A 69,586-nucleotide genomic window follows, 5' to 3' on the forward strand; every position below is an offset into this window, starting at 1 on the left:
TGTAATAATACATGCTATCCAGACTTTGTCTGCCTGAATGCTCTTCAAGTGAACACATAACCATAATCACTTTATCAGAGGGAGGAAAATAAAAGCCAGTGAATATGAAGAAGAGGATGAGGGGGAGATGGGGTGAGAGGGAAAAGGACGAGGAAGGAGCAAATTAAGAAGTTAGGGAGGGAAGAATGAGATGCAATAAGGGAGGAAGAGAGAGAAATAAATGGAAAAAGAGAGCTGCTGGAAGAACACGTCTGAACTTGAAAACACATTCAAGATATATAATAGAATTACTAGGTACATAGATACTACTAGTAATGTAAGAATTAAACAGTGGTGGGCCGTCAGGGCCTGCAAGGCCTTCTCTGCTGGTCTAAACAGAATCACAAAGCTATATCTATTTTATAATTTAATAATTGTTCTTAAATACACTACATGTATTATAATTTATAAAAATATTTTCCCCATTATCTTATTTTCTCATTGCACAGCTACTGTATTCCTCAGTTGCTCTGCTTCCAGTTTTAAGTAGAGTTTTTATCCAATCAGATTTCACCTCTGTGTCTCTATAGAAGAGGCCTGCAGAGTCTCAGGTGCATCCAGTGCAGATTAAAGTAAATGGGGACGATATTGTTGATTGTCATAGTGTTCAACTAAGGAGGCACAACCACTGTCCAGGTATAACGATCTATGGAAACCTGCGAGGCGAAAAAAGCACAAAGACTCCGGGGAAGAAGCAAAGTTAGTAATGTCGAACAAACACAACAGGACTTTCACCCAGGAGGCTACTGTTAGTGTCCCATTGAAAACCAAAAGGTGCACTGATCACTCCTGCTGCTAGACATTTGTAGGAAAACGCACAGTAACTAACTTTTAATAACATTTTGTACACACCCTTGTGTGTAAGATACGTTGCAGCAGCAGCATTAGCATAGTGGTGGTAAGTGGTGGTAGTTTGATTAGAAGCAGTATTCTTGAGAGTGAAACAGCAGGACCAGCAGGCAGCTGTTTTCTGCTAAAAAGGTTTTTAAAAATCCACTGTACACTACCTGCTCAGCACCATACGGACAAGAGATTAGCTGGAGAACATGGTAGAGCAGCTAGTGCAGCTCTGTGCATACTGGATGCGTGAATTGCCAGATATTTGCTAACATGTTTGCCATGCCGTCTTTAAAAGACCATAGTATGTCAGACATGAGGGATTTTTAGTTTGTTGTGGTGTTCTGCCCTGAAGTGACCAAAATACAACAGCAACTGCTGCTTATCCTGCTTAACCGTCTCTATCCATAACTAGTAATAGTTATGGTAGTGTTGGGAACGTAAAGGAGCGTGTTTGGGTTGTCAGCGTTTAAGAAACTGAATTCTTGACATCAATAGAATTATTAATGTATGTAACAATTATTAATCGTACTTATGTGTTTAACACTGAAATTCTCCACAAATCCCCCCTAAAACACTATTCATAGTGTGTTCAAAAAATGACAGGAAAAACAATCCCACTCTAATGGTCCTTTATGGGCCGAGGGTGAATTTCCTCAACTAAACAGTAGCTAACAGTTGAAGTTCACAAACACCATCTACACCTAACGATTGCCCTATGCTTGTAGAAGTTCACACATGCAAGGGATGCAGCAGCATCCAGAGAGGATCAGACGGTGGAGGTGGGGGAGGTGCTGCGTCGAGTTCTGGATCCATCCTGCGAAATGAGGGATAGAGAAGAATTCTGAGAAGCCTTGTCTGCATCTTTTCCACTTGAAAAAAATTATATTTCCTAATACAGTGAACAATCACCCAGAGTAAATCTTCCAAATTATCAGTATCTCACCGGATGTTTTCAGAAGTCCATCTGGACTCAATCAGGTCCTTCAGCATCCCAGTGAAGATGATCAGGAGCTGCTCTGTTTGGAATGAAAGTTCTACATGCAAATCCAAACATCCTACAACTCTGCTAGAATCATATTTAATGCTATATGTTCTACCAGGTTATTAAACTAGTCTTATCTACCGGCTCGTGAAGTCCTGCTATGGCGTCACGAGTGAAGTTTACAAAATGTAGCTGGTTATACTATATGTAATTGATCCTATTGACAATTTTATTAATTGACAACCTTCAGGAAAAAACAGATTCTAAATCTGCAGCTATGTGATTTCTGGCTTTAAGTTCATTAGACACCCCCCTTGGTAAATCTATGTCATGTATGTAGCTTGGCTATAAAATGAATCTCCCATGGTCCAGTCCACCTTACTGGTCAGTGCCACTGACACCGTTGGACCTCATCCACAGCCAGCTACTTGTGATATGATAGGAGACGGCTTTCTCCTGTCTGCAGATGCCTCTGTGTTCTCCATCTGTGAGAAAAACTTTTTTCACAATTAAAATTGCAAAACTAATTAAAGCTGCGAGCAGCGATGAGCGGGCCCTCGCAATATGCACGTTGGGGTGCCGGCGGGACTCCGGCCTGCGCGGCCGAGAACGTCCTCGACCGTCGGGCGGCGCGAGGACTCTGGCTGATGCTGCCATTCAGTTCTGTGACCGTCAGACACTGCATGCAGGTTCAGAGCATGGCCCCAATATACTTTTATTTAAGTCCATATGTGATACATGTTCCTACCAAATTTCATACATCTAGGTGAAACGTACTGCGAGGGCTGCTTCGTCGAAATTTTGTAGGGGGCGCTATTGAGCCGATTTGCCACTCTGAACCAATGAAATCATATTCTATAACTATATTTCGGGCTTGTAATCTGCTTGCCAAGTTTGCTTATGTTTCGAACATTTTTAGCCTCTCAAAATGACCTTCGTTGTTAACGGCAAAGACTGCATCGCCACGGAAATGGCGTTCGATGAAACATCAAAAGCTTCATGATCTGGCATTCTGAACTTCTTGTATTTGTGTGGAACAAATTTGATATTGATTTGATTGACCTACTAAGAGAAACAAGCCAAAGTATCAAGACTTTAACTTCCTGTTACCAGTAGGTGGCGCTATGACTATTATTCAAAATTGGCCTGCAGATGTCTTCAGGCCTGGAGTCTAATCAAACACGTGAAATCTGGTAAAGATCTGATGATGTGGAGTCGAGTTACATCAGTTTATTCGTTCATGGTGAAGGATCGAAATTCCGTCGCCACGGCAACAGCTTTTCACGAAACAACAAGCTTTGAGTAACTTTTCATCACAAAGGTCTTTAGACTGTACCGACCAAATTTGAAGTTGATCTGATTAATTCCCTAGGAGAAGTTCGTTAAAGTGCAGTGCCTGGAAATGACAAAAACGACACTAGAAATTCATAAGAAATGCAAAATGGCTGACTTCCGGTTGGGTTTAGAGCATGGCCCCAACAGACTTTTATTGAAGTCCATATGTGATACATGTTCCTACCACATTTCATACATCTAGGTCAAACGTACTGCGAGGGCTGCTTCGTCGAAATTTTGTTAGCGAGCCAATATTTCATACCGCAGCTGGACACCCCAATCAGACTGCAATTTTCGCAAATTCTGGCTTGCGTGCCAAATTTCACAAAATTCCCAATATCCCAAGCACCTCCTTTTTGCGACGAAACACTAAGAATAAGAATAAGAATTAATAATGGCGCTATTGAGCCGATTTGGCACTCTGAACCAATAAAATCATATTATACAACTACATTTTGGGCTTTAAATGTGTATGCCAAGGTTGCTTATGTTTCGAGCATTTTTAGCCTCTCAAAATGACCTTCGTTGTTAACGGCGAAGACTGCATCGCCACGGCAACGGCGTTTGACGAAACATCAAAAGCTTCATGATCTGGCATTATGAACTTCTTGTATTTGTGTGGAACAAATTTGATATTGATTTGATTTACCTACTAAGAGAAACAAGCCAAAGTATAAAGACTTTAACTTCCTGTTACCAGTAGGTGGCGCTATGACTATGATTCAAATTTGGCCATTCCCAATATCCCAAGCACCTCCTTTTTGCGACGAAACACATAAAATAATAATAAGAATAATAATAAACATTAGAAATTCAATAGGTCCTCCGCTCCGACTACGTCGGTGCTCGGGCCCTAATAAACATTAGAAATTCAATAGGTCCTCCGCTCCGACTACGTCTGTGCTCGGGCCCTAATAAGAATAAGAAGAATAATAAACATTAGAAATTCAATAGGTCCTCCGCTCCGACTACGTCGGTGCTCGGGCCCTAATAAACATTAGAAATTCAATAGGTCCTCCGCTCCGACTACGTCGGTGCTCGGGCCCTAATAATAAACATTAGAAATTCAATAGGTCCTCCGCTCCGACTACGTCGGTGCTCGGGCCCTAATAAGAAGAATAATAAACATTAGAAATTCAATAGGTCCTCCGCTCCGACTACGTCGGTGCTCGGGCCCTAATAATAAACATTAGAAATTCAATAGGTCCTCCGCTCCGACTACGTCGGTGCTCTCGCCCTAATAAACATTAGAAATTCAATAGGTCCTCCGCTCCGACTACGTCGGTGCTCGGGCCCTAATTAGAAATTCAATAGGTCCTCCGCTCCGACTACGTTGGTGCTCGGGCCCTAATAAGAATAATAAACATTAGAAATTCAATAGGTCCTCCGCTCCGACTACGTCGGTGCTCGGGCCCTAATTAGAAATTCAATAGGTCCTCCGCTCCGACTACGTCGGTGCTCGGGCCCTAATAATAAACATTAGAAATTCAATAGGTCCTCCGCTCCGACTACGCCGGTGCTCGGGCCCTAATAATAAACATTAGAAATTCAATAGGTCCTCCGCTCCGACTACGTCGGTGCTCGGGCCCTAATAAACATTAGAAATTCAATAGGTCCTCCGCTCCGACTACGTCGGTGCTCGGGCCCTAATTAGAAATTCAATAGGTCCTCCGCTCCGACTACGTCGGTGCTCGGGCCCTAATAATAAACATTAGAAATTCAATAGGTCCTCCGCTCCGACTACGTCGGTGCTCGGGCCCTAATAATAAACATTAGAAATTCAATAGGTCCTCCGCTCCAACAACGTCGGTGCTCGGGCCCTAATAATAATAATAAACATTAGAAATTCAATAGGTCCTCCGCTCCGACTACGTCGGTGCTCGGGCCCTAATTAGAAATTCAATAAGTCCTCCGCTCCGACTACGTCGGTGCTCGGGCCCTAATAAGAATAATAATAAACATTAGAAACTACGTCGGTGCTCGGGCCCTAATAAACATTAGAAATTCAATAGGTCCTCCGCTCCGACTACGTCGGTGCTCGGGCCCTAAAGAATAAGAAGAATAATAAACATTAGAAATTCAATAGGTCCTCCGCTCCGACTACGTCGGTGCTCGGGCCCTAAAAATGATGGAATTAAATTCTGAATTAAAATTTAATTAAAATCAAAAATTACAAATGTCGGATTTAAAATCAATATCAACTATGCAAGTTAAAATATTGAATCAAAATTAACAATTTTAGGATAAAAATTTAATTGAAACTGGGAGTTAAAATACTGGATTAAAACTAAATTTACCAACTGTAATTGAAATGTTGAATTGAAACTAAAAGGTAAAATGGCAATTAGAATACTGAATTAAACTGAAATTAACCATTAAAGTCAAACTGCAAGTTGTAAGATTAGAGTCTAAAACAATGATATTACAAGTTTATCACCAAAAACTCATTTTATCTACTAATCCACGGGTGACTGCGTATTTTGTAGTTCTACGACAATTGCACCTCTAGGTTTTCTGGGTAATGGACTTTTCTGTAATGATCAAGCAATTACTCCTCCAACCGATAGGTGGCAAAGTTGTCTCCTTCTTCTATGGTGTTTTTTTCTACAGGAAGTGTCGCCAAAATTCGCGCGAAAAACGAACAAAAGGCTAATGCTATTAGCGGCTAAGCTAACCGGCGAAAACGTGTCTTCAGCAGACAGACAAAGCACCGTAGTTGTAACTGTTAACCATGCCGCATTCACCCACGTTATTTATGCTAGACCGTGCTTGGCTTTGTAAATAAAAATATATTCATTCAATGTTAAATAATATGAGCTATACTTGTAAGCTTATATTGCGGAGTTGTGAGGTCACTGTAAGTAGGTCAAAAACTGCAAGCAGGGCATTCCGTCGCCTGTTCGCACGATAGAAACAGATACAGTGGCCCTGAAAGAAACACTTGCTTAAACCACCAGATTAGGGCAGAAACTGCCATCTTAGAGTAGGAGAAGAGTTCTCTTTATCTATTCACACAGAGACTTCGAAATAGCTTAGAACTGCACCCTTGTTCAGCACCTTAAGTGTTAACAATATGCAGACACACTGACGTTCCAGAGAAGGCGGTCCCGGAACTGAGCCAGTGTCGGTGAAGTTGCCCAGAGCTCCATCAGGTCATCTGAACGCTAAAAAACAGATCCACCTCCTACTTTGAATTCAACCAATAGGCTTCCATCAGAAGAACCTTTAACACACATGCGCACTCTGTCTAAGCGCCTTTTAGCTTTTCATTCACTCCTACAGAGTGAACTTTCTAGGTCCGTGCACGTTTAACTGCTGGACATAATACCTCTGTTACAAATAAACCTTATTGCTTGAATTGAGCTAAACGCCTCGACCTAAGTCTGTTCACCTGAGTTTTCTCCTCAACATGAGTTTTATTCTCAACAGCTTCTCCATATGCACCGGTTATTTTATGATCGTTTTTATCTTGTTATCTAGGCTAAGCACAAAGCAACCTTCGGCTCCGCTAGCATTCACCCCACACAACAAAGCGATTTCTCACAACGCTATATATCAACACTCATACCAAGATACACCGTGATTACAATGTATGATTACCCACTCATTACCGCTATTACCCACCCCAGATTATATTCCCTTGAACTCAGTTAATTATAGTGCTTCGTAGTAGTCACTCTGTCGCCGCAGAGCTCGACCCTCGAATAGCACAACTAGCTCTGTTAGCTTCTAAGCATTCCATTTATTCCCTCCCGTTAAGAGTCGGTTCACTAAACACATGACGCCAACGTGAGACTATGAAACAACCGTCGTTAATTCCACGTAATTCACCCGCAATACATGCTTAAATTTAATTCACACGACAATACTGGAGCTTTCTTAGCTCGGAGCCTTCTAGCTCTTTAAACCTTACTTGAGCTTTCTTAGCTCGGAGGCTTCTAGCTCTCTAAACCTTCTTAGCACGTAGCTCTGTAGCTTCTGCTGCTAGTATAGCTTGATCAGGGCTAACGTCTAAGACGTAACGCACATCAGCGGACCTTACCGGTAGGATTTCGCAACAAAGAACAGCGTGTAGCCAAAATACACGTGTTCCATAATCCATCTTGCAAGTGTGCTTCATACTGTAATCCAGCCACTTTAAATTTCAAGTCAATATACTTTACCGGCTTGCTGCGGCCTGCTCCTTTTTTTCCAGCTCTTGGAGGCGTTGACCAAGATACCGTCTCTAAATTGTCCTATTTCTAACTATACACGGATTTTCTTAAAAAGGTTCCGTCTTACCCGTTTGTCTTTGGCGCCAGAAGGTATCTTAGTCAGCGACCTCGTCGAGTCAGTTTCCAGCAATTGTCCCTTCGTGGTACGCCAATTTGTTAGGGTTTAAAAACCAAAAGGATGAGAGCCTGCAGGCCGCAGGGACTTTTCTGCTGCGAGCTTCCTAGTGCGCACGCGCATCAGCAAAATGGACTGGATCCGGTTCACAATCAATAACAATATTTAATGTACTACACAAAGTTCACTTACAAGCGGAATTAACTATCAATAGTAATGTTCTCGAGAACAGAGACCACACGCACGCATCTCACTCACAGGTCTGAATTCAGGTACTGCAAAACGAGAGCAGATGTGGTCTGAGGAATTCGCTCCAGAACAGTCTCTTATATGTCATAAAACGTGTGACTGATCCTCCATTGATCAGTGATTGGCTCCATTTGAATTCTGTCCCCTCCCTGGATCGATCCTTCAGCGAAACAGCTTTGCTCCTTGCAAAACATGTCTTGACTCCACCTCTGGTCAGCTTGTCCTCCCCACTGACCACATCCTCCATTTGCTGAATGTCCCATTCAGACTCCCTATCTGACCCTCAAACTATTCTTAGAGTGTTTTAATACCTTTAGTGACTATACTTTTATGATTTAATACCTTCAATTAGTTAATATACTGTAACACATAATATCTTCTATAAGCAAGAATATTGTAAACATATTGTGACGAACATATTATTATTGTGACACTTCTACTCATCACTAGGGGGGTTATTTCATCGTACTTATGTGTTTAATACTGAAATTCTCCACAAGAGGTTACGTGAAAACTTAGTCAACATTGATTTCTTCAGCTTATGCAAACCCATAATTACATTTATTGTTCAGAAACATTCTATTAGAATCCAGCTTTTTGAAGCTTGACCTTTAAGGGACTAAAAGTAAGGATATCTCAGCTGCTACATTAACCCAGTCTTTTTTTAGTCCGTCAAAATTTAAGTTCCCCAACTTTTTGGTTATACATGTGAGGAGGACCACATCTGTTAAAATAAGACCAAAATTATATTTGAACATTGCGATTGTAGATTGCATGTAAGAAGCGGACTTAGTCAAGAGAGTGGAGTGGGTGGAGCTAAGTACAACTGAATACGACAGTTTTAGACGACCGAAATTAACTCTCTTGAACTGAAAACACACTGAAAGGGTTAAAGTTCTAAGACGAAAAAACAGACAACTCCCAATCACGAGCTAGCCCCGCCCTAAAGCATACCCTGCTTTATTGCCTATTTTAATTAAAATGGGACCATAATTTACGAAAAGAAAATCATGCTGTATTGAAAAAGACTGGCCCATTTTAATGGGCCGTTATCTAATGGTCAGCCTGGAGCCCCCAGGCAAGCAGCAGATAGAAACACACGTGTGTTCATGCACTTCAATGTGCTTTGTGTGCTTGTGTGTGTGTGCATTTGTGTGTGTCAGTGACATCCCTGGTCAGAGGCCCTGAAATCTAACATGGTTTAACAATGTCACGGTGTCGGCCTTCTGCTGCATCACACATTCACACTGACACGTACACACACACACACACACACACACACACACACACACACACACACATACAAGGATGCAGGCCCAGACCAGTTTTCTGTGGAGAGGGTTGTAGAGTGGAGCAGCTATTTTTTTTTCGCACTGACTGGCCGAGTGGCCTTGAGACACACACTCACAAAGGTTGCGCAAATACACAACACGCACACACATGTATGCAGCCATCTCATCTGGGCAGTATAATTCCATTTCTCTGGTCCAGCAAGCAGTTGGCTAACTCCATGAATTATTACAATCCCGTAAGGCATCTGGGGTGCCGCAGCACTGGGAGGCCTGTCTGTGTGTGTGTGTGTGGCTTCCATCTACCATTTAAGTTACCATGGAAGATTAAATCGTCACACACACCCAACCCACCCCGCACACATACATACATACATACACACACACACACACACACACACACACACACACACACACACACACACACACACACACACACACACACACACACACACACACACACACACACACACACACACACACTCTCTTCCCCTCTCCCTTATCAGAGTGTGTGTATCTTCTATCTTCAAATAATGTTTTGTCTCTTTCTTTGTGCTATCATGCTGCTACAAATGGAAAAACGGCATCTCATTCCTCTCTCTGGGTTTTTTTAGCAGCTCGTTTTTTCAGTCTGGGTCATGTGTGTGGGTGGCACGGTAACAGTGGCAGACAGATGGCCATTTCTCTCTCTCTTTCTCTCTCTGACCATGTTGAACATTGCCTAGAAAGATCATCGGAGCAAAAAATGGATTTCATTTCAGGCTATATTACAGGATTTAAAGTACAGCAGGCCCTCTGTAATCTGAAAGCCCTTTGTATTATTCTGCACTGATTGAAGTGAGTTTTTGAAGTGCTGGCAGAGTATTTTCTTCTTTTTTTACTGAAGTGACATGGAGGTAGTGCAGAAGGAGTTTTTCTAAGTGTGAAGCTGCTTCGGGGAAAGAAAGTTTTCAAATGAAGTGAAGTGATTGTAAAGAGTTGTTTGACAGAGTGAGGACATGGAGAGATAAAGTGGTGTCTTCAGTCCATTGGGCTAACATTCAGTTACTGTACTGCATTTACAGTGTGTGTGTGTGTGTGTTTGTTTGTGTGTGTGTGTGTGTGTGTGTCATCCAATGGAGTCACCATGGAGCTCTTACTCCAAGAAATCAATTACCTTCAATCCTTCACTATTCCAATGTCCTATGAAAGACATCAGATAAATAAAAAATATCAGATAAATGCTGTGGGTTACAAGATACAGTATTAGTTAGCAAAGTGTTACAAACTTTGTTGAAGGGACTGTAGTATCATTTCAACTTTCAGGCCGACCTGTGATCCTTTAGTCTCATGCAAGGGAGGACACCTGTCCAAATTTAAAAGATGAGAATAATGCAGCTCGGGAGGCTGTAAGGCAGCGGTTCCCAAACTTTTTAGGCCGCGCACCCCCTTCTACATCCCGACCGGGTTCGCGCACCCCCCCCCCCCCCCCCCCCATTAAAAAAAAAAAAAAAAAAGACGCAACAGAGCCTTTTAAGCCTTCATAGCCGCATAAGAATCGGACCAATGAGAGAACAGTTTGCTCGCGCGTGGCATTTGTTTACAAGATTTAGTCCGCTGTTAAATGTTGCAGTGTGAACACAAACCGAACAAAGGAGCAAGTGCAACATTGTATCATATTAATCCCTGAATCGGAACAAAGCAAACGAACTGAAGGTGTGAAAACGCCCTGAAACACTGCAACAAAGTTTCAATAACTTTCAGTGACACAAGGCGTCACTTTTAAAGAGCAATACGGATGTGAGGACACACGCACAGGCTCAGAGGCAGATTATCACATTTAATTTACAATTAATGACCGACTAATGCAGCCAGGATGTCTTCGGACAAAGCATCGATGCGGCGCGACACAGTGTTGTTGGACACCGGGATCATGTCCAACTTTTTTGCTTCTTTCTCCCCAATCATACATTCCACCATCTCTCTGGCAGCTGGCAAGCTCACGTCTTCGGCGATTGTGTGCGGTAGCCCCTTTCTCGCTATTCTGTAACCAGATATGAAGCCCGTAGTGCGTCATTTATAGACCAACACATGAATGAGACTGCAGTTGTTTTGGCTGTTTTGTAACTCCTCCAATTTCGATATAAAGAATGTAAGGGGCTTTTGACTTGCACTGGCATGCTTGGTGTTCAGGTGGCGACGTAAATAAGAGCTTCAGACTGTTAGCCAGAACCTCACTGCACACCACGCACTGTGGCTTTGGGGAATCTGCGTTGCCAATCCAAGTGAAGCCCAGACACAGATACTTTTCATCATATTTCCTCTTTTTTTCCCAGTCTGATGCTCACTCTCGTTTCCTCTTTTTCACCTTGACTCCGCGATGGGCCGATGTGCTCCCGATTTGTCTGTGCTATCCCTTCCTCCTTCCTCCGTCTCATCTTCCTCTGACTCGATTTCTTCTCCCGGTCTCTCCCCAACGCACCTCTCCGTTCCCCTCGCCTCCGATTCCTCTCTCTCTCTCTCTGTCCCTCTCCTCTTTTATGACTGATAGCTTCAGATGTCCCACCTGACAGTTTTTAAATTAAAATTACATTTTTTTTAAATATTTAATATTATTACACCATCAGACCGCCATTACACTTTTCCTCTCGCGCACCCCCTAGAGGCAGCTCGCGCACCCCCAGGGGTGCGCGCACCCCACTTTGGGAATCCCTGCTGTAAGGGAATGTGACAAGAATTCATGCACTGAGTAACTTTTGAAATTAATATTAAGCAAACAATGAAGTATTGAAGTAAACTTCTAAATTAACATGCTTTGCATGTGGCTCATGAAGTGTTTTAATATGGTGGGTTTCTGGGGGGAAAATAGTTTAATAAAGCCACAATAATTGATCGTTGGCCAATTGAGGGCAGCAAAACATGCTCTAAACACATATTGACACATTATAACTTTGTCAAATATTAATATTCATAGGGTTGATATGGCTAACATGCAGTGGTGTATAGTAACGAAGTAGAAATACTTCGTTACTGTACTTAAGTAGTTTTTTTGGGTATCTGTACTTTACTTTACTACTTATATTTCTGTTTACTTTTACTTCACTACATTTTGCAAAGAAAACCGATACTTTTACTCCGATACATTTCCCCTGAAACCTTCGTTACTCGCTACAAAATCAAATCTATCTTTAGAAACAAAATGAATCATGAGAGCAGCGTCAGGGACTGTGGTGGAACACAGACTGCAAGCAAGCAGGTTTGGTGAATCAGTGGTCCTAGCTTGCAAGTTAAATCATTGGTTAATCACGTCAATGCACAATTGCAAACAAGTGCTCTCAAAGCCGCTGCGTTTTGATTCCCAGTGATGCCCAGGATGCTACATGCTATAAGCTAGCGGGCGACTACCTGAGTAGAATTCCACTCTACAATGATGGAAGCACCTGCTACTCCCGCAACAAACGACGGTGGTGACGAAGACCAACACCCGTGGATCGCTAGTGAGTTAGTGAGCTGAGGAAGTGTTGACAGTTGTGCAGCACTAGTTGGCTAACGTTAGCTGTAGCTAGCCACCACACCATAGGATTGATGGGAGCTGAGAGAGCGCAGCGTTAGCGTTAGCATTAGCGTTAGCATTAGGGAAATCCTTTGCAGCTGTGTGCAAGCTGTCTGTGACGCTGAACACACCTCTACCTGCCTCAGCGGCCTGTGAAAGGCTATTTCGTATCGCAGGACTAGTCTTCAGCCCAAGAAGAGCGAGACTGAATTCTCACCATTTTGAAAACTAACTTCTTTTGAAGATGAACAGGACATGTTTCAGTTTCAAGTAATGACTGTGTTGCTGCTTTAGTATTGATCATGTTTTGATATTTGAGTCATGTTGTGGATGATCAGATGGAGTTATGATGGTAGCAGTCGCCCAATTGCAGATTCAGCTTGAGCAAAACCTTTGCCTATTGTGTTCAAATCAGGCCCATAGGAGTTTACAAGGCAGGTGTCCTTTCTCTAAACACTGACCTGATGCATCAAGTGGATATTTTTTGCTGAACACAATATTATGCATTTGTCCTCTACATCCTCTAGTCGGAATGAGCATACTTATAAACGCACTGTTACAACTCCTTTATAGTGTCATATTGCTTTTCGGAGACTTATGATGATAAGTTCATAGTCGATGCAAAAGTATACTTATGTACAATATGTTATGTTGAACATTGTTGCTCCTGAATGGATCACAGCCAACCCAATTATTGTCAACACAGCTCCATGTCCTTGGTCATGGTGCCACAGCACTTAAAAGAATAAACTTCATAATTCTCAAAATTCTGACCTTTTGCTTTTTTATTAACAGCATTTACTTGTACTTTTACTTTCAATGAACAGGTTATGATGTTCATTTAATGTTCAGGTTGTGATGTACATTTAATATCAGAAAATTACTTTTGATACTTAAGTACTTTTGTACTTAAGTACAATAAATATCAGATACTTTAAGACTTTTACTCAAGTAGTATTCTAATAGGTGACTTTTTACTTTTACTTGAGTAGTTTTCCAGTAAGGTATCTTTACTTTTACTCAAGTATGGTTTTTGAGTACTTTATACACCACTGCTAACATGTTAGCAAGCAGTAGTGTATTTACACATCCAACAGACACAGAGCAATATTAGCACTCATTTCAAGTCGTGTTTGTGTCGACCTGAAGGATGTATGTCCAATATTCACTCTCTTTTAGCTCTGGTGTGGTCTCCACCAACCTCCTGTTTTGGAGAGAGAAGCCAAAATAAAACTTAAACCTTAAACTTGCATTCTTTATAATGGCCAGCAGCGGGCGACTCCTCTGGTTGCAAAAATAAATCTGATTGTATGGAAGTCTATTTAACTTATTCAACTTTTATCAGAGCTTTTTCAATGGAATCAGCAGCAAGGTTGATGAGAGCCAGGAGAGTGATCCAAAATAGTAAAGTTGTGGTCTATGACATCTAAACAATGATCTGAAAAATGCTAAAAAGCTGAAACTACAAAGATGGAAATATTGATTAGTGCATCTTTAAGAGGAGGTACTACTTAATCATTGTATTGGAATGGCCAATTTTAAGGATATCATTATAAAAAGGATTACAATCACAAGACAATTGTTATTCTACAAAGTCTAATCAGACCACTGTATATTACTGTATTACCCATTTTATTCAGACTTTTTTCTCAATATTCTCGTACTAATTCCTCATGTCATTTCTATGACCAATAGTCCGAAGATGGTATATTATTGTGTTATCTTGCATTGATCAATACAAGAATTTAAACAGAATCAGACAATGTATCTTTCAAAACAGCCATCGAGGTCATGAGTGAATCAAATAACATTTCTATTTTTAAAGGAATATTGTAGCCTTGTGTTTTGGCTTAACTATTTAACTGACGGTAGTCTGTTCATTGGCATTGTGTTCGATATCCTTCCGGTTTATTATTACTGATTACACATTGTATAATAGGCATTCTGGGGGTGCTACTGAGGGGAGGGAAAGTGTGTGTGTGTGTGTGTGTGTGTGTGTGTGTGTTGGGGGTACAGCCACTACTGCACACATTCTTCATAGACAGTAATCTTAAATTGGATCTGTTGGCTGGTTTCTCTAATTATCCTGTGATCCATGGGAGAACTGCCGGGAGGTGAGGAGGTCAGAGGGGGAGCGGGAGGAGGAAGGGGATATGATGCAGTTTGATTGATTTTATATATTTTAGAATTGATCAATATTATACTGATGGTCTATTGGAAGATGTAAACCTTTATTGAGGCTATTCTCAAATTAAAACTAACAGAATAGATAAAAGATTTTGGCCAAAATCTTTTATTTTTTCTGTGGGGTCGTTTCCATAATGTTGTCTGACACTTATGATAAGAATTTGAACCTAAACAAGCACTTTTAGTGGACGCACTCTACATCGACCAGGCACTTTTGCCTGGAGCAGATACATTGTAATGATTTATCATTGCCCCTCAAAAAATACCTAAGTTACCCTTTACATTGACACCGCCAACAAGGAATTTTATGAATATAAGTCAGCAAGTGGTGCCTAAGCCAAAGACAAGGGTACTGGAGCCACCCAGGATGGTACTGAAGTCAAAAAGGGTTATCAGAGCCACCAAGGAAGGTTCTGAAGCCGCCTAGAAGTCTTAAGTCCTTTTTCCACAGTTGCCATGGAAAACAGAAAGGTGTGGTATACTTGTATGTATTTCTAAGAGGAGTTGACACCATGACCTGGAACATTATGACCTGCCGTGACCGTCGCTGCTCTCTCCTGAGCTCTGTTGCTGAAAACGAATTGATTCAATATTTTCAGATTTGAGTACTTCCAGTGCAACATGGAAGAACATTCAGGATCACTGTGTTGAGAGCTATTATCTTAGTTTGTAGGGGGAACTATAGGTAAGTATTGAACTAAGTCACAAAACCTGCTAGTCTCACTGAGCCAGACGGGAATTGTAATGAGACTAAATGTGTGGACTTGATAAGTTAAACATTTTTTTCTTGTTATTAATTTGAATCACTGCCGTATTTCAAGCAAGGTTTGTCATTTTATTATTCCGACCAATCTTTTGGCCAAAATCTGTCACAGTTTTCCCAGTGTGTATCACACGCGACCATTTTATGTGAGTAAAAATGTATTGGAATTGGCAATGAACAGAAATGATTGGGAGTTTTGTGTTAATGTACAGTGTCAGTATTCACGTAATGTCAGTGATGAGTATCTTTAGGCCTTCTAGAGAGATTTTGAAAACATTTGCTAGTTAGCGACTCAAGTAACCAACGACACCAACGATTTATGGGACTAGCGTACAGGACACGGACATAGGTATCCTAGGTGATAGAGCGTTGTTGTTTGTCGCTCTTTATACTATGTCACCTGACTAAAGCGAAACGGGCTGGCTAGGGGTTGCTGATGTCATCTAGCAGAGTTCTTTTTCTCTAAAAGCTAAGTTTGTCATGGAGACGACATGCTCCCAAAAACTCCTTATAAATAATGTAGTCCTTGCTTACAGAAGGCAAACTTCTGTAATAGTTGGAGTCTAAATGTTGCTCATTATGCTGGCTAATGATGTCTTTGCTATGATCAAACACTACAGAACACATCAGACCTTTAAATGGTAATATCCTCTGAATGGAGCATTAACTGTTAAGTGAACTTAATAAGTCTACCTAAGGACTGTGTTAATGGCCAACTCTTTAACGACTGAGAGAGTGAGGTGGAGACAGACTGAGAGATACAGGGACTTTAAGAGGGAGATGAGAAAGGAGTCAGAGAATGGAAAGCGGCTGATGATAACGATTGTTAAATTTTCATACCATTATATGGTGGTGGACCATTTTGACCATACACAAGCTCTTATTACAGCCACCCGATTAACTAGTGTGGACACAATTAAGGCCTAAAATTTTAAAGACTATTAGATGAATAGGACTGTTTAAGTTAAAGCTGGGAGCATTTAGATGATAAGAGTTAATGATGTGTTGAAGTTTAGGACAATGCTGACATCATCTGTGGGAACACAAATGGACTTAAATATAGTAAATCAGTAAAACAATCTGTTGGGCTTAGAATGTAAAACAAGACAACCATATCTGTATTCACTAACTACCTTTGAAGGTTAGAGGGTGGCTAAATCCTTAAAACAAGCTCTCTAGCATAGAAGCTAAATGTCTCATAAAGTGCCTTCAGGTGGGAGTGGTGACAACTGCGTGAAAGACAAGGGTTTGAAAAAGAAATGTGACTTTAAGAGGGGGTCACAGATGGGTGGTTTAAATGGCACTACTGTCTGCCTGAAGGTTAAAAAAAAGCATGAAATACGGGTTTTAGAGCTGTCAGTTTTAAAGGAATAGTTTGACTGCTTTTAGCTGTCTTTCAGAGTGAGCTGAGATCAATATCAAATGCAAAGTCTATGTACGAAGCCAGAGTCAGGATGTGGTTAGCCAAGCTTAATCTGTCCGCAAGAAATTGGAAAAAGAAGACAACCTATTAAAATAAGATAAGATAGACTTGATTGTCCCGAAGGAAATTTGTCTTGGAAACATGCATAAAACAGTCTGCTGTTAAAACAATACAAATAACATATTGCATACATACATTACATACACAGACTGTCGCCAGTCCACATACCCGCACAAACAGTAGATGCAAAAGACCAGCCAACAAATACATTTCACACTGCCCGTTGTACAACGCACCAGTAGTGTATAGTTAAGATATAAAAAAAATAAAAATCGGTGTTCCAGGGTTAAGCTCTGGCTAGCTTGCCATTTAGGGCTTTGATGGACGAGGGGACAAAAGAGTTCTTAAAGCGGTTGAGCCTGCACTGGGGGACTCTGAAGCATCTGCCTGAGGGAAGAAGCTGGTATTCAGGGTGGAGGATATGAGTGGGGTCTGAAATTATCTTCTGGGCCTGTCTGATGATAGTTTCATCAAAGACAGCCTGGATTATGGGATGCTGTCTGACTCCCATGATCTTCATGGCTCTTTGTGTTAGCCGGGTGATATGGGCTTTCAGCTGCACACTGAGGTTGCCAAACCAGGCTGAGATTCCAAACCACAGGACGCTCTCAACTATGGCGTGGTAGAAGAGGAGCAAGACTTTGACTTTCTGGTTGACACCAAAGACCCTCAGCCTACGGAGGAAGTGTAGCCGCTGTTGGACCCTAGTGCAGACATTTTCTACCTGAACACTCCATGTCAGTTTATTGTCAATGTGTATGCCCAGGTATCTGTAGGATATATGCTATGTTCTGGTCATGAATAACCACTGGTGAGTGGTCTCCAATGTGTTTGGGGTCGAATACCATCTCCTCAGTTTTCCTGATGTTGAAGATGAGGACATGTTTGTCACACCACTGGACAAAGTTCTGAATCTCATGTTTCTACACATGAGATGTGTCAGACATGAGACCCAGGATGGCTATATCATCAGAAACCTTGATCATGTAATTGTTAGCAATGCTGCATGTACATTCATTGGTGTACAGGGTGAACAGGACTGGTGAACTGACAAGGTCCTGTTCACCCTGACCTGCTGGGTACGGTTGGTGAGGAATGAGTGGTACCACTTAACAGTGAAGGGGTTGACATTCATCAGCTGCAGTGTATTCAGGAGAACATGAGGCTGTAGGGTGTTAAAGGCTGAACTGAAATCTACAAACAACAGTCTCGTTAAATTGTATATGGGGAGTTAGGTGCTAGAACTTGGTCACAAACAAGAGTTAAACACATCTGCCATTGTGGCTGTTCAGATTAAAATTGTAGTCAATAATATTGTAGAAACCAGCAAGATTACGTTATTTTGAAAGCATCCAAACTTAAAAACCAGCCCAGTGTTGCCATCTCTCTTCCAATTAAAGTGGTTAACAGTAATAGCTCCTAACGTTGCTAAATATAGTTTGAAAGGGGCCAAGTCGGGCAACGTCTGACGGCCCGTCCTTTCAGGCCTTCCTCCAACACCATTCCCCACAAAACTCATGATCATTAATCATCAATTATTATGAACATTAATAACTTACGTAGCTATCGTTGTTAATAGCAGCTTTTGGAGGAACCTTGGGATGCGCAATGAGTGCACGCAGGTAGGCCGGCAGGTAGGTCGCCCGTCCAGTCATTACGTTCATAATGAATGAAATGACTGGACGGGCATATTTGCCTTTTTTATTTTTGTCAGAGCATTTGATTCATTGACTTGATACTGTGATAATTTCAACAAAAAGGTTTCTAAAATTCTGTATCCACCCTAGCTTTAAGCAAACAAGATGTGCATTAATTAGTGAGCTTTAGAGGCAATGGTAAGCAGATTTGCAAACTTTTGGCTGTTACAGTACATGTCACATAACTGCAACGTCAGTTAACACACAGACATGAGAGTGCTATAAAGATCTTCTCTTTTCACTTTTTGAAAGCAAGTGAATATACTGTAGTTCCCAAACTGTTTAACTATGTCTTTAAACACTTTGTGTTTCCAATCCAATTAGGCGTAAATAGTCAGCCAGTCAACAATAGTTCATTCATCCACACGTTCAGTCGACCTACTTTTCAACATACCTCACTTTCTCATGATCAATCTCCTCTTCATCCCTCATTTCCTTGCTCCCTCTTTCCATTACTCCCACCTTCATCCCTCCTTCCACCATTCTATCTCTTCCTCTTACTGCCCACCATACACCGATGTCCCTCTCGTTCCATCCCTCCACATTCCTGCGCTCCTTCTGCCCTTCATCCCTTTTCTCTTTCCCAACACACACAATGTCCCTTTTTCCTTCCATAACTCTTTTCTCCTTTCACATCCACGCCACCTCCTTTGTTTCCAGCCCCTTACGTCTCTCCATCCCTCACTCATTTCCCTTCTTTTTATCCTCTCATCTCCTTTCCCTGTCTTTATCTCTTTTCCTTCCTCTATCCTCCTCCCTCTCTTGCTCCACACACCCATATTTCCCTGTCCTTCATTTTGCCTTCCCTCTTTCACCCCACTACATCACATCACTCTTTTTCCAGGCCTCCATTCCCTCTCCATTTCCCTCCATTTCTATTTCCATGTCTTTTTCGATCTCATCCCATGCTCCTCACCTCTTTACACCGTTCTGTACCCCTTCTCTCCCAACACACACAATCACTCCCTCTCTCTCTCATGTCTCGTTCCTCCTTCAGTCATCTCTTCTTCCCTGCTTCTTCACCTGTCTCTCTCCCTCCATCCATAAACCTCTTTTCTCATCTTCATTCTCTTTTCCTTCTTCCCCCCAACTCTATTCATCTCCCCCTTTCCTTACACTTCTCCTTTTTCTACCTTCCTTCCTCCTCTCCTTGATGCCCCCGTCCCACCTTTACCCATCTTTTCCTCTCTGCTTTTGTTTCCTCTACCTCTCCCTCTTTTGCCTTCTTTCTCCCTCCTCTACTCCACAGCCACACATCCCTTACTTTGCTTTCTCCCCCTCTGTCCGCCCTCTCTCCCCCGTTTCCGTAATCTCGCCTTCTTTCCTTCCCCTGTCACTGTCCCTCTCTTTATCTCTTTTTACCCTTCTTAGCCCCCCACCCCTCTTTCACCCCTCCGTCCTAATAGTGCAGTGACAGCGGCAGTGTTTCTAATCAGAGGTGAGGAGAGCGAATGAGCAGCCGTCCGATCCTCTCTGCTCTCTCATCAATCGGCTCTAACTGAATGGGAGCAAATCTCAGCCGGGACAAAATTAATATGTAGCAGATCTGCAGCGCGCTCGCCTACGCTGGAATTGGAAATGGCTTCTGTGCTGCCTGACCCGTATCCGTCCACATGTGTGTGTGTGTGTGTCAGGGGGTTGTGGCGGCAGATTATTGGAGAGACAATTGGCTGTACGCCAGTAATCAGGAGAACACTGAGGTGTGTCTATCTTATGACTGCTTGCTGACAACCCCTTACAAATACACACACACACACACACACACATGGACACTTTCCCCCCCTATCCAATTCAATCAGACAGTCCATCCGCCCTGCAGAGCAATGTGGCACTGCCCCCGTGCATGACAGTATCAATTCAATTACCCAGGAAATGGATCCATATTCAACCCATATAAACTCATACATGGAGCCAGGAGGGGCTGCTGCTGCCGCCGAGACAAAGAAATGCGCATTTACCCTGTAATAACTTTCATTTGGACTGGCTTTGAAAACCATTCTCAGCCAGGCATTTGTCGCTGTCACATCGTGTTATCCACAAATCAGGTTTACAAAATATCAATTCAATTTCTGGCGTAGGGCGAAATGCTGAGAGGAGGGGGGGCACATCCAGAGAGAGAGAGGGGGAGAGCACAGGCTGCTGAGGGGCCCCTTGTGGCTCGGGTAGATTTCCAGTCAAAACTAATCAAAAGCAGAGCAGACCATACTAATAGCTTCAATTTCATCCTTTAGACTGCTGTCTTTTCCTGCGTCGTGTGCACACACACAAAAGCATGCATGTATGTTTACGCACACACAGTAGGTCAGATTAAAACATGAACACACAGGTAAAATATACATAACCTAGGCATAAACCCATTCATATTACACACACACACAGTATATCACACACGGTCTCTCGCTGGATCACCCTTCCAGGACTGTGTTGTATCTGTGCAGCTCATCTGTGTTCTTGCAGTTGGCAGGAGTGAATCATTGTTGAGTGTGAACGCTGAAAACTTCTCTGTGCTTTAATATGTTGGTAGAAACAGAAGGACGTGTCTAATGAAGCTGTGACTACAATGATTTAACATTAATGGGATGCAGAAGGAGGTCCCCTCACTCCCTCCTGCTGAAGTGTCCCTGAGCAAGACCCTGACTAGAGAACATGTATTTTGTAGATTATTTTAGCACTAAAGATATTGCATTTTTATTGGTATCTGTGGAATCTGCTGTGATGTCGCGTTATTTGCGCCCTCCAATCCTTTGTTGTCAATATTGATGCACGATAGGCATCCTCAAAGTGAGAATGTGCCCTAAATCAGCAATAGTTCAGCTTTTGAGATGCTGCAGCACAGCGCATGTCATGTGACGAGGACCAAATAATTAAAGTTGCAGATATCTTTTCTTGCTTCCCTAAAAATCTGTCGACTGTAAATATATGGAGAAGAAGTTCATCATTTTAGTGCAGGGCTACCCATAACTTTACAATCTGTCCCACAGATTATTTTACTTGCTTCACCTTTTCCGTCTAAGGACGTGACAACATCCGGTTGAAAGGTCAGCCAAACTGACACAGAAACATCAAGCATAAAGTTACTGTGAGGGATCTACGGTGCTGGAAATCACTTTAGTTGGTTTAGTTTAGTTATTCACACATTTTTAGATGCAATATGTTAACGACCCACAGACATTGTTGTCCTCTTAGGACATATGAGCAACTTTTTTGAAGTGAGGCACAAGGGTTAAGTAACATAACTTGGGCAGCTTGGAGATTACGAATTGTTATTAAAAAAGCAGTGTTACAAAGTGGGGCATTGGCATGTACCAGGCTCAGTGGGACTAATAGCCACAGTCATAACGACAAGTCTGGCTAGTCTCTGTCTCTCTTCTGTAACTCAACTGAATCTCTCATTCAACATTTCTTTCACCTGGTCTTTCTGAAAAAATGATTCTCTGCTGTCTAAAAGCGTGCTGCTGTCATTGCAGACATGTCTGACCCACCAGCTGACTCATGGAATCTTTTTTTCGAGTCGTGAAGTTTTTCCGGCGATTGTTTAGGGCGTATGGGAAATGGTGTTCATTAAAGGCCGCTGAAAATGTGAATATTGAATATATATTAATATATGAAGTGGGCCAGAGGTCGACTGTAGTGCTGTCTATAACTGTCTTCTCCTCTGTGTCGAGAAATCATGGTGCCTCCATTTATCAAAAATGAATTCACATAACAGCTGCTAAGAATGTAATGTCTTTTACAAAACAATACAATTTCATCTTATTGGAAACACACTTTCTGATTGTCTCACAGTAAATGGTAAATGGACAGCATTTATATCGTGCTCATCAGGATCGAACTCAATCAATCACACACACACACACTCACACACCAATGGTATCACGAGCAATTTAGGCTTCAGTTTCTTGCCAAAGGACACGTCTACATGTAGACATCAGGGATAGAAACCACAGACCTTCTGATTACTAGACGACCGCTCTATCTCCTGAGCGGCTGCCATAAAATAACATTTTCACTGCGAACTAGAAAAGTGCACTCAGTGGAGTGAAGATTTCCACGAGATCAAGATGTATGGTATCGGGCCCAACTTTAGTGTATCATAACCGGGTGTAGAATATATCTGCAGATGCCCCACTTCAAAAGGAGACCAAACTTCAATGGATGTCAGTTTATGAGCCATAGCAAAGACCAAAACGTGGCCTGCAACAAACCAGGCAATTGCTGGAAATGCCTTTTGCTATTGAGGCAGTTGTTGATCACTTGCAGGTTGCAGTATATTCACAACATGAGTCGTGTTCTTGAGCCCTCATAGATCCAGATTTAAAGCATACTATGCTCAACCGCTACATACAGTCTAATTTTGTAGCTGCTTTACAACATGTGGAATCAGGCATCAATGATGTTAATGTTTGATAACATTAACAGTATTGATACTATTTATTTTATATAATGTGGGGCTGACATATGGGCAAAACAACACATATATCCAATCCTACACATTCAAGAAGACACTGTGTGAGTAAAGATTGGAGGAGAGAAGAATTGGAGAAGAGAAGATAAAATGAGCAGAAAGCGCAGAAAAAGAGGGGAGAGAGGAGGTGTCATGGTTGGATGGACAAAGTCCTTCACAGTGATACAAATCCAACTCTGGGTAGACAAACTCTGTGTCACACTGATTATAGTTAGAGCATTCTGCTTTCACTTTGCCCTCCTGTCTCTCCTCCTCATGATCATCTCTCTCACCCTGCCTGTCTCAGACACATTTCTTTGATCAGAGACTTCACCTCATCGTCAGCTGTCCCAGACCCTAACACAGTTTTCACAGTCTTGATTTTCTCGTAGCAAAAAACTGGATGCGCTTGTAGTCGGGATACCTTGGAAACGTGTCTGAGAAAAGAAAAGAGCAGTATCCAATGAGAGCACACAGGAAACACACATGGACACTCGGAATCATGTCATTAGTCTAATAGGAGTCAATATGACACAAGCTTCATGGAGAATGAAAATGATATGATTATATGAAGATTTTTTGAATTTTGGCATTGAAAACAAAACTGAAAAAATCAAAAGATTGTTATTGGAACCCATCGGAATGAAATAAATTAAAATAATTATAATAATTCAGTGGAACTTGTTTCAGTGCCAATGTTTCCTTCTTCTATGCAAAATGTTATTTCCAATGCCAAAATCTAAAGTCACCATCTGTCCTGGCTTCATACTCTGGGTGCAGCAGGTGGAGGTGACAAGGTGTTTGTATATCTCATGTCTCAGTACAGTACTTCTATAAATGCAGGAAAATGATTATAAGTTCAGTTTTAGCCAGGAGTGATATTACAATTATTTGAATGTCAAGTTCAAATTAAAGTTTATCACAACATAAACCACTCCCCACCACCATCAGTTTTATATTGTTTTGTATTAGTTTGGTTATTTAAGTAAATTGTGTTGCTCTCTAGATATGTTTGTGCTGCCCTCACTTCATGTCTGATGTCGTTGGTATTTCAGTAGATTAAAGGTTGATTCACGTTTCTTTTCTCAACCACAATTTTTCATGTGTAAATTTATTCTGTGGTTTTCATACCTGCATTTTTGGTCGATACACCCATATGTCCCGTGGGCAACCTTGTCTCCTGAAAATGATGTTGCCATAAAACAAAACTGTATTTTCAATGAAGTTTTTGGGTATTTTCTCCATAATTATAGTTGAAGTTTAAAACACATGTTTAACATTGTGAATTGAACTACTTGGTTATGCTTAGGAAAAGATCCTGGTTTGGTTTAAAATAAGTGTTTGTTTCCTACCTAAGTTTGTGTATGCTTCAGACCAGTGGTCACCAACCTTTTTCAGCTCAAGATCCCCGACCTCTGCCTTGGTGACAGACCTACCTATTGAGGCGTTGAGAGAAAAAGACTGTCCAGACCAGGGGCGTCTCTAGGATTCAAAGAAAGGGGGGGCTTAGCCCCAAGGGGAGCGTGTCATGTTTGCGGCCGTAGCGCACGGCAATTTTTTTTGGGGCCTATTTAGGGCCACAAAAATCCATTGTTTCAGACAGTTCATAGAGTGGTTCAATCAGAAAGAGTGTGATTTTGCGCTGTAGTTTTGCTTGCATTCAGTATATGGTAACACAAGAGACAGGATTTAAGGGTCACAGTGAAATTTGCCAACACAAATATGAACTTTTCTCAAAATAAGGAGAGAAATAATTTTCCTGCTTGTAAAGGAAAGACGGATAAACTAGCTTTCATATCCGCATCACTCCCAAATCCTAATTCTTAAAGCGACGGCACAGAATGGATGCAGAATGGACCTGACAGGGTCAACTTTTGAGTTGTTTCCTTGTTTTATTATGAGCAGAAGGGAATAAGATTTTGATCAACATTTACATCTATTTTGTTGTCCGTGTAGTTTTTACATACCAGTGATATTTTATGCTCATTTGGACACTATCACTGAGATAACTAGTTCAGTGTCAAATATACCATTCAATGGAGAAAAAAAACATGAATAACAAAAATAAAAGAACACATTTCAAGTACATCTTAATTATCGAATGACAAATATTGTATGATGGGCTGTATTGATAAAATAGCTTATTGCAGCTTTAATAGCCACTAGCTTATGCAGCTTTAATAACCACTCACGCAATACTCACAGTACACGCTAGGGCGAGGGAGAAGTAAGTGGAAGATTACTGACTTAACTGCGTCACAAGGGATGGGCCGCCATTTTAGGGATAGGCCACCATTTTAGATAAAGGTAGAACAACAGATGAGTGAGATACAGGGAAGAGACAACGCCCTAGCGGTTTCAACGGCCGTATTAGACCAGCTCCACTTTTTCCCCGTCCACACTCTACAACATCTCACCACACACTGACAGATGACTACGCCTTCTGGGACGGGCCAGTGTGGGCGGATATGCTCAGGCTCCAACCAGGTGGCTTACTTGTACAAACAAGCTCCGCCTGCTTCTTTGATTTTGACCAATGGGCTTCCATAAGAAGGACCTACATAAATCATCACGCTGCTATGTTAAAGCGTTCTTATGGCGGATCTCGACTGAGAGAAAAGCCTTAGAGACCCGTGCACGTATAACTGCTGGGCTGAATAACTCTGTTGATAATAAACCTATTTGATATAACTAAACGCCTCTTGAGAGCTTTCGTTGTCCTCTTAAATCCGCTCTAAGTGTGGAAGATAGCTTTATTTCCACAACAAAGTTGGTAGCAGAGGGATGGTTTAAAACGATTTACAGAGCATCGGATTGGAGAAATGACGGACCTTTCGTTGTGATTTCAGAACCCAAAGGCGTGTTTCCCGTGAGGCTGGGAGCCCGGTAATTGCCGCCGGGGCCGTGCCTGCAGCTCGGGACAGTCTGATTGTACCGGTACATCTAAACAGGTAAGCAGAAGCCTATTTAATTGAATTCTGCATATTGTATTCATAGACATAATCCAAATTTTATCAGACTGACCGAACTGTGAGTATGACATAGTCATAGAGTACTTGTAAAGAATAATCACACTGCAACAGAGTTGTTATACAGCCATTTGGGGGGTTTGTACACATGAGTGAATGAGTCCAATAGAAAACGTGAGATAAAAGGCGGAAGATACCGCATTTGTGGTATTGTAGAGTGAAGTAGGCAGAAACGCGGACACGCGTGGAGCACGAAGCATTCGAATTCATGCCACAAATAGCGTAATCTTTACCGTAATTTATAAGACGTTTTGGACTACGAAGAAACTGCATAACATGACGGGGATATATGTTAAAGGTCATTGATAAAAGAGAGAAAATTGACCGTGAAATTACCGTATCAAGACATCAAGTCTCCGGACACCAGGCTTGTGGGTAGCGTGTAGTGGAAAACCATATTATCTCTGCTTAGAGTAATCTTGACGAAGTTTCTGCACGAGAGCACAACGCTTGAGTTAACCGATGTATCGTTGATAGCGGACGAAGTATAACAGAGTACTTAAGTGTTTTAAATTGTTTTGATGATATACTGCATTGGTGGTTCAGTGGTAGAATTCTCGCCTGCCACGCGGGGGCAAGCCGTGTATAGTTGGCATACGCTGACAGCCAATGAAATTGCAGCATTTCATATCGCTGGTTTCAGCTCCTGGACGCAGATTCGAGTCTAACTGGGGCTAAGCCACTCATCAATGACAAAGAGCTATTCATAAATCAAGAAATGTTTATCCAGCTTTACCTTTTACTGATTATCACTAGATTGTAGTGGCAGATAGATTATCAAGTACTTGACTTATTTTTGGCTATAAACCTATTATATTGTCGTTTTTACTGTTGACTATAATGATTCACGTATTAATGAGACATGTGAACATTAGTGAATGAAATATATTTATTAAACACAACAGGGACAGTGAATATTGAACACAGAGCCAATAATGCAAGGTCACAAATACACAACACAAATATGTTAAACAAATATAATAATGACAAAACACTCCCCTTTTCTCTTACTTTCCCTTTTCAACCTCCCATCTCTTTTTTTCTGTCTCATAAAAAGCAGGTCGTCTGCTTCTCATGCCCTGGTCTTTGTAAAAGGAAAAGACTTTACCAGGGCAGTAAATGTACTTCCCTGTTAGTCCAGGGAACCCCGTGTGAATGTGAGGACTGTTTGGATCCTGCTTCAGATCCATCTGACAGAATCGACACTTGCGACCTGTGGGCTGGGATTCAGTCCTCTTCCTCTTCTGCTGTCCTCTGTCCTCCACCCTTTTCCTTGTAGCATCCAGTTCCAGCTGAAAGAACTTTGGAGGAGGAAGATCAGAGATGCTGTGGATTCATTCTGGCTGGGGAGGGAGATGCCACAATGACACCATCTTCATAAGGTTGCGCACAGGAAAGCAGCCTGTCCAGAGACCCGTGGATTCCAGCTCTGTCTTCATCCAGATCCTCTGCTGCTGTGAACAGGTCCACTGGCTGACTTCATGGTCGTAGCCAGGGAGCTGTGGAGGAGGACGGGTGGGGACAGCTAACGGCCTGGGTGATGGCTCACCTAGTCAGACAAGAATAAACGGAGCAAATTAGTACGATTCTGGGTGCGTCTTGATTTAATCTTTTGACATGAAAAACCTTCTAATACTAACGTTGATCTCTCTGTGCTGGTGACAGTTGAGCGGGCTCTGCAGACGTCTCAGGAGAAATCAGGGGTGCCTCTGACACTATAGAGAATATTAAACATGTTGTCATTATTATTGACAGTAAGATGAAGCAAGGATGTAACATGACAGCTACACTGTAGTCTGTGAAACTCAGCAAGCTGGACACTGGAGTGCTGCCTACCTGTTGTCTGAATACAGTGCAGCAGTAACTGTATAGAATTAACAACAGTTTTGATGAACACAACATGAAGTATATTTTTAAGATGCAAATACAGGTCAAATAACACACACCAGGGACTGTGACAGTCGCCTCTGTTGCTGGACGACCCGCTCCTTCTGGCAGCAGACACGTGAGCTCCTGAGGAACAGGCACTGGTCTCCTTACAGTTACAGAGGCGGCTGCAAGGAGAGAAGGATCACAAAACACAATCAATGGTTTATAACAGATATGAGCACAGTGAATATGACAGATGTGTTTACATGTTGGATGTATTTACCATCTACTTGTGAACCCTTCAGATGAGTTGGTGCAGCCAGTGTAGCAGATGGTTCTACAATGGAAAACACCTTGTCAGTAATTTATATTTTGACAAAGAAACACAACTGTTAGTATCGTTACGTCACCTTTCTCAGCCGTATCCAATGACAGACTGTTTCTCACATTAATATATGAAGAATATACTTCATTCATACACGTGTGTTTGTCTTTCAATGGGTTAATATTCAGTGTGTGTCATTGTGATGTAACCTAGGCAGGTGAAGCAACATGGCACACTTCAAACACATGCATTCAGGTGTTAGTAACACAGCAGTTTCATACATACATATTGTTTCTTTTTATCCATATAAGAAAACAAAGAGTGATACGTACCCTCATCATGACTGGTATCAATTCATAGTCACGAGGACAACAAGCAGAACACCTAAACATGAGACAGAACGGTTCAATGCTTCACGTGGGATAAGAAGTCATGGTCCCATGCTTGTCTGTTGATGGCAGTTTTTGGTGAAACGTTTTTGGTGAAAAATCCTCTTTCTGTTCCCGGAGCCTGTTGTCTGGCTGTTTGATGATGCAGAAACAGCTGGTAAACATAAACAAAAAACATATCATATACACTGAATAGAACACACGATTAACCGTTCAGCAAACCGGCTGAACTGTAACTGATTTTAAATCTTCAGGTGGTAGAAATGAAAGACATCAAATGTTTACTCTCAGCTCTGCACATGTTGCTTTGAAGGAGATACTCAGCATCCCTCTCTCCAGCTCTTCATCTTCATCCATCACTGAGATGCAAACAGACGAGAATTAGAACTTCATTAAATTAATATCTTCTTGCACTTCTTGTACATAAACATTATTTTAACAGTGATGGAGAAAGTCTACACATCTTGTACTTCAGTAAAAAAATATGTATTAATACCACCACATGGTGTAAATACTCTTTAAGTGAAAGTCCTGCATTCAAATCTTACTTACTCAAAGTCTGACTTAAGTAAAAGTACAAAAAAGCATGTGTTCATCACTTTAATGACTTTATATACTGCTGGTAGTTTAATCTGTAATAACACATCATTTATTAGTTGAGTATATTTTGTCTGATATCCTTAATCTGCCAAGTAACTAACGTTAGTAACTAATGCTGTCAAACACACGTGGAGCAGTTAATGTACATAACTATGAACTACATGCATTAATGACGATACGTGACGTGATACAACGGAGACGTGCATGTTTATTTAACGTTAACGTGATTCACATGAACCACCGGGTCCGGTCACAGCTTGTTGTTCTTTTGTTACGTGTCCGTAAAGTAACAGAGTATATCTTACGTTCACCACAACCTTAACCGGCCGCTGCTCAGCCTCTATAATCACTGACATGCGTAGTAAACGCCAACTCATTTTATTTGAATGCACGTTCGTGTTAACTTGTGATACTTTTGGTCACAAAAACGCATCAAAGTCAGACATGAATTAACCGGTATGAACCGTTAACGGCTCCAGATTACGTTATGTTGTAAGGTAACGAACTCATACAGAAGTCCGACTTCGACACAATATAACACAAAAAAAACACAACTAACTTTATCTTTGAAGCTTTCAAGTGAATGTCAGACAGCCCAGACTAATTGTCATGACATTTTAATTCATTGTTATTCATCTTAATGACTTACCGTTCAACGTAGTGTCCACCCAGCGAATAGATCCGGAAAATGCGGGCTGTCGATGCTCTTTCCAGGCTCAGACTGACTGACAAACACCGGAGAAAATCTTTCTCTCGCAAAACGGCACTCCAGCGCTGCTGCTGCTGGTGGCCAAAGATATATTACATCCGTACTGGTTTAGGACTACCATTGAAAATGAATGGGAAACGGTTTAGGGAGTTTTAGCTAAAGAATCCCCGGGTGCCGCGCGGGGTTCGATTCCCGGCCAGAGCATTTACTGCATTTGTATTTTGCAATACGCAGCGGTCGTTGTGATACATTAAAAGTAGCACAGTTGGTTTTGTGTTGTAGGTTAGGGAAAGAATTGTTTATTATTTGACTGTATTTGTTTGCTGAAAAGCAGTTTGTCATTTGTGTGGTGGCTAAGAAGCCTGCTGCACTGCAGTCGGGTTGCTGAGTTTGAGAAAGTGGATTGACTGTTGAGTGATGCCATTTCCCTCGGGACCGTGCTCGTGAAAACGCTATAAGAACAGAGCTATATGTGATTTGTGCGTATTTCAGGGACGGCAGTGTATGGTTTCAATTTGGTATGGGTGAGAGTGATTGCGTGAAGCGTACATGTGAGAGAGACAGCTAAGGGTTAATATACGTGTCAGTTTTACTGGTGTAGTTACAAAGATTACAGATTTATTGGAAATTGTGTTCCATAGGGACTGTCAACAAATTTAGAAGCAAAGACAGAGCAGACATTCAGACAGTCAGAGAGACACTGAAAAAAGGGAGTGAAAATTTCAGATAAGAACCAGGTGCAGCTCTAGGGAGTGTAGTATCTAGGCCAAGGTCAGAGGGCTGAAGAACATTTGGGAGAAGCTTTGGCTCCCTCTGTTGGTACTTCACGAACTGCACGAAGAACATTTGACAGGAGTTTTGGCTCCCTCTGTGGGTACTTCGGGAACTGCAAGAAGAACATTCGACAGGAGCTTTGGCTCCATCTGGTGGACATTTGGGAATACTGCATCCAAACATTTTATATTTCAAATTAGTGGAGACAGTGAAGAGGAGGTAGACATGGCAGGGAAAGAGAGCACTTATCTGTGCAATTTGGAGAATGATGTGCAGGATCAGAGTAGGATGAATGGAAGAAGGAAGCATTGGCCGGTAGAGCAGCAAGCGTACAAGAGAATGATAAAGAGATGGAAGGATAAAGATATTTGGGATGGAGAACGGGTGAATCGTCCCCCAACGGAAGAGGAGCTGCAACAGATAAGCAAAGAAGTAGTGAGACACTATGAAGAGAAGAAGAAAGACTGGGAGGACAGAAATCCTAAATGTGTAAACATGGGAAAAAGAAAGGCGTCAAACCAAGTGGCTGAAGAGAAAGGGGTGTGGCCCTACATCAAGAGGTGCTTTGACTATGACAGGAAAAGGATGGACAGGAAGCCGATTCCCATTGAAAAACAGAAGGAATGGATGGAGCAGGCTGGCAAAGATGCATGGGACAAGATGAAGCTGGAAGCTGAAGCAGCAAGCTCACCGCTAGAGGCCGCCAAACACAGCAGAGGCATGTTTCCGGCCCTAGCACCCTCAGCCCCTCCCCCATATGACAACAATCCGTTCGCCCCAAACAACAAAGACAAGCATGAGCATGAACAAAGCAAACTGTACCCTGACCTGCCACCTCCACCTCCAGATTATGTGCCCACAAACCCTTTCGTGCAGGCTCCAGTGAGACCAGTAACAAAGGGGTACCTGAAAGGAGTCTTCGCAGTAGAAGGAGGAGAGCTGCAGATACCTGTCTCAGTAGAGGAAAAGGAGAGAAGAAGAAGGGCGAGGCAAGTCGAGAAGACTGTGGAAAACCTGACGGCTCACCTTGACGCCCTAGTACTGGCAAACACACCCGGACCCGCAACTACACCTAGACCAAGTGTCGAAGCAAACATCGGGCCAGACGACGACGATTTAGAATTGGCAGAAACACTCGAAACTCTGCACAGAATGAGCGACTCAATCAGAGACCGTCAACAACAAAGAGAAGAAGAAGACGTAGAAGGCGAAATTGAAATCCTGGAACAACATCTGGGGGAGCTCACAAAGCTGGGAAAAGAGCGTGCAGCAGCAGGGCCCTATGCGCCTTACGGGGAAGCTAGGGGACGTGCTATACCAGGAACGAACCTGTGGGCTCCCGATGCAAGGGAAGAGGAGGAGCTGACCGAACTAGCTGCACAGACAGCCCACGAACAAGCATGGCTACAGACACGAGAGGTAAAGAGGCTAACGCTGAATGGAGAGTTCATAGGATCAGCCACAGACCCATCAACAACGCGCAGTGGAAATCAATACCGGCCTGCATCACGTCAGCTGCCCCTCAGAGCAGCTCCAACAGCAGCGGCCCCTCGCCAGATGGCATTCACTCCTTTCTCCTTCATGGATATGACAACACTGCTCGCATCACTGCCTGCACTGACTTCAGGAGCGGAGCCATGGTTAGACGAGTTAGGCAAATACACATCTACATACGAATTGGCACTAGGTGACTACAGAGGCCTGCTGGCCAGAGCATCGGACTCGCACACACTGCAGAAGATTGAAGCCGCCGCCGGGACCACAAACATGGCAGATCCCACGCCCATAGGCAATGTCAGAGCACTGATACATCTGGCCCTAAGGAGAGAGTACCCCACTCCGACAGACCACAGCCAAATGTCAACCTTCATGGCCAGACCTGGAGAAGCTGCTGCAGACTTGCTGGCTCGAGCTGAGCGGGTGTGGAGAACAACGTTCAGAGAGTCTCCGGATACATCACAGACATCGATGGCACTCTGGAGAAGCATGGTGATCAAAGGTCTCCCTGACAAAGTAAAACAAGCGGTGGAAAACACGGTGGGCATTGCATCCTTCACCCAAGCTGCCTGGAGAGAACATGTACTGCACCACTATGATAAACACAGAGCAGCAGTGGAAGGATCAGATGTGGAGCTCAAGGCACTGCAAGTGGCACTAATGAAGAGACAGCTGGCAGACCTGGACTCGGCTCAAAAGACTGCTAAAGACAAAAAGAAGCAGATGGCTCAACAGGAAACACAAGCAGAACAAGTGTTCCCTGTAATGATGGTGCAGCAACCATGGCAACAAAACCAACGAGGACAAAGAGGAGGCGCCCAAGGGGGTGGCCAAGGAGGAACTTTCTACTGCTACAACTGTGGAAAACCAGGTCACTACTCACGTGACTGCCGCTCACGTGACCAGCCACAACAACAAGGCCCACCACGTGGAAGAGGAGGAGGACCCAGAGGAAGAGGAAGTTACCAGAGAGGGAGAGGCAATCAGGATCCAAGAAGCCAGAATCAAGCTGGACAGCCATACCAGCCGCCACTAGGAGGCACTGAGCCATGGACGCCAAATGATCCTCACTCTGGACAACATGTCAACCAGGCACCACAAATACAGTTGGGGTATCCCAATCAAGGCCCCTACTAGGACACCCCACAACCACCTGGCACCGGCATTATGAAATTTGGACTAGCAAGTGAGCCAACTCTCACTTGCACAATAAATGGACAGGAACACACATTTTTGGTGGACACAGGGGCAACATATTCCAGCCTCACGTCTCCACAGGTCCTGTCATCAAAATATGTGTCAGTGGTTGGGGTCTCAGGCACGCCAGAACGCCAGTGGTGCACTAAACCTCTAAATGTCCAAATAGGAAGTCAACAATGGTCACACAGTTTCCTATCAGCTCCAAACTGCCCAGTAAATCTACTGGGCCGAGATCTGATGTCAAAATTAGGCCTAACAATATGGCTAAACAACGACGGGGTCCAGGTCTCACTGGACCCTCCCCCTGCAAGCACACTATCAATGCCTGTGCGAATACTATCAATGCCACAAACATCCATTAATGTGGAATCATTGGATGAAGAAGTGTACTGGCTGAGATGTCTAGTCACAGGACCAAGCACACCAGCAATTCAATTCTGGTTCAACATACACAGAGAACAAATTCAAACACTGCATCCATATAAAACTCCTCTGCCATATGTACACTGCACTATGAATGTCACGGACGATCCAGACTGCCCATATGCTGAAGATTGGGACAACAATATGGCACACCTAACTCCAATAATCATATGTCATGATGTGTATTGTGGAAAAGAAGGAGTGGCTGCAGCAGTGATATTGGATGATTTTCAGACCAAGTGGTATGGTCTCAGCAAAGAATCGGCTCCACATGTCACCCTAGCGGTTGGATTTGGACAAGAGGCCAGAGGACTCGGCCCTATGATAAAAAGAGCACATACTGTGTCATGGGTACACACAGATACAGCAGGACTGCTGAAGGCAACAGAAGAAGATATGTGGCGATGGGTCATCACTACCAAAGAACACACACTGCCTGAGCATTTACCACTGCCACGACATCATGGTAAACCATGCACTGACCATCCAGCAACTCAAGCTCTATTGGAAGGCGTACCTAAGAAGCTATGGACGACAGGCCCTTATGATGTGGGAAAATTGGCAACGGTCAAACCTGTGAAGGTGGCGCTGCTGGATCCATTGGCACCTCCTATCTGGCACCCACAGTACAAACTAAAGCCAGAACAAATCGCAGGCATCGCCCCGACCATAGCAGGTCTGCTACAAGCTGGAGTGTTGGTGAAAACTCAATCACCATACAATACAGCAATATTGCCAGTACAGAAGGCCGGAACCAACACAGGATGGCGGATGGTACAAGATTTTCGACCAATCAATGCTGCCACTATACCTGCGTCATATCCGGTTCCAGACCCACACATTGCCTTGACAAATCTCAGCCCACAGCACTCGTATTTCACAGTGATTGACCTCGCTAACGCCTTCTTCAGCATCCCGCTGGACAAAGACTCACAGTCACTGTTTGCATTCACATTCAACGACCAGCAATACACCTATTCTCGCCTACCACAAGGCTATCGTTGTTCTCCAGGTTTGTTCAACCATCATCTCAGACTACACTTGTCTGACATAGAGGTGCCGGAAGGTTTCGTCCTCATACAATATGTGGATGACCTCCTGATTGCTGCCCCATCAGCAGCCACGTGCCTGGAGACAACTGAGACTCTGCTGCAACTATTAGCCTCAAAAGGCTACAAAGTCAAGAAAACCAAGGTCCAACATGTAGGAGACAAGTCACTTTCCTGGGTCGCACTCTCTCATCAAGCGGCCTAGCTGTAAGCACAGCCCACAGAGAAAGCATCCTCCATCATGACAGACCTAGCACCGTGGGACACATGCTGTCATTCCTGGGTCTAACAGGCTACTCTCGCAGTCACATTCCGGACTACGCGGACCTCACCACCTGTCTCAGAAGCCTGCTTAAGGAACCAGGAACTAGAAACACCTCAGCCCCACTAGTTTGGACACAAGAAGAAGCGTTCACCACTCTCAAGCAGACTCTGTCACATGCATCGGCACTTCAAGCTCCAGACTATTCACTCCCTTTCCACCTAGATGTTTCTGAACAAAAAGGAGGGATGGTAAATGCAGTTTTGTATCAGAAAAAAGGGGGAGAAAGAGAGGTACTCATGTATCACTCATCAAAGCTGGACCCAGTTGAAGTTGGCCAATCCACCTGTACAAGACACATGGCGGCAATTGCAAAGGCGATTGAGAAAACATCCCACATTGTCATGTGCCACCCTCTGAAAATCCACACACATCATGGGGTGGCTGCATTCCTCCTAAGCAAAGAATTCACGTTCGGAGCTGCAAGAAAATCGAAAATTCAAAAAGAATGCACAAGATCACACATTGTCTATGAAACAGGAGGAATCAATATGGCATCATCACTACAACAGGGAGATCAACCACACAGTTGCGAAGCAATGGCAATCATTGAAAACAAACTAAGGCCAGACCTAGGAAACACACCGATCCTAGAAGCAGAAATGTGGTTATACACGGACGGATGTTGCTACAAAGGAGAAGAAGGAAACATAGCATCCTATGCTGTGGTGAGACAATGCGAAGATCTAAAACACTCAGTAGTAGCATCAGGGATCCTACCTCAACCGGCATCAGTGCAACTGGCAGAAGTCGAAGCGCTCATACAAGCCCTGAAAATAGCAGAAGGAAAATCAGTAAACATCTTCACAGATTCGGCTTACGCACATGGCGCAGCACACGTTGATGGGCCCATGTGGCGAAGAAGAGGAAGTAAAAAATCTCATCCGAGTAGGTGACTGGGTCAGGGTCAAAGTTCATAAGAGAAAGTGGACTGACCCCAGGTGGACAGGGCCGTACGAAGTGAAGGAGGTTACTTCACACTCGGTCCAGGTCATAGGTAAATCAGGAGCACCTTGGCACCACCTGTCACATTGTGCCCCAGCACCTGAGCGTTCCAGACCCTTAGCAGAGGTCCGAGGTGATCTGACGCAAAATGCAGGGTAATTTGTTTGGAAGAAGGGACCTCCAGCCACTGGGGAGACATCCCCCAACCACCTGGAAAGAGATGGGCATAGGTAGAAGAACCAAATGGATCCTAATGGGTGTGTGGGAATGGTGATATTCTTGATTTGGGGATTGGAAATGAGGTACAAAACAGTGAACAAACCAACTAGCGGAAACAATGGTTGTCTGCCAGAGGCAGTGAAAAATCTGACAGGGTTTGAGCTTCATCCAAGCTGCAATCTGACAACAAGCAGCAAGGATGTGAACAAAACTCAAAACGACCTCGAGAGAGGGAAGAGTAGGCAAAAAAGAGATGCCTCAGAACCGGCATACCAGCCACCATCAAAAGTGTGTGGTGCATATCTGACCTTAAACTACACCAAGGGGAGCAAGACCATTTTTACTTTTGACCTGTGTGATGTCATCAATTGTAGGGGAAAGCCAACCGCGTGGAGAGGATATAATGTATATCTGTGCGCCCCGTACTACTCTGTCGAAAATTGTGAACAGAACGGGAATTCCGGAGTAGGGGCACGTTCGTGCAGTGTATGGAAATTTGTGACTAAATATACAGGGGACTGGAACCCTAACTACAGTTGGGATTACTTCCACAACAATTCGGGAAGTGGGAGACAGTTATGGGACAAAATAGAATTCCAGCGCGATTTCTCAGCGACCACTAATCCTCTGTCACTGTCCTTAAACAACGTGACGCACAGCAGTACAGGAAAAGACAGGATGGTTTCTCCTACTGGTAGACATAGCAGGGAGCGATCCCTTAGTAGCGATTCAAGTCAACATAATCCCCGCCACGCAGAACACGACTCAGGTTCCAAAAGAAGAGCACAAGCAGCCACCAAATGCAGATGTCCCAGTAGTACTGTCAGAAGATTTTTCAAAATGGACTCCCCAACAGGTGATCCAACTAGCTACAGGACATGGAAGCGACAATGTTTGGTTAAATTGGATTGTTGATAATGCTAGAAAAAACAAAATGGGTGGCTGTGTAGCTTGTGCTGCAGCAAGACCAGCTATGTTCACCGAACCAGCACCACTATATCCTGAAACTGACCCAACAGGATACGCGTGCATGACAAATATGACTAAAATGGCTACTCCACCAAATTGCACGACTCTGGCATCCATATTTCCACCAATTGATAACGCAACTGCAGTAGGATATTTCAGAGCTTACAAAGGACTAGGATCCAGATATGTCTGTTACCATTTCACCAACGCTAGAGCTCAAACCAACCTAGGCAGGGTGCCTGAAGACTGGTGCAATATGACACGACCAGGCTCAGAGATAGGTAGTTGGGCTAGGGGAGGACTATTCTACTACTGTGGGGGTCTGCGCTTATTCTCTAGCATACCAGCATCTTCAATGGGAGTGTGTGCTATGGTGAGGCTAGGAATGCCACTCACCTTAATGGGAGACAAAATACTACAGGAGCAAAACAAATTGCAAAGCCTGACCCAACGCAGACGCAGACATATCTTAGCAAAAAGAGCAGCTGGAACTGAGTTCAGTCTGGACAAAGGTCCAACCTACATAGATGCAATCGGAGTGCCCAGAGGAGTGCCTAATGAATACAAATTGGTAGACCAAATTGCAGCAGGTTTTGAGAGTATCGTAAGTATAATCCCATGGATAACAGTAAATAAAAATGTTGATCGTATTAATTATGTGCATTACAATGTTCTTCGCTTGGCTAATCATACTAGGGATGCAATAGAGGGCCTGGCTGAGCAGCTGGCCCCAACTTCTTTGATTTCTATGCAGAACAGAATGGCTTTGGACATGTTGCTAGCTGAAAAAGGGGGTGTTTGCTCAATGTTTGGAGATCTGTGTTGCACTGTCATCCCCAACAACACTGCGCCGGACGGTTCAGTCACAAAAGCACTGAATAGTCTGAAGGCACTGTCAAAAGAAATGCAGGAAGCATCAGGTATAGACAATCCATTTGGAGATTGGATGGAAAACATGTTTGGAAAATGGAAGAACCTGATCTTGTCAATAGCAGTGTCAGCGGGAGTGTTCATTGCAATACTGGTGTCATGTGGATGTTGTATAATACCCTGTATTCGTTCCTTGGTTGGCCGTCTCATCACCACAGCCCTCTCCAAGAAACCACCACCACCTCCTTATGGAGCTTACCCAGTATGGGAGGAGCAGACCAGCCTGTTAGGGTCAGGTGAGGCAGAGCCAGACACAGGCGTGTGAACAGGGCAGAAAGGTAAAGAAAGTGACGTCCTTCAGATGTCAAGAGAGGGATTTATTGATAAAATAGCTTATTTCAGCTTTAATAGCCACTAGCTTATGCAGCTTTAATAACCACTCACGCAATACTCACAGTACACGCTAGGGCGAGGGAGAAGTAAGTGGAAGATTACTGACTTAACTGCGTCACAAGGGATGGGCCGCCATTTTAGGGATAGGCCACCATTTTAGATAAAGGTAGAACAACAGATGAGTGAGATACAGGGAAGAGACAACGCCCTAGCGGTTTCAACGGCCGTATTAGACCAGCTCCACTTTTTCCCCGTCCACACTCTACAACATCTCACCACACACTGACAGATGACTACACCTTCTGGGATGGGCCAGTGTGGGCGGATATGCTCAGGCTCCAACCAGGTGGCTTACTTGTACAAACAAGCTCCGCCTGCTTCTTTGATTTTGACCAATGGGCTTCCATAAGAAGGACCTACATAAATCATCACGCTGCTATGTTAAAGCGTTCTTATGGCGGATCTCGACTGAGAGAAAAGCCTTAGAGACCCGTGCACGTATAACTGCTGGGCTGAATAACTCTGTTGATAATAAACCTATTGCTTTTTGATATAACTAAACGCCTCTTGAGAGCTTTCGTTGTCCTCTTAAATCCGCTCTAAGTGTGGAAGATAGCTTTATTTCCACAACAGCTGAAATGGAAGGCACCCAATCAGTGGCGGCTGGTGTAAAATGTTCGAGGTACGGGAGAGTAATATTTCCGGAGTTACAATTATTTTCCACTGAAGGAGTCATATTTAATCATTTTGGAGTGTAATTACTTCCAGTAGCCAGTAGAGTGTGAGTAAATATTCAGAATAAAATCTATTGGAGTAAAACAGCGTGACCACGCCCACAACGGTTCCTTAAGTTTCGTTTCTGCCGCCATGACACCTCTCGCTACACTGGAATGAGCTGACGTTTTATGGAACGGAAGGGCTGAAGTGAGGAACAGAAGACGGCATTTGAAATAACATGTCAGGTAAGGTCTTGGTTAACTTCATGTGTGTAAGGAACATTGTGTAGCAACATTGCAGCTAACCTAACGTTACGTCACTATTTGCATTGTCAGATATGAGCCGTAGCTTCTGATTGTTCGCGTTAGCAGATGCTAACGGTAGCTTCTAACGTTTTCACATAACTTAGTCACAGTCAAACGTTAGCTTCTAACGCATTAACATCAATTCGCAAAATATTTGGTGGTTTATGGACATATTAACGTCGACACACCTGATTAAAGTCTCAATAAAGTAGTATTAGCTATCATCAGTAGCCAGCGGACTTCACTGAGCAGGTGCATGTGTGTTTTATTCTGTGTAGAGGGGCCGTCTTTTGCTGCAGTTAGTTGGTGCAACAGGTACATTTTACTGTGAAAATGGCTATGTAGAATTTGCAGTTTGTTGGCGTCAACACGTGTATTTTACTCAGAAAGGAGCTGTTAACGACCGTTTTAAGCTGCATTTGTTGGCGCTAACCTGTGTATTTTACTCTGAAAAGAGCTGTTAAAGACAGTTTTAAACTGACTGTTTCTAGCTGAGTTTGTGGGCGCTAACACGTGTATTTGACTCTGAAAAGAGCTGTTAATGACTGTTGGACTGTTTCTAGCTGCGTTTGTTGCCGCCAACACGTGTATTTGACTCTGAAAAGAGCTGTGTTGATGGACTGTGTTTCGCTGCAGTTCATCAGCACCCTGGTCGATGCAACATGTGTGTTGTACTTTGAAAAAATGCACTTCACTCTGTTGACCGCTAAAACTAGCTGGGCACGGCTGACTCGCGAAGTGCGGGTAGAATTTCGCAGCATAAGCTGATTGATCTGTTGCACTGTGGCATGCTGGAGACTGCCAAGTCGGAGACAACCAGGTGAAGTAGACATTGTTCAAGATGAGACAACTGGTTACATTTCTGATGCTGTGTTCACGCCAAACGCAGTAGATTACATACAAAGTCTATGCACAGACACTATGAGACTGGAGTGACGCGAATTGGCGATTCAAGCGAATGAACAGGTCCCTTTAGTACAGCGTAATAAAGACGTGCTTAAAATGTCCCTCGTTTTTATAATTAAATAGTTTACCCTTGTGGAGACATACTATTAGTCCATGCATCATGTCTTTCTAATGTTGGCTTACTATGGTATTACTAATGTTGGCAGTCAGCTGTTTCTGATAATGAAACTAATTTAATTGTTTTTGTCATGAAGGATGCAGGCTGTAAGAGTGAAGTACAGAGATCGTCAGAAGTACATTTGTTATGAGGGGCAACTAACCTTCAAATCATTTTTGGATTGTGGTGAGTGAAAAATATTGCACACACTAACCTGTGGAACAATACACTTGGGATGTTACTCTATGTTTTGCATAACTGAAAGTCTTTTCCCTGGAATAGCAAAGGTCTGCATGGAACACTAAGTCAGTTTTGGGATTACAATGTTCAAGTGAAGATGGCCTTCTGATTTCTGTCTGTTATGTTTTTCTGCAAATACACAACCGATTCATCACTAAGCTTGTGCCTTGGTATTTTGTCTTCACAGTTGCCAAGAAATTTGACCTGCCAACCTTGGACTTAAAAGTCTATGATGAATCAAAGACCGAAATTGATGAGGAGGTGTTTGAGTTTCTACTAAAGAAACAAGACATTGGTGTACTGGAGATTTGTCTACCCCAAGACTCAAATCTTGAGGGTTAGTTACTTATTAGCTTATAACTTCATATTTATCTGTATGGCTTGGTCAATCTAACATGTTTTGAATATGCAAGACAATTTAATATATCTGAGTTGGGGTTTTTTAAAATCTTATTTAGATATTTTGAAATCATCTCTGCTCACCCTTTCCACCATTTGTGGAACTGTTGTGGGCATGATACAATGTGAAATATTTGCATTCCTCTAATAATGGATGTGTGCACTTATATTGTCTTATAGTCACATTGTTAATCACATTAGTTAATATGATTTCTAGATTCTTTGAGCTCCCCTTCATGCTCCTCCTTTGCAAGCTTCAGTGGAGACAATGAGAGGGACTCGGACGACACCACTATATTCCAGCATAGTCCTGCTACAAGACAAAGAGATGAGGGAAGTCATCTAGCTCAGGTAAGCTCTGCAGTTTCCCTTGCATCCTTTCTGAAGGTTTAAAAAAAATGCCAAGGTTGAATGGTAAATGGCTGAATAACTGAAGTTGTAAAATGATGGCCATTCTGTTTGATAATACTTGATGTCATTATTGTTTTAAACGTTTCATTGTGTTCATTTTTGTTCTTCCCACTTAGATGATTGAAGACATCCTGAAGAACAAACCTGGAGGAGAGAGGATCATGAATGAGTATGCCCGAACAAAAAGCCTAACGGATGCCAGAAGACGTGATATGGTCAAGATATTGGTCGCACATATGACAAGTGAACATGGGTATGTTGTCATGTTATTATTACATACCTGCACTCCTAATACACATGTGTGTCTTGAATTGACACAGTACAACACCCCTCTTTTAGCAGGTGGAATTTACACATCAATACTTTTGATTGGAGCACATATAGTAAAGTCTGTGTGTTTGTGTGTAGGACAAGTCCTTCAAGGCGCGTTAAAGAGGACTACGCAAGGGGCATCACTACCTTGTACCCATACCTGGCCGATCCTAGGAGCAAGTTTGGCTCAGTAAGTACATTAAACCGTCTAACCTATTTACTTTTCACTTGCTTGGAATGTAAATATTTCAACTGCTGTTTTACAGATGGGTAGTGTTTTTATTTCAAATAAAGATCTGTAAACATTACTGCATGGCAACAAGGGCTGTCACTTTTTGAACATTTGTTTGAATGTAATTAACATTCAAACTGTAATGACTCATTTGAATAAAAAATGTACAGTCTATATCCACAGCTGACTGTTTAACGTAGTTTACTTTGTCACCCAACAGAGGGCGCTCTAACGTATTGCATGTCATTTCATATTTGTTCGAGTGTTAGTTTTGGAAAAGGTGACAGCCCTAATGGCCACCATCTCTGCCTTCCCCCGTAAGTTGAACTCTGGCGGTGTTAAAGCTCAGTTTACTTTCGCACCGCAAGGGTTAGCCCATTAACAAGACACAACACTAACCGTGTAATACAATAACCTCTGTTTTTCAAAATAACTGTCATTAGAATGAAAGGCCTCATCACAATACTAGGAAATATGATAGTTTTTGGGGAAAGATTAAACTATTTCAACTTGTTCAATCAAACTGAATAACCCTTTTTACTTTAGGAGCATTATTACAATGCAGAAGATGGGAGTGGGTATCTGGCATGGAGACTGAAATTTGTTCAGAAGGAAGCATCGGAGGGAAAAAAGAAGACCTGCAGTCAGTCACAAACACTGTGTGAAGTCTAATTCATAATGCATGATGAGGGAATAATCATATAATATATATATATATATATATATATATATATATATATATATATATCCTATTTTTCTTCTGGAGACGTAAGTGCCTGCATGGCCATCCTTGCAGAGTTTTCCAAGCCTTATTTATTATATCTTAGGACACAATATCATATACTAACCCAGTAATTGATAAAAGTGCCACCACTATTACAGGTGGTCCAAAAGCAGAAAGAGACTCATTCAGAGTGGAAAACGGGCTAACCACAGAGAGCCTGTGCTGCGAGGCCATTGCGCTTATGAAGCATACAGCTGATGAAGCAACTGTGAAGGAGAAGATGAAGCAGATCTGTACCTATCGCCAAGACATGGTTCATGACCCAGTGAAGTCCTCTGAACTATTCACAGCGTTTCCAAGATTCCTGGACATGGCAGGACTGGTATGTGAACATTCTACTGCCACTGTCATGACAATATTATTTCTGTTCTACAATAGCCTGGGTAGGGTTGTAAGATCTGTCATGACCATGGTGCTACACCATAATGTTTACTGTTCTGTTTTGACCAATTCTATCTTGTCTGCAGATTGACCAAGACTTTGGTCTGATGTTTGGGGATGCTGCTACTACAAAGTTCCTGGAGAGGTGGCCTACTATCTACAAACAGAAAGTCCTCGAACAAAGCCGTGGCCTCACACAGACAGCCGATCTTCAAGACCTGGTTCAAAATGCTGAATGCACAACAGACGTGGAAAATGGTATGCTAAAAGTTAAGGATCATAGTTATGGAAGAGAGAATAGTTTTTGAATGAAAAATGGATTGACTGTTCGCTTGTAGTAAATGCTTGTTTATGAATTTTTACTTCCAGGATGGGACAGTGACATGTCATCCATTTTGGTTCTTGTCCACCTTCTACCACCATCACCACATGGCCGCAAGAGACCAGGAAAACTCTCAGCCAGACAAGCCAGTGACCGTCTTGTGAAATTCATTAAGGTGAGGTTACAGTTCAATTAAACTGGAAAAAACGTCACTGTTCTGTCCCCTTTTCTAAACCTTTCAATCCTCTTTTTAAGATTATGGTCAATTAAGACATTTCCTTAAACTGACTAATTTTATAGCTGACTAATTCATTATTTTTTCTGTCACAGACTGGGATGAGCATCCAGGGGCATCTGGACGGCATCGTGGAAAGCCTTCAACCATACCTGCTAGCTGTGGGGACCCAGAAGAGTCTGATTCACAAATACTTCATTGTGATTGACAAGCATGCAATACCTTGTAAGTCACCAGACACACTTGCCTGTTTTGATGAGCTTTTCAAAGCTCATTTTGTCTTCGGTACTTCGTACAACCAGGATCTGGTAAATATGTACAACTTCTTGCAAACCACGATCTTTGAAATCGATGTTGATACCACTAAGGTGAATCCAAGGGTTGCAGAGTTGAGGGCTCGGATGCTGCATTGAGTTGATACGAAGATGTTTTGTTTTATTTGCAAAATCCCCCAGGCAAACACCAATTCCCTGACAAAACACTTGAAGTTGATCCACGGACTTTGTTCAGGAAAGACCCTTCGTCTTAAATGTGGTCAGGCTGGTTGTTCACTAGTTTATGGCACTTTTTCTGGGTTTCGAAAGCATCTAAATAAAGCACATGAACCTTGTTCTGATCCTGGTGAAGGCCCATCTACATCTGAAGATTTAGCAGCAAGTAATTTTGATGACTTGCCAGCAAGAAGTTCACCTTCTGACTCAGTCCTTCTCAAAAGGAGTCTTGTAGACAGCTGCGCTGCAACAGTAGCCGAAATTAAAGTGGCAGGCGTAAGTGAAACAACTGTTAACTCTTTGGTAATTTGGATGGAAGAGATTGTTGACGATATCCATAATCAAGCAAAAGAATCTGTGAAGAAGTATATCTTTACAGGAGCCTATCAAAAGCGACATTGAGAGCAAAATTGATCAGTGTTTCGAAAAAATGGAAAATCCCTATGGTGTATGAAATTCTGAGACTAAAAGAAGGCAGTATTTTACAGAGAAGTGGGGAAGGGTAGACTTAGTTGAATATGTTCTTGGTACAAGATTTGATAACCTACGCAATCGCACCACTGGAACTTATGATCAGGTTGTTGTCAAAATCCACCATGTAGTTCTGAAAGATGAGAGGTTATTGTTTGTTACATTTGGCCTGCAAACAGTGTGTCTTGATGAGCATTTTAATGCATATAAAGTTGTGTGCACAAAAGACGGACCTCATGTAGTTGATGTGAAAGATTTTCTGTTATAAAGCATTTGATGTACAAATGTCATACAGGTGTGATGACGCAAGTTTGTTTATTGTGCCATACGATGTCATAGTGAAAAGGCCAAAGTGTTCCAAAGGTCCAAAATGTATTCTGTAAAATATGTATGGATACATTGCACATTTGTAATACAAAATAATAAATTGTGCTTTGGTAAATACTGATATCTGATTTATTTAACTTGTTGGGTTTAATGATATCCTTCCAGAGTAAGTTCTCACAGGTTTTAATCATAATTTAGTTCTCTATGGAGTGTAATTTAGTTCTATATGGAGTGTAATTTAGTTCTATATGGAGTGTAATTTAGTTCTATATGGAGTGTAATTTAGTTCTATATGGAGTGGAATTTAGTTCTATATAGAGTGGAATATAGTTCTATATGGAGTGGAATTTAGTTCTATATGGAGTGGAATATAGTTCTATATGGAGTGGAATTTAGTTCTATATGGAGTGGAATATAGTTCTATATGGAGTGGAATATAGTTCTAAGTTGAGTAAAATGGCAGTAGAGTTGTTTTCATTTTATGCTACATAGAGTAAATTATCATCATCTAGAGTTAAATACAAACACTGAATAGAGTAAAAAATACTCTGAATCATTAACTCTGAGGCAAGAGTAGATTTTACTCTATATAGACTGGGACCAAATGTTGTATTTTATTGAGTAAAATTGTATTCAATTTGAGTAAAATTTACTCAGACAAATTTACTGTGTAGGGACATCTTATCAATTTCAGCAAACATCCCAGTATGATTTAATGCAAAAAAATGTAAGTATCAAACACGCATTATTACTTGGCAGTTAAATATTTAACATGTATTCCAACACGAAAACAATCAGTAAATAACACTTATATAATATAATATAACATGTTGATTTATTGAGATGTCCTATGGACCTTGTTATAGGAGGTAAAGATCAGGAGAAGTAAACATGAAGTGTAATTATGAATACTGATGTTAAATTAAGCTATGATGAGTTTTGACTGTTAATTTAACATCTCTATTACATGTTGATGCCTCCATGACCAAGTTAAGCAGATGAGACTGAGGACAACTATGTAGAATAAAAGATGTTCACTTTGCCTAATATGTAGCTTGACAGAGTTCTCCATGTGTGTCCTGGTGTTCTCATGTTTCCTTACCTCCTCATCCCTCACTCCCTACCCTGGTGTTCTCATGTTTCCTTACCTCCTCATCCCTCACTCCCTACCCTGGTGTTCTCATGTTTCATTACCTCTTCATCCCTCACTCCCTACCCTGGTGTTCTCATGTTTCCTTACCTCCTCATCCCTCACTCCCTACCCTGGTGTTCTCATGTTTCCTTACCTCCTCATCCCTCACTCCTGTAACTGTCCATGCTGGATCCGTCCCCGTTGTTTTAAAAAGCTAAATAAATTATTAGCATGACGTCATGCAGCTAGCCAAACCTGTCTGGTGTACAGCTAGTAGTGAAGCTTCGCATGTACTGCTTCCCTTTCCCGCGAGTCTGCTGTCTGATTGTGAGGTCAAGCTGATCTGATATCAGCTCTTTGGCTGCAGAATCTCCTCAAAGTTCTCCTCTCAAACGGGTCTTGGAGGAGGAGTGCTCACCTGCAGAGACTTCTCCTGACGAGAACGCGCAGCGAGGGGGGCCTGATCGTTCTGGCCCCACGCTGAATCTATTTGAGGGCGCTGATTGGCTAAATTGTATGTCACTCATTTATATCTTGAATCAGCAATTGGCTAAACTGCTTCATAGCCCCGTCTCTTTTGGGCCAAAACGATCAGGCCCCCCAAGCTGCGGTTCTCAGAGTGTCGTGCACACAGGCAGAGAGCACACAGGCAGAGAGGACGAGCAGGAAAAGCATATATTTTGCGCAGATATCATATTTTACACACATTACTGGGTACATTCCATAGTTCAAAAACACAAATATTGACAATTTATATAATTTATGATTATTATAATATATATTTTTTTTGTGTGGCTCATGGTGGGGCCATGCCCCATGGCCCTCTATTGACCAGCCGCCACTGCACCCAATGCATTCACGATAACCAAGTCAAACTAGGATTACAATGTACAGAGAAAAACCCTACAGGACTAGATCCGGACAGGACTTTCCGCTTTGACATGATTTTAATCAGTCTGAAGTTGCTTTCGCGTTGCCTGTGAAGTCTGCTGATTGTGCACACGTCTCTTCAGTTGCATGCCCTTATAAGGAGCTGGCGGGGCGTTTCTGTATGCAAATCCAGGTGCACGCGATTTAAGAATCCTCATTGACCTACTCCTTAAATATGTTTATGTAGACTTTGATTAAAAACGTATCTGATCTGGTGACTGTTAAGGACACAACATCCCTTTTCATATTCATCAAATCATTTAGGCACCCATCGTGTTTGTGGATGTTGGCATTGTCATCGGGATAGAAAATCATTGGACAAATCTCATCACGAAGAACATCTGCTCACGATAAAATGTTGCAAATGTACGTATTTGCAAACCACGTATACATTGAATTGACATGTTTTTGCATGCGGTCATAGGAAATGAAGTAGCGACAAGCAACAGGCAGAACAAGTGACGTAGTATATTTCGCGATTATTGAAGTTACGTGGTATGAAAGGTACGTTCTACAATAATAACGTGTACAACAAACATCCGGTAAGGACGGGTGGATGCTGAAACGAGCTTTTTTTCCAAAACCTAACCAACCTAAACCTAACCTTGTTGACATTGTGCAAACGTTATTTGAAACATATTCGGTATTTTTGGTTCAGAAATGTCAGCATTCAACCTATCCGGTTGGCACAAACATGCATTTCCAACATTGTACTGCTGTAGAGCTATTGGTTTGTTGTGTTCCTTTCCTGTAAAAGAACAAGTGAAGCCATTTCCTTTCATTTTCAGCCCCCTGAATGTATTCACAGATGACACGAAACAAGTCATAAAGGTGGGAAAGCTCAATGATGGCACCTAGTGGGCAGGTGAGGCAGTGTTTGTAGCCACAGGGACGGTTAGCACACAAAATAGGCAGAAGAAGAACCTTGTTAAGACATTACAGTCATTTAGCAGACACTCTTATCCAAAGCAACTTACAATTCAGATTCTATCACACCGCAGGCACAGCTAAGGGAGCAATTTGGGGTTAAGTGTCTTGCTCAAGGACACATCGACATGCGTCTAGCAGAGCCGGGGATCGAACCCCCGATCCTATGATTGAAGTATGGCCTGCTCTCCACTTAGCCACGGTTGCCCACAAGAGAAGGAGACGGAGCAGGAGTGGCCAAATGATTCTTATGAAATAGTGGGAAAAAATACCGAGAGCAGATTTTAAACATAGAGTGATCAAAATCTGGATTGTGCAAATGTCTGTGCTCACAAATCCATCACTGCGTGCTATTTTTTCACTTGAAAATGGAATTAGTTTAGTGCTTGTTCAACAGATTGAATAAACCTCTATGCTTTACTCATTAGATCTGAAGCAGTGAAGAAGGAGGAGAAGATGAGTGCAGGAGTGAGGAGGTGCTGCTGGCAGTAATGCGTCTGCTGTTGTGAGCTAAATTCCTAATGAAATGCTCTCTTATTCGATAATCAGTCACATGGAGCTTCCTTCATCTGGAAACCTTTAGCAACACAAATGCACGGCGCGTCATGAAATTATCCACAGACACACACACCGCATCGGCTCTCACAGTTTCATTCACATTAGACACTTTCAGAGAGCGCCGGGGCTCAAAATGCTGTTTAACAAATCAATTTGAGAATGCTTACCTTGTAGAGCTGTATCTATTTGTGTGTGTGTGTTTGTGTGTGCGTGCGTGCGTGCGGACACTTCCCTGAGCTGATCCATTAAGGCTTTAACAAAGAGCTGTGCTCGGCCGCGCTGCTGGAAATGTGTAATTGGAAGGATAGCTAAGGGCCGACACACACACATACACTTTATTGATCCACAGAAATCAAAGCCGGAACACCAGCCTCTGCTGGGTAGGGTAGTTGAAGTCAAATATTTATCTCCCATAGTGCCTCTGGCTAACACACACAGCCGCAGCAAGGGGTTATTCTGACTTTACTCCCATTCTGTTTCTATCAGTGGCAGTTTATCAAGCAATCAATAGTCTTTTATTTTCTCATATCTTTAAATGGACGAATATCCTGAATATGATTTTTACAACAGCGGGGGACAAATGTGATGGAAAAAAAAGGGAGAGGGGAGAGTAGAAAAGGAAGGGAAGGCGGAAGGGAAGATGGAAAAGGACGAGGAGAAATAAGGAAAGGCAAGGAAGCGGACAGGGGAAGAGGGGAAAAGAGGAACTTTTCAAGGGAAGAGAAAGGAAAGAAAACTAGTTACAAAGGGGAAAAGAAAGGTTAGTAATATAAAGAGGGGAGGTGTGAAGAGGTGAAAAATAGAGTTAAGTTGTAGATGTTGGACCACCGGCAGTGGGCAGGAAGCCACCGGTTGACCAGAGTGAGATTTGCATGTTAAATGGTGTCAATCTGCATTGATTCCCACCTAAATGAAATGCAGTGGGCTTCAATAGAGCCTGTGCTTTACAAGGGCCTTCTCGCTGCTACATCCAGCCTATTGGATTCAGATTAACAGGCTCAGTATGGCCGCACACTGAGCAAGTTATCTTTAATTAAAATCACTTCCTTCTCAGGATCCACTGGACTGGATTGAACTGGACTGGACTGGGCTGAAACTGGACATGAGCTGTCTGAGCTGGGTTGGACTTGAAAGGAACCCTTGGAACTGGACTGGACTGAACCAAATTGCACGCATTTGATGCAGATATAACACAGTCCCAATGGACCATGCGCAATACCTATTGATTCATGGACTCATTGAGTCATTTGGAATACAAAATTCAAACTTGATCTGGGAAACAAGGAGGATCAAAACAAGCAAAATTAAAAATGAAGTGACAAGGTAAATTCTGTACCTAATATGGATGAGATGAAAAATGGAAAGTTACTAAGTTGACTCTATCAGCTGATGATGATTCAGTCCAAGTCTCCCAAAAATAGAGCAGGAGGAGCTTTAGTCAAATGCTGTTTACCAAGGTCACACTGTGTGGGCGAATCCACCTGCTATTTTGGTATGTGGAGCAAGGCAAAGTGACAAAGGGCTGCGTGAAGTGGAAGATATATTAGAGGGTGTGAGTAATAAATACATTTAGCCAGTCACATGGTATAATGCGTTGGGACACAACTGAGCCAATCACAGGGAGGCAACAACAGACCAACAAATCTCCAGGAAATCATGTTGCTGTCGGGGTGGTGCAGAGTAGAGCGATGTGAACACGCAGCACCTCAAACCTGCAGCTCGAGTATCTGACGCCATAAATTGTCACATCATACTGTCAAATGTGACATAGCAACGTTTAACATCAAGAATAAAACGTGAAGCATCACTTTTGGAAAGAAGGCAATGACACACAGGATTAATGAGCTCTGGTTGTTTTGGATTTAATATTCAAACTGGAGCCACAAACCACCAGGAAACAAGATTTCAATCACTTTGCCGTTTATTTTGCCAGGACATGATTGTGAGGTGATTGTATTTGATTCCCACGGTTCTACATAAAAGAATGAAAAGGGAATACAACATTTAATATGTTCTAATAATAAAGTCAGCCTTTAAATCATAACAAACTAATTAAATCGTATATAATCCACTAATTATCTAAACTACATCATAATATGGATCAAAGAAATAAAGTACTACTTACATTGAAATCATTCCAAAAGACACATGGAAACAGAACAAACACTCATTCAGTCCATTTACCATTTTATCATCCATTCAGAGCGAACAGTAAAGGCTCAAATTCGAGCATAGACTAAAATATCCAGCTATTATCCCAACACAGTTTATTTATAACAATACTGATCAAAGTTAATAATATTACAAACCAACAAACTATGATACAATTGCAAGAATACTACCTAAAACAACAAACAATCACGTGGTGAGGGTGTGTGTGTGTGTGTGTGTGCGTGTGTGTGTGTGTGGGATAAGCGAGAAAAAAAGGAAGATGGCGGGCATAATCTTGTAAGTGATCACGCCACGGGACGCAAGACTTACCAATGGCGGAGGAGAAAGAAGAGGATCAAGACGACGGTAATCTCGTATGTGATTACACTGCGCGAAACTCTAAAAATGGCGGCGGAGCCACGATTATATAACGGAGCAATAAGGCACTCAATAGAGGCCTCACTTACACGCCACATGCATCTGAGATAAGCGTAACAGCACAGCCTATATGTGTGTATGAGTACGTGTACATGTGTTTGGGTTAGTTTACAATAAGGAGAAGAACACTCAAAACAAAGTAGATCCTTACCAACGCAGTAAAATAAAGCAACTGTTACTTTATCACACAGAAACCCAACTGGCAAACTCAGAATCGGCAGCCGCGGCACTGGGACTTTAACTAATAAAGTCCAGTTCACCAACTTTACTCGCGTAATCCGTGACCTTCCTTCTGCAGGTTAAAGTTGGGGAGCACATGGCAAGTCCGCTTTCGTACAGAAAAAAACAAGTTTGTGTTGTTTAATATAGTTTTAAGTTTTTGTACAACAATGCAGATATTGTATGAACACTATTAGATACTGACTGACAGCGACCTTTGGAGGTCCCTGAACCACAGTTTGGGAACCACTGACACGCCGAGCTTCAGTCTCTACTCACTTTTCCTGACGGGGAACTTTAGAAATATAATTTCTTATAAAGCAAGAAAAATATTTTACGACAGATTGTACTTTTTTAAGTATTACATCTCAGAGGTAAATATTGTACTTTTTACTTCACTACATCTCAGAGGTAAATATTGTACATTGTCCACCAAAACAGTCTATTGTTCGACCAGCGAATGTAGAACTTTTCTTAGGGTTTTCTTAAGCAACAACGTAAAAGCAACACGCGATTCATAAAAATTGTATCGCGTGGGATGGCCGAGAGTGAGTAAAGAGACTATTATAGTCTCAGTGACCGCCTGGGGTTCCTGTGGCCCTCGTCCAATGAGACACCACTGTTGAGGTGAGATTTCGGCACCTGATGGGGGTTGGCTTGATCTAAACCACTTTAGGCTTTTCAGAATCAGAACCGTTTATTGCCAAGGTATGTTGCACATAGAAGGAATTTGTCTTGGCAGGGGGTGTAATATTAAACAGTGCACAGTGCAAAAAGTAGAAACCCATCTATCCTGAAGCAAACTTCGGAGAGAAGCAGCTAGTGGTTTAATTAGTCTTTCACCGATGACTCACAAAAGGTTCTGTTAAAAGGTGAATATTTCCTACAAGCCTTTATTTAGCTAGTTACCAAAGATAACCACTTCCTGCGAGCTTGTATTTTGTAAGTGCCTTTTTATGTTTCGGGTCCTGTATTTTGAAGCCCTTCTGGTGAAACCGGAAGCTGATACAAATCTCGTCTGAGAGTAGTAACTTGACTTCACATTAAAAAGTTACGATAATTTAAAGTGTGCACTGAAGCACCCAGCTGGAATGGGAATGTTTTGTGTGTTTCATTGTGTTTTATAACCATATTTAGTGACATTTTTATCTTATTTAAAAGGGTGGTCAAATGTATTACTGTTGTAACTATGTGCTAATGTTGGCTTCAAGGAAATGGCTAAATTGCTATGCTGTAATGTTAAGCTAATGCTAGATTTCAGCCTTTACATGTGCTTTTTGAGAAGGATGTATGTGAGAAAATGTTTTGATTAATGCCCACATATAGTTGAATGTAGTAATGTTAGTAAGTAAGTAAGTAAAATGTATTTATAAAGCGCTTTTCACAGAAATTTGTCACAAAGTATTTAACATGAGCAGAATTACAAACATAGAAAGCACAATGTGACCATATAAGGGCCATTAATTCGGGCCCGAGCACCGACAACGTCGGGCCGCGAGATCCCTATTGAAACTGTAGGAATTATTAAGGCCCGAGCACCGACGTAGTCGGAGCGGAGGACCTATTGTTATCCTAATGTTTATTATTAGGGCCCGAGCACAGATGGAGTCTAGGTAAGATGTAAACCAGTCTAACACTATGCCAGATTTACCCACCCAATCACGTAGCCTCCTCATCAAGATGTTATGGTCTACAGCAGAGGTATTCAATTCAATTTCCAAAAGGTCCAGAACATTACAATATATCTAACTTGCACTATTTAGTGCTATATATATTGTATATATTCAAGAAATCTAGTAGTAGTAATGTCTATGTGTAGTAAACAACTGTCAAATCAAATAAAGAACATACATATCAATTATATTTTAACAATTATTATTCTCAGTTTTCAAATTGAACTGGATGGATTATAAATAATCCATAGAAATACATAAATAAATGTTGTCATTTCAAGTAAAATAATGTCTGGATTAAAGAATAAATTACAAAATAAAGTAATTCATTTGAGAAAAATCTATTTCACTGAATTGTCCTGCAGCTTTCTATTCAGGGTGAAGTGATGTCAATCAAAAAAGTCACAACATTATATTTTTCTCATCTTCTAAAAAGATAAATTAGTGAGCAGGTACTTTATCTGTGTGTTGTCACAATTCTGATCATATTGGCTCTTCGGTTTATGTTCTGTCTTCATGTCAGACGTGAGAGGGTACGTTTGCTCCAAATGAGACAAAGATTTTAAGGTGTCCGTGGGAAGAATTCGCCTTTACGAGTCGGCCCATTCTTGGTTACAGACTCTGGTCTCTCTGGCAATCTGTCTCTCACTTTGGGGAAAGTCCTGTGATTTAACTTTTGCATTACACAATATATTTGTCTTGCTCTGCAATTTCTTTCCTCGTGTCTGCCCCTTGTGTCATGGTGTGTCTACATCTCACTCGAATCAGGAAACTTGTCAGACAAGCCGTATTTGATTGGCTGAGCTGCATCACGTGATGTAATTTACTACGCATTGGTCGGCGTGTTTCCTGCACTGCTGAACAAGTGCCCTAAATGCTAGAAATGCTGCGCCGGTTAAAATAGAAACGTTCCGTCAAAATTAATAATGATCAATTATCAATCGGTTTTAGGTCCTGGGTCCGGATACAACGGCGTCTGGGTCCGGATCTGGACCGCGGCCCGCCAATTAGTGACCCCTGGTCTACAGTGTTGAATGCAGAATTGAGGTGCAGAAGTCTTAACACAGAGCAGTCACCTGCATCAGAAGACATGGTAATGTCATTTGAAACCCTCAGGAGAGCAGTTTCAGTAGAGTGTTGTTTATGAAACTTTGTGCCTCTCCAGTGCAGCAGTAAGTTGGTTGGCCACCACCTTCTCTAAGACTTTTGAAAGTAAAGGCAGTTTTGATATGGGCCTATAGTTCATGGGCAAAGCTGGATCTAGATTGGGTTTCTTTAATATCGGCTGGATAGTGGCATGCTTAAAATAGGAGGGGACAATTCCTGTAGACAATGAGTAATTGACAATAGCTGTTACAGCAGGGCCAATGATTGGCAGAACTTTCTGAAATAGAGAGGATGGTATAACATCCAGGGGGCAAGCTGATGGCTTTGTTTTCTTTGTACTCATAAGTTAATTTATGTTTTATCTGTTCCGTAGCTCTTACGGTGTTTTCTGGAGATTGGTTGTGAAGGAGAGAAAAGTAAATTAATGTTCATCAAAATAAGGCTGACGGTGGAACATGAATAATGAATAATGGGGGCGACTGTGGCTAAGTGGAGAGCAGGGCCATCCTTCAATCAGAGGGTCGGTGGTTCGATCCCCGCCTCCGCTAGTCGCCTGTCAATGTGTCCTTGCAAGACACTTGACCCCAAAACAAATTGCTCCCGTAGCTGTGCCTACGGTGTGATTGTAAGTTGCTTTGGATAAAAAGGTCTGCTCAATGAATGAAGGTCAGTAAAATCAGTACGCTTCATCATTCTCCGACATGGGTTCATTACAGACCGATTGGCACTTCGCCCTGCCCAGGCCGGGGGTGCCCGACCTGGGATCCAACCTCAGCCGGCACAGGCCGGCCCTCACTTTCATTGCACCGGGTTTGCTCATGAATATTAGTATATTTGTGAGAATATAGCACATGAATATTAAAGTCACCTACAATAATTAGTTTATCTGTTTTAAGGACTAAACTTAAGATCTTAAGAATCTACATAACTATGTCACCAGGGGACTATAATCCCATACAAGAACGCTGCAGCTCGAGTCCTCACTAAGACCAGGAGGGTGGATCACATCACCCCAGTTCTGATGTCTTTGCACTGGCTTCCTGTCCAACAAAGAATTTACTTTAAAATCCTGCTGTTGGTTTACAAAGCACTGAATGGTTTAGGGCCAAAATACATCTCTGATCTGCTGCTACCTTATGAACCATCCCGACCCCTCAGGTCGTCTGGGACCGGTCTACTTTCTGTTCCCAGAGTCAGAACTAAACATGGAGAAGCAGCGTTCAGTTTTTCTGCTCCACATATCTGGAACAAAGTCCCAGAAAGCTGCAGGGCTGCTGAGACCCTCAGCCCATTTAAATCAAGATTGAAGACTTTTCTGTTTGCTGCTGCCTTTAATTGAACCACATTCAATTAATATATTCATCAATTTCCTGCATTTCTGCATTTTACTACTGCATTTTATTTCTTACACTGTTTTTTAATGTTTTAATGAATGTTCTTAATTGTTTTTAAATCTTCTTTTATTTTGCCTTATGTTGTGATGCTTTTGATGGTTTTATGTGAAGCACTTTGATTTGCCTTGTTGTTGAAATGTACGATACAAATAAATTTGTCTTGCCTTGCCTTAATAAGAGATACTCGTGAAAAAAACAACAGTTCAAAAAAAATGTATGAAAGTGCAAATAAATTTAAATGAAAAGTGCCCCGCTGAAGAAACGTCTTGATTTATGTGTGGTCTATTATACTGTTTAGAGCAGGAGTGTCAAACTCATTTTCACTCCGGGCCACATCAGCATCACGGTCGGCCTCAAAGGGCCGGTTGTAAATGTAAGACTGTGTAAATGTAACTACTCCTAACATATTGGTAAATAACTGTCTCTGCATTTGATTATTGTTTATTCAAGTGTAAAAATATTGTACATGTAGTTATATAAATGTAAACATATATTTAAGCACATTTCTGTTATTACAACTTAAATCCTTTTAATTTAGAGTTAAGAAACCCACATTACTCTATCAAAGATCAAACTATTGAAGAAAATATCAAAGACAAATATCAAACACGAGTTATTACAATAACTTTGTTAAAAGCTTAAAATCATTTCAAGTGTGCGTTTGCACAATCCCACATGAAGTATTTCATGTGTTGTAAAGACACGTTTGAAGTAGTCTTCAATGTACTCACAATACATTTACATGTCAAGTGTACAGTAACCAGCCAAAGAGCTGCTTCTATGACTGTGTGTATCTCATCATTATGACTTTCTATCTCATAATTATGACTTTCTATCTCATAACTTCGACTTTCTATCTTATAATTTCGACTATGGGGATATTTTTATTTTTATTACTTTAAATTATTATACATTTCTTTCTTTTCTTTTTTCTTATTTAATCTGACGGATTCGCGGGCCACATAAAATGACGTGGCGGGTCCGTATGTTTGACACCCCTGGTTTAGAGCTACCTTTTGAGTTCATTCATGAGCAGCGCTTCCTGAATCAAACACTTAACCATTGGTGTAGCTGGTGTATGCTGTGGTATGGCGCATACTAATTCCTGTTGATGTGGTTAATATGTGGCGCATCACGGAGAAGACTAATTTCTGGCAGGTAATTGAAGGACTCTGTCTAATTAGAGCGTTCCTGTGATCAGAGCAAGATAATTAATGAGGAGAAATCTGGAGAAGCCATCGCAGTATCGAGACAGGGGGTGTGTGTATGTGTGTGTGGATGATTGAGTCGTACGTTGTGCCACAACACTGTTAGCTGGTGCAGGGGCAAATTCTGAGATTCTAGCTTACACACACACACAGACATAACCATACATGTCTAGTCAAGTGTTGAAAGGATGTAATGAGCAGCATCTGATTACTGCCACTAATTAACAAAACACACACACACACACACTAATATCACACAGTGTCTCTCTAATCATCATTCTGTCATTGTTACAGCTCTTGCCGCATGATCTCTGTCATTTAAAAGGTTAGGGTTCCACTAAAACTAAAGTTCCCTTCAGGGAGTGTCTCATTCACACACTGCTTTAATTAACAGTGAACACACACATACAGTGTAAATGACTGGAAAACTGCAGTCAGTTTATGATAGAAAATGGACCTGATGCACGATCCTGCTTACAGTCAACCAGCTTAACAGTGAAGAAATTGGTGTAAAAAAATAAAATTATATAAAATTCAAACATAAATGTAAAATAAAAAGGCATACTTTAAGCAATCTGCCGTCCCTCCAGGACTTGTTCACTTTAAGAACCCTGAGGCGAGCAAGAAGGATCGTAGCCGACCCCTCTCACCTGGACAATTGTTGACTGAGGCTGGCTGAGGTCCATCAGGATCAAGACCTCACGACACACGAACAGTTTCTTCCCGTCGGCAGTTGGGCTCATTAACAGAGCCCGGGACCCCCACTGACTCTGTCATCCCCAGGACAAACTCCCACCGGTCACGCCCCCGCAGCACATCCCTTCTATCACACTCGACACTTTCACACTACACTTACATCTCACTGGTTTATAGTCCTGTTATCTGTTCGTTTGTGCACTTTACTTTATTATATATTCCACTTTATTTATATTTTACTTCATCTTATATTTTCTGGAAATTTAATTTGTTTCTACTTTGCATTGTTGATTGTTGTTGATTGTTGTTAAATGTTACGCACCTGTCAAATTCCTTGTATGTTCAACATACAATGGCAATAAACGGTTCTGATTCTGATTCTGATAAAAATGGATCAAAATGACTAAATGAGATTCTGTCGCCGAGGTTAATTAAAAAACTTACTGTTTAACGTGTAAATGTTAAAATGCCAAGCAGTTACTTTCTCGCCTGGAAATATAATAAAACTAAATAAAGTGACATATTAACAGCTTTTCACCTTGCTCAAAATCTTACAAAGCAACTCTGTAAACTTTCCATTCTATCCGAAAAAAACCCTATCTTTCTCTGTAGCACTGAAAGGACATCCACACGTTGTCCTTTAAGTGTTCACTGAGTTACTCTTATTATGTGGTGAAGTCTCGCATTTTTTTTCTTTTCTTCAACCCATATGCAGATAAATTGAACTCTAGGAGCTGAAAACTATTTTTTTTTTATTCCTACAAAAAGTATAGTCACAACCACAATCACAAAAAGCACACTGAGTACATTATTAAATTGGCCATCATGTTTTATAATCATCATTCCATAACAGTGGTAATATCTATCCATCCATCCATTTTCTACCGCTTATCCGGGGTCGGGTCGGGGTGGCAGCAGGCCAAGCAGGCTGATCCAGACTTCCCTCTCCCCCGCAACATTTTCCAGCTCATTCCGGAGGATCCCAAGGCGGTCCCAGGCCAGCTGGGAGATGTAATCCCCCCAGTTGGACGTGCCCAGAAAACCTTCAGTGGGAGGTGCCCAGGAGGCACCCTGCACCCTACGGAGGAAGCTCATTTCGGCCGCTTGTAGCCGCGACCTCGTTCTTTCGGTCACGACCCAGAGTTCGTGACCATAGGTGAGGGTCGGAACATAGACCGAGTGGTAAATTGAGAGCTTTGCCTTCCGGCTCAGCTCCCTCTTCACCAAGACGGGTCCGGTGCAGCGCCTGCTTTATTGCTGCAGCCGCGCCGATCCGCCTGTCGATCTCCCGCTCCATCTTACCCTCACTCGTGTACAAGACCCCGAGATATTTGAACTCCTTCGCTTGAGGTAGGCACTCCGTCCCCACCTGGAGGGAGCAATCCACCGGTTTCGGGGAGAGCACCATGGCCTCAGATTTGGAGGTGCTATCTCTCATCTCCACCTCTTCACACTCGGCTGCAAACCGCCCCAGTGAATGCTGGATGTCACGATCCAGGGAGGCCAACAGGACCACATCATCTGCAAACAGCAGAGAGGCGATCCCGAGGCCCCCGAACCTGACGTTCTCCACCCCCCGGCTGCGCCTAGATATCCTGTCCATGAAAGTCACGAACAGGACCGAGGACAAAGGGCAGCCCTGGGGGAGACCAACACCCACCGGGAACGTGTCTGACTTACTGCCGAGAATACAAACACAGCTCCTACTGCAGTTGTACAGAGACCGGATGACCCGTTGCAACGGGTCCGGCACCCCATACTCCCGCAGCACCCCCCATAAATACCCCCGAGGGACCCGGTCGAAAACCTTCTCCAAGTCCACAAAGTACATGTAGACTGGTTGGGCAAACTCCCAGAACCCCTCCAGTAGTCTTGCGAGGGTAAAGAGCTGGTCCAACCTTCCACGGCCGGGACGGAATCCGCACTGCTCCTCTTGAATCTGAGGTTCGACAAACGGTCGGAGCCTCCTTTCCAGCGCCCCGGGAGGCTGAGTAGTGTGATACCCCGATAGTTTGAGCACACTCTCTGGTCCAACTTTTTGAAAATGGGAACCCCCACCCCGGTCTGCCAATCCATGGGCACTGATCCTGACCCCCATGCGACATTGAAGAGGCGTGTCAGCCAAGACAGCCCAACAGTGTCCAGCACCTTCAGCATCTCAGGGCTACACTACTACTACGCTACATCTCAGAGGTAAATAATGTACTTTTTACTCCACTACATCTCAGAGGTAAATACTGTACTTTTTACTCCACTACATCTCAGAGGTAAATACTCTACATTTGTCTGACAGGTTTTGTTAACTTTTCAGACAGTAGAGGCTGATACAAATACAAAGCATAATAGGGTTTTGAAATACGATTACTCAATTGTGTTTCATTTGTAAATAAACTGGTGTCAAGTTGCTCAGATTGATTTAAATTCACTCCATCATTATTTTCCATACATATGTCTCTATGCATGTGTGTATGCAAGAGCATGAGGTTGTGATCTTGGCGACGGCCCTAGAAAAAAATGTGCCTTAGCTTATGTAGGCCAAATGTACTTTACATTGAGGAATGTACACAGTGAAAACACAGTGAAAACACACATACCACAACTGCCCTTGGAATATTTGTAACACTTTCTAGAGTAGACACAAGTTTCTAGATGACAAGAGTATGAGTTAACACATTATCACTCCCAAAAACAAACAAAAAACGTTTTTGGACGGTTCAGGGACAGCTTGTCAGCTTCTGCTCTTTTAATGAAGAATGAATGAAATTACCTTTTGTGTTCACAGGAAACATGCAGTTTCCACTTACACGCATACACAGTGTCTTTTCAAAATAAGCTTCCAACGTAGGTTAACTTAGTGTTTAGATTTACTTTGCAACAAAGCTACTTTGTTTGTTATGTTAAAAACGATGTATTTTACATGGCTGGCTATCAAAGAACTGAAATCACATAACAAGAGTAACATTTACTTGACTTCACATATGAAACAAAAATGTGTCTCTTGGGTGAAAATCCTGCGATTTATCGAGTGTCAGTTGCTCTGACAGCCGTCTCATACAGACAGTAAAGGGTGCCTTAGCACTGACGAGGTGTTGGTATTTGACGAGTTGGGAGTGAGAATGGGTTGTATGAGTAATAAACAGAGTAAGGGTACATTGTGGTTCGTAATTGTGGAAAACCACCTGAACTGGATTTTGAAATGTGGAGGTTGGATGTTCCCTCAGTGAAAACGATCCACTATGTAAAGAGTATTCAAGTCTTTTCATGTGTATTTCTCCTTCAAACTACATGTAGGTTTATGTGCTTTGGTGTATTCATGTGTATGATTCTTGCAGTGTGTGAATAAATGTGTGCATGTGGGCATGCACGTGCCTGTCCTCTCTATAATAGCCACGCTGCTATCAGCCATAGCCTCTCACAGCTACTGTGGGACAACCAATTTCCTTTATCAGGATACTGATAACAGGCTTTAGCTCTGCTCTGCCGTCCCACGTACACCCCATCACACACAGAGGCCACTAAATAACTAATTAGCTTCTCTTTGGGGGTATGGTGGGGGGGTGACCCACCGCTCTGACAAAGGCATGCAGCATTTTAATGTAAAGAAATGAAATCAATAAAGGCGTGGGGCGTCGGGCAACTAGCAATCGGCCCCCTCTTAACATTAACAATTATAGTGATTAACAATGATACCCAGAGCTCATTATTCACAGGCAACGGCGAGAGAGAGAGAGAGAAAAGAGATAAGCTTGTTTATTGGAGAGGGCCCTTTTCACAAGGTGCAGTCGTTCATCATTTGGGCTGAGGGGGTTGATGGGATGCGGTGGAGGGTGTGGGGAGTTGAGGGGCACCACAATTAAAAACACACTGTGACCTTGTGGCTGGAAGGACCTACAGAGGTGGACAATTTAAACCTGGGAAAGAAACATCAGGACGGTGCAGCAGCCACTATCATCATCATCATCAAAGTATTATTAGAGTTGGTTACTGCTGTATTTACTAATACGGGCTCTCATATGCCATTATAATATAAAGCCTCTTTGCATTCTGTTGTGTTGATGTGGTGACATTATCTGTTGTCTTGTGTCTTAAAGGTACAGTGTGAAGCATTTTGGGGGATCTATTAGCAGAACTGGAAAATAGTATTCATTACTACGTTTGTTTTTTTATTGGTAAATAATCACCTGAAACAGAGTCTGCCATATTGCACTGCCGTGTTTCTTCAGCAGCCCAGAATATACAAACCAAACACTGGCTCTAGAGACAACCTTTTGTGTTTTTAACGTCACTTGAAGGCCACCGAAGTATTCTGATACATTGTTGAAACTGCGATACCGTGAGCCGCAGAGTGCAAAACAGTAGTCATGCCAGCCACTGTCTGACTTCCTTTGCTTCTAAAGTAGTGTTATTATGGTGAAGATTGCCTCTGAGCGGGGGTGACGGTGGCTAAGTGGAGAGCAAGGCAGTCCTTAAATCAGAGGATAGGCGGTTCGAACCCGCATGTCGATGTGTCCTTGAGCAAGATACTTAACCCCAAAATTGCTCCCGTATGTGCCTACGGTGTGATAGAATCGGATTTGTAAGTCGCTTTGGATAAAAGCGTCTGCTCAATGATTGTAATGTAATGAGCAAGGCGAACAGTGTTACCGGTTTTGCACACATCAGCACACGTTTCCACAGTCTTGGGAAGGGAGGAGTCAGCGGAGGGGTATTCGGGTGGATTTAATCTGGGACCACACTGCTCAATGCCACCAAATCCTGCACACTATGCCTTTAAACAGTGTCCAAGGCACTTTATTGGAGCAGCACAAAGTGACATACACTAAGATACATAAAGACAAAAATCTGGCTAAAAAACACAAAATATTGTGAATGAGCTACTGAGATTCACATTAATCTATAAAGATGATTATTTCCTCTCGCATGTCTGAATAAAGACTTAAGAATAAAGTATTCAATGTACACTTACATTTGTTTGAATGACAAAAAGCTATTACTTTAATAAACAAATGAAGTCAGCAACATTTTCCATGTCTGAAAAGAAAAGAGCAGATTCAGACTGACCACAGACTTTAAAACATTAAAGCTCCTCATTTACTTCAATGAGGTTAGTCATCAGGATATGCACTCTAAGAAAAGAAAAGCTGAGAAAACTTAAAAAAGTAAACCAGCTGCAAAGCCTTTTTGAGTATACTCAACCAAGGGTTGATGTGTTGTGTCAACCTAGGATAAGAAGTTCGCTGAAAGTGCTATCTTAAGTTTGACAAAATTAACATTGCTATTCAGACCTGCTTGTGTACTTAAGCGAATAATACTTAAAATATTGCATTTTATATTTACATCTACTCATGTACTTGAGTTAAGAATAGTTAAAATATAAAATTAGCTTAACTTGAAATTGCGTGTTCTTATAGATTGAAAACATACTGTCACGGCTCCGCTGTGACCTCAGCTTGTCTCCCCTCTGTGTGTGTGTGTGTGTGTGTGTGTGTGTGTGTGTGTATGTGTGTGTGTGTGTGGCTTGAGTGCGACTGCAATCATCCGGCACCTGGGCTCATCTCCTCACCTGACAACAATTACACCATCATCACCTTCAGCTTAAATACCCCGGCTTCCTGCAGTCTCATCACCAGATTGTTACTTCAGCTCAGAGGTAGCTACAACCTCAGCCCGTTGAGTTTAAAACTTCGTCTTAAAGCAAGTTAGCATTTTTGACGTTGTCAACTGACGTGTGTTTTCTCTCTGCCTCAGCGATTCCCGTGCCGCCGCCGCCGCACACACTGCCTCGCTGCTTCACCTGTTTGCTCCACCCGCATACCCCACCTGCATGTTTGACCGGCTCCACAGACAAGCAAAATAAAAACCCTTTTTTCACCAACTCTGCTGTCCCGGTGTCTGCGTTTGGGTCCAGAACAAACCGTCCATAACACATACATCAAAATCACTGCACATTTTTTGTTGAGAGAACCTTACTTTAAACTTAAAATGTTTTGTTACTCAATTTCACTACCCATTAGTTGAGTACACTCAAAAATATTTTGCAACGTTGCCTTCATTTTTAAACAATTAAAAAAGTAAGTTTTGTTTGAAAAAAGTCAATGCTTAAAGAAAACAAAAACATCTTTAAACAGTAAATATTAAATAAGAATTTATATTAATGTCTATCAATTTCAGGTGGCAACAATTGAATAGTAGACATCATAAGGTCAATTTCCATCCTTAAAATCTCTATTTCCAGAATACCATTTTAAATCCAATGAAAGTGACTAAAATTCTGTTGTGTATATATACTCAGTCAAAAAAAACTGAAATATGTGTCTATAAGGTGTTATGTGGCAGGAACAACAATAAATAAAAAAACATAAAATTATGAAACACCTTAAGTGCAGAACCAGCAGTGGATATTTCATGAAGAAAGTGGAGAGTATGATGGCTTTACAGATAATTATAAACTAATCATTTGGTCAAGTCAGCACCATATCAGTCACTAATGAAAATCCAGCCAAGACCATATACTTTTTAATATGGCGGGCTACTTCAGCTAATTGTTCTTTAAGGCCTGAACCCGGTCAGAGCACTGAGTACATATCTCATGTAATCGGTGTCGTACTTGCGTTTCGCTCAATTAGCATATGAACACAAACTTTGCGGGTGTTCTTCTATACTGTGAAATGACGGGTGTCTATTGGCATTACAAGGCATTGACGCCATAAAAAATCTCTGAGAATCACTTGTGTAAAGAAATGGGAAACTGTCATAACCATTACGCTTCAGTGAAACGAAAAGAAGAAGAAGAAGCTTTCTACTTTACTGTTACGTTGTCAATCCACCTAAATAGTTTAAGAAGTGTAACCTTATAGTTTTTAACAATTCGATGTATGTGATATCTGCAGAAAATTTTGACTTTGAAATTGTATTGTTACAGAATGGGAAGGAAAATAATTAACCTTAAAGAGGAGGTGCATATTATATATAGTTCTATTTCATCCTTACTGACCGCCAGAGGCAGTGCTTCACACTGGATATCTTCCTTCGCGCGCATGCGCAGGTCAAATATTTATATCAACAAAGTCACGTGTGACCTCGGATGACCCCCATCGTCTATAAGTTACGGTGTCATCCTGAGCTCAGTCCTATGGAATCCGAGTGACCAAGAACTCTGGCGGTCATCCAGGATTCATAGAACCGTAGTTACATTCGTAACTTTCGTTCTATTTCATCCTTACTGACCGCCAGAGGCAGTGCTTCACACTGGATGACTTATACCAAAAGAGTCACGAGGAAGCACAGTAACTACCTCTTATAGCTCCGGCAGAGAAAATTGGCCAAAGAACCCTCCCCAGTGGGTGAGCGTTGGCAACGTTAACTCTGTAGTGTTTGGTGAATGTGCTCGGTGATGCCCATGAGGCCGCCGCACATATATCCCCCACAGGCACACCACTCAGGCTTGCCCTCGGTGTGGAGACACTCTTGGTAGTGACCCTTCACCCCGGATGGCCGAGCGCAGCCGCTCACCTTGTATGTATAGGCAATGGCCTCCACTATCCAGTGGGACAGGTGCTGTTTTTTTTTTTTTTTTAAAAGGAGCACAGCCCTTCTTAGGCTCACCATAACTGACTATGCAGGTGGTGGCTTCCACATAAGCTCTGAGGGCCCACACTGGGCACAGCAGCCTTGACCTCTCCTCTCCCAATGGGGAGGGGGGGGGTCAACTTTGCCAGCTGGATAGGCCGGTTTATATGTGAACGTATCCACACCCTTGGGAGAAACATTGCATTAGGCCAGAAAGTGACACCCAAGCCATCTGAGTTCCACCTCAGACATGATTCTTCCACTGATAGGGCATGCAGCTCCCACATTGAGCTGAATTGACGGCAAGGAGAAAACAGTCTTGCCGATAGCCATCTCGGCTCCGCCTGTGCCAGGGGTTCAAAAGGAGACAAGCATAAGGTGTCCAGTACCAAGGGTAGGTCCCATGCCGGGGAGACCGGCCCTTATCCAGGAGGGACTGTAGAAACTCAGTACAGCAGGCACGGGGCGCTGTACTGGGACCTTGTTCTGAGCTGCACACCAGTCGGAGAACAGCTTCCACCTGTTTCTTGTACTGCAGGCAGGTAGACCGCGCACTGGCATTCAGAATAGTCAGTCAGACTGGTTCTATGCAGCCACTCAGCATCCGGTCGGGCCCTCCCGTGACCCATAGTTGAAGGCGGCAGGGATTGGAATGCCAAATCCGACCCTCTAGTTGCGACAGGAGATCCCTCCTGTCAGGGAAGAACTCTGACAAGCTTATAGCAAAATCAGAGGGAATGGTGGAAAGGCATAACAAAGATCCTCTGGCCACGTGTGAGCCAGGGCATCTTGACCCAGAGGGCTGGTCCTCTCTGTCAGGGAGACCCAGTGGGGGCAGTGGGTCGACACATCTGGATGCAGCCGCCACTCTCACGGTGGAGGCTTGTGACGGAACAGGAAAACCACAACCTGGTTCCGTTCTCCTGGTGGGTACATTGCCCACAGGCTGGTCAGGCGAGGGGCCTCCCAAGTCAGAAGGCCACGGTGATCCCCGTAGCAACTTCTGCAGATCTGGTGCCCCATTGATAGTTCATGGGAAATCACAGCAGAGGTGCTGTCCACCGGACAAGCACATGCTTTCCCTTCAAACATGGAAGGAAGTGCTCGAGCGCTAGCTCTAGAACCTGGACCTGAGGGTCTTTCAGCAGACAACTGCCCCCAGGCTGTCCTGTTCTGTCACACTGCGCCCCTGGGGCTCGGTTCCTGGGACACTGTTCGCCAGATATGCACTCCCTCCATGGGGATAGTGAATAGGCACTGTTTCGATAATATTATTGCCCTGTATCTGTGCCACTTGGCATCCAAGTGAAGGCTGTTCAGCCATCCGAAAACCCAAGGGAACGACAGTTGAGGCAGCTGTCAGTTTACCCAATAGTCGGAGAAAAGGATGTAGGGCAACCGTCTGCCCACTCGGAAGAGGGAGAGGTTGTGGGGGTTGTTGGCCACATGCTGGGGCGACAGACAGGCCCTCATAGGGCCACACTAATGAAGGCTATGCTCTGAGAACGGCTCAGGTAGCCCCTCTCCATGTTCACCTTGAGGCCCACCGGGCCACGTGAGAGAAGGCGAGCAGTGTCCTGTGGCGCCTGAAGCCGGGATGGCGCCTAGGTCAGCCAGTCGTCTAAGTACGGCAGTATGTTCACGCCCTGCGATTGCAGGGGGAAAGGACAGCAGTAACACACTGTGAACACCCATGGCGAGATGGGAGAGTCCGAATGGAAGCACCCAGGACTGAAAGTTGTGGTGATGCACCATGGGAACAGGCGTCGATAGACGTGAACCCCTCTCCCTTGGAAATCCGCTGCTGGGAGAAAGAACCCCGACAGCCGGCCTGGAGACATCTCCTGGCACCCCTGCCAGGGGGACGGGGACGTAAGTAGGGTTGTATAGGTAGCGGTCCGGCCTCTCAGCAGGACGCCGAGGCCTGTTGCGGCTACTAGGGTAAGCTGGAGGCTGAGAAACGGCCTTGTGGGGCCAAAGTGGGACCCCTAGGCCTGGGGGTGCAGGCATGCCCCTGCAAAGACCAGAGAACTGCTGCCTGGTCAGGCTAGCTCTAACAGTCCGCTGAAGCGCCTGTATAGCAGCTGACTCGAAGAGCTCACCAGGTTCCACTGGGACAGTACGGAGGGTCCTCCTACATGTCTCAGATAGGGGTGACTGCGCCAGCCAAACCTGGCGGCGAGTCTGAACCAGGGTGGACATCATACATCCACGTTCCCTCGATATGAGCGCAAACGCCTGCAATGAAGCATCACTGAGCAGAAGCGTCGAAGTAGCCCGCTGCAGAGAATCTGCGAGGGAAAGCATGAGGTGGGAGAGGGAGTTGTCGATACGGTGCACAGCGCTGCAGTGTCATAAGCCCTGGATAGCAGGTCATCTTTGACCCGACATTGGGTCGAGGGCACTTGGCATCGGGCCTCAGATTCTCCTCAGGGGAAACTGATGGACGCCATAGTCATCTAACTGGCTGGCATATGTACAAGGCCAGATTTGCCACCTCCTGCATGGTCTGATGTAAGGCGGGAGAGAGCCCTGGTGTCTCCACCATGCACGCAACTCCCTCAGATATTCCTCGGAGGGAGGAACAGAAAAGGTGGTGAGGGCGGGAAGGCGCCTGAAGAAGGCACTCACAGGTGGATGTTCCAGCTGCTGTGTATGCCAGGCGTGCAAGCGCCATACAAATGACCAGGGTAGGTTGGGCTGGATTCAGCTGCCCTGACAGGGGGAGGTAGACCTCCCGCATCAGGTGTTCCACTTCGGCCAGCCTAGCAGACCTTACTGCTCAAGGCGTGATGCCGCAGGTCCTGCCTGGGTTCTCCGAGAGGCCCTGCCTCAGAAGCTCGAGGCTAGGGCAAGAGGTCAGGGCCGTCCTCCGGCTGAAGAGGAGCTATACAGGTCCTACAGCCGGGAGAGTTTAACATGGCCGCGATTCTGGTGGAACCCTTGTCCCACTAGTTGATGCGGAATTCCAAATCAGTCCGAGCGGGAGCGCTCTGCTGAATGTTGAGAGAACAGGCAGGGGGCAGTCAGTGGCGAGTGATCCTTCGGACACTCTTCCCTTGGCCAGCCGCTGAGGATATTGGTGACCCACCAGTTAGCCTGAGCGAGAGCACTCTGCTACTGTGGAAACAGGTCAGGCAAAGTCCTTATAGTGAGAGGGGCGAGGACACTCTTCACTAAACTAGTTGCTGCAGATATTGGTGTCCCCCCAGTTAGCTTGAGCGAGAGCACTCTGCTACCGTAAAAAACGGACAAAAAAGAACACAGTCCGTACAGTGAGAGGGGAGCGAGGACACTCTCTTCACTAAGATAGTTGCTGCCGATATTGGTGTCCCACCAGTTAGCTTGAGCGAGAGCACTCTGCCACTGTGGAAACGGGTCAGGCAAAGTCCTTATAGTGAGAGGGGCGAGGACACTCTTCACTAAACTAGTTGCTGCAGATATTGGTGTCCCACCAGTTAGCTTGAGCGAGAGCACTCTGCCACTGTGGAAACAGGCCAGGCAAAGTCCTTATAGTGAGAGGGGAGCGAGGACACTCTTCACTAAGCTAGTTGCTGCAGATATTAGCGTCCCACCAGTTAGCTTGAGCGAGAGCACTCTGCTACTGTGAAAAACGGACAAAAAGAACACAGTCCTTACAGTGAGAGGGGAGCGAGGACACTCTTCACTAAGACAGCTGCTGCAGATATTGGTGTCCCACCAGTTAGCTTGAGCGAGAGCACTCTGCCACTGTGGAACAGGTCAGGAAAACAGTCATCATAGTGAGAGGGGAGCGAGGACACTCTCTTCACTGGGATAGTTGCTGCAGATATTGGTGCCCCACCAGTTATCTTGAGCGAGAGCACTCTGCTACTGTGAAAACGGACAAAAAAGACCACAGTCCTTACAGTGAGAGGGGAGCGAGGACACTCTTCACTTGGACAGTTGCTGTAACTCTTGGTGTGCTACCAGTTAGCCTGAGCGAGGGCACTCTGCTAACTGATATCCGCTACCGATATGTCCATAATGTTTACAACAATCAATGGACACAATCCGAGTATTAGCTTAGTCTAGTTAGCCGGAGCGAACTCGACAGCCGTAATGCGTAAAAACCATCAATGGGCACAACCTCAATGTTGATTTAGTATAACTAGCATTCACCGA

The 69,586-nt window shown here is 43.0% G+C and overlaps 2 long non-coding RNA genes across 2 annotated transcripts; both read left to right on the plus strand.

Moving 5' to 3' along the window:
• Positions 1-41,782: 41,782 nt before the first annotated feature.
• Positions 41,783-42,378, plus strand: LOC306777107. The gene is made up of 3 exons (XR_013771961.1): positions 41,783-41,826; positions 42,003-42,139; positions 42,295-42,378. It is a non-coding gene; the product is annotated as an uncharacterized lncRNA (long non-coding RNA).
• A 1,363-nt stretch (positions 42,379-43,741) lies between these two features.
• LOC306777215 lies at positions 43,742-44,415 on the plus strand. The gene is made up of 3 exons (XR_013771969.1): positions 43,742-43,853; positions 43,965-44,092; positions 44,248-44,415. It is a non-coding gene; the product is annotated as an uncharacterized lncRNA (long non-coding RNA).
• Positions 44,416-69,586: the final 25,171 nt, after the last annotated feature.

This window comes from Melanostigma gelatinosum (genome assembly GCF_949748355.1).
Source record: "Melanostigma gelatinosum genome assembly, chromosome: 5".
In the NCBI taxonomy this organism is placed as follows: Eukaryota; Metazoa; Chordata; class Actinopteri; order Perciformes; family Zoarcidae; genus Melanostigma; species Melanostigma gelatinosum.